At 37.8% G+C, this 72,089-nt stretch overlaps 1 protein-coding gene, 1 long non-coding RNA gene and 3 pseudogenes across 2 annotated transcripts; 4 read left to right on the top strand and 1 right to left on the bottom strand.

Moving 5' to 3' along the window:
- The first annotated feature begins 36,412 nt into the window (after window positions 1–36,412).
- Window positions 36,413–37,311, top strand: LOC137574922 (uncharacterized; annotated as a pseudogene).
- Window positions 37,312–41,877: 4,566 nt separating this feature from the next.
- LOC137574921 (uncharacterized) lies at window positions 41,878–42,772 on the top strand (annotated as a pseudogene).
- A 2,123-nt stretch (window positions 42,773–44,895) lies between these two features.
- On the top strand, window positions 44,896–45,792 carry LOC137574920 (uncharacterized; annotated as a pseudogene).
- Window positions 45,793–57,191: 11,399 nt separating this feature from the next.
- On the bottom strand, window positions 57,192–58,847 carry LOC137574915 (uncharacterized). The gene is made up of 2 exons (XM_068287358.1): window positions 58,818–58,847; window positions 57,192–58,619 (listed from the first exon to the last, which is right to left on the bottom strand). The coding sequence occupies exons 1-2, from the start codon at window positions 58,845–58,847 to the stop codon at window positions 57,192–57,194; spliced, it is 1,458 nt and encodes a 485-aa protein (XP_068143459.1).
- A 5,266-nt stretch (window positions 58,848–64,113) lies between these two features.
- LOC137574924 (uncharacterized) lies at window positions 64,114–65,254 on the top strand. Its single transcript, XR_011032073.1, has 3 exons — window positions 64,114–64,163; window positions 64,220–64,579; window positions 64,643–65,254. It is a non-coding gene; the product is annotated as an uncharacterized lncRNA (long non-coding RNA).
- Window positions 65,255–72,089: the final 6,835 nt, after the last annotated feature.

The following is a 72,089-nucleotide window of genomic DNA, read 5'->3' as shown; positions in this document are numbered from 1 at the left end:
AAAGAAAAAATATAGTTTTAGATTTTGAAAAGGGTAGCATAGTTGCGGACTGTGGTACAGAGTCGTATGCGGTTACTGGGTGTGATGTGGCGGTGAGCACAACATTCTGCAGAAGATCACCAACACCAAATTGCGCGCAGAACCTCATATCTGGGACACCGGCGAGATGCGGCACTCGTTCCAGTCATCTGGATCCACTGACAGTGGTAGATGATGGAATAATAATCATCAATGATGTCACCGCAACCATCACCAACAGGGTCAATCAAACACAAGTGGTTGCTGGCACATACCTAGCAACATTCGATGATGAGGTAACCATTAACGGCACCCTGTTCATTAACAACTATGGGGCATTGAAGAAGAAACCAATGGTTGCAGCTATCTCCCAAATCAACATAACAAGCCATCGGGAGAAACTAAGTCTGCCACTTCTACATGAGCTAAGCTTGACCAACCTACAAAACATAGGTCAACTTCGCTCCAACCTGGTATCTGGTTCCATCATCAGTAGTGGTGCTACTTTGGCCATAAGTGCGGTGGCAATCTTCATCATCTACGAGGTTCGTCGCCGTTGGAAATTAAAACATCAAGCCCAGCTGATTACAAACCTTAAGACCGCTTTGAAGAAGTCCGAGGACGTCCATCACTTAGCTGAGGGAGGAGTTATGACGAGCCAAGCAAAATAGTGAGCGGAAGCAATTGCAACATAGTCACAGTAGCTGTGTCAGCTATTTAGTCGGTTTCACGGTCGTCCGAAATATGATCCTCCAGCTGAGGCGCATTGACCGCGGCCACCAGCGAGGCACGAGGCGCTGATTCAGCAATTCTTGGTTGGCTGTGGGCTTCTTTGGGTCTTTATAAGATATTATAAGTTTAGTTTCTAAATATATTTCGAGTCGGCAAGTTAGCCGCTAATAAAGAGAACAATAATTAAATATCCAAATTAAATAACTTATACAAAGTCAAGGTTGTTGGCGAACGAATTTTAAAAGACGCAACCACTACAAGTTCAAAAACTAGTGGAAGTTGGCGTGACTGTACGAGAGGCGACGAGTGGACGGTGAGCGGTCGGACGACTCAAGAAGAGCGTCACCCAGAATTTTGACGCCGTTTAGGCAAAAGTCGGCGGCTGAAGTTGAGAGCAGCTCGAGAAGGGTGGTGACTCGAGAGGAAAAGAGAAAGCAGACAGCGGACACGAAGTTGATGATAAATTAGTGGTCACGGTGGAAGCAGACAGACGGAGAGAGCAGACAGCGGACACGAAGTTGATGATAACCAGTGTTCACTGTGGAAGCAACAGAACGACAGACCGAAAGAGAGTTCCTGGGAAAGACAGACGGAGAGAGCAGACAGCGGACACGAAGTTGATGATAATTAGTGGTCACTGTGGAAGCAGACAGACGGAGAGAGCAGACAGCGGACACGAAGTTGATAATAATTAGTGGTCTAGGGAATGTAAAATGGTCACTGTGGAAGCAGACAGACGGAGAGAGCAGACAGAGGGCACGAAGTTGATGATAACCAGTGTTCACTGTGGAAGCAGACAGACGGAGAGAGCAGACAGAGAGCACGAAGTTGGTGATAACTAGTGTTCACTGTGGAAACGGAAAACCAAAGGAGAACAGAAAGCGGACAACAGAAACCGTTACAAAAGCAGACGACGCCGACAAGACCAAACGAGAAGGCAGCAGACACGAAGTTGAGACAATTGGTGTGGAAGCAGACAAAGAGAGATCACGAGAACGAGTGGAAAACAGCCGAGTGAGTAGCGACAACAGAGTGAGTAGAAGCGAACCGAACAGTTGCTACAGAGATATTGAGTGGCTCCATAGAGCAGAACGACTATAGTTGGGTGAGCTGTTTAATTATTGTCTTGAGTGTGAGTTACTTTGCTTGCACAGCGAAACCAGACTGGTCGAAAACGAGCTGAGACCAGACTGAATTAAACCATAACCTAACACAATTTGACCTACATTAACATAGTGTGTAAATCTTGTTAAGTCGTAACAAATTTGATTGATTAATACTACCTATATATTACTATACCAATCTTGTTAAGCAATATAACTGTAATTGAGTGAAATGGATCGAGGTGAGATTCTAACGTTGCGTATTGAGGAGTTGCGCACTAAATTGAGAGAGTTAGGGCTAGAGACTACAGGCCTTAAAGCAGAGCTGCAAACGCGTCTACTCGCTCACTACGATCTAATAGAAATTGAGAATGACGGGCAGGAGGCAGATTTCGCCTCGGCTAGAACAATTCGAGAAGTCCCGAACACAGATGGGCAAAGGTCATGGTTCACACTAAAAGATGTGGAGGGAAGCGTTTCAGAGTTTTGCGGTTTAGGTTCGATTGATGTTGTACAATGGATTAGGGAGCTAGAAGAATGCGCTTTAACCGTACAGTGGAGTCAGTTACAGCTTTTTGTGTATGCAAAACAATTGTTAAAGGGAGCTGCATTATCGTTTATACGTAGTAAGAGAGATATTTGTAGTTGGGAGTCCCTGAAAGTAGCTTTGAAAAACGAATTTAGAGTAAAGGTTTCATCAGCAGAAGTTCATAGAAGACTGAGCAATCGACAGTTAAAGAGAGGTGAGAACTTGTATGAGTTTTTGTATTCGTTAAGGGAAATCGCAAAGCCAATCGATTTGGATGACGAAAGTTTAATCGAGTATTTCGTAGAAGGTATACCAGACATGAGAGCAAATAAGGCATTATTGTATCAGGCGAGAACAGTGGATGCGTTAAAAGTTCAAATAGAGACCTACTTAAAATCCTATGATCCTAGAAAGTCGTCAAAGAAAACAACATTCGAGTCATCTGTTCACAAGCAAGGTAGAGATAATAGAGAGAAAAATTCGACAACAAAAGATGATCGCAAATGTTTTAAGTGTGGTGATCCTTCACACATGATGAGAGACTGTAACAAAAAAACGTTTACTTGTTTTAAATGTGGCAAAACAGGCCATCGTTCGTTTGAATGTAAAGATAAAGATACCACCAAAGTTGAAAGCACCAATGTTGTAGATGATAAATTAATAAAAGCATCAGGTAAATTTACTGATTCGGGTTTGGAGTTGAAAGAAGTAACTTATAAATCGATTAAGTTCAACGGTCTAATTGATACAGGAGCAAATTTGAGTCTCATACGTAAAAGCGTGTTTGTTAAACTCGGAATTAAGTCACTAACTGGATATTCGAAGACCCTTACAGGCATTGGTGGAAGTCATGTGATGACCTTTGGTAGTTTTAGCATAACTGTCAAGATAGATGGCATTGAGATGGAAGTCGAGTTTCATATCGTTCCTGATGAAGACATGGCATATGAGGCAATTTTGGGTAGAACCATATTAGATCACGTCGATTTGGTTGTTACCAAGAAAGGTACAAAATTTGTGAGCATCAACAGAAAAGAATCACTGTGTAACGCGAATAAATCTTGTGCTGAGTTGTTTGAGGAATTTGAAAGTATGTGTATGCACAGTGCAAGAACAGAATAAATTGGAAATCAAGAGTGAATTGTCACATATCAGTGCAGAAATCGGTAGTGAAGTCAAGAAGTTGATTAATAGTTACAAACCTATTAGAAATACAAACACTCCTATAGAAATGAAGATTGTACTAACGGATGAGTTGCCAGTTTATCAGCATCCAAGGCGTCTAGCAGAGTCTGATCAGAAAATCGTTGATAGTATAGTACAAGAATGTTTAGAGGAGAAGATAATAAGGCCAAGTTTTTCTGAATATGCTTCGCCTGTTGTACTTGTAACAAGGAAGAATGGGAAAAAGCGTCTGTGCTGCGATTACAGAAAGCTAAATGAGAAAGTGGTCCGAGATAATTTTCCTATGCCACAGATGGACACCGTATTAGAAAAACTTCAAAGTGCGTTGGTTTACACTACTTTAGATCTAACAAACGGGTTTTTCCATGTTCCTGTTGAGGAAAAATCTCAGAAGTACACTGCATTCGTAACTCAGAATGGTCAGTATGAATTCCTGTATGTACCATTCGGAATTTCCAACTCTCCAGCAGTTTTTACCAGATTTATAATGGCAGTAATGAGAGAATCAGTAAAGAATGGAGATGCAGTGGTGTATATGGACGATATAATTATACCAAGTGTTAGCGTGAATGATGGTCTAATTAAACTTAAAAGGGTGTTGAAGATAGCTGCGGAAAATGGGTTGAGAATAAACTGGGAGAAATGTCAGATACTGCAGAGTAAAGTAAATTTTTTGGGCTATATAGTTGAAAATGGAAGTATTAAGCCAAGTAAGGAGAAGACTGATGCCGTTTCAAGATTCCCGATCCCACATGATAAGAAGTCAGTTCAACGATTTTTAGGGTTAACATCGTATTTCCGTAAATTTATCGAAGGATACGCAGTAACAGCTAAGCCCTTGACTGACATTTTGCGAAAGGACAACAAGTTTGAGTTTAAAGAATTGCAAATGGTAGCGTTTGAGCAATTGAAGTTAGCATTGATCAAAGGTCCTGTTTTAAAGCTATACAATCCTAAGCTAGAGACTGAAATTCACACTGATGCCTCGAAGCACGGTTTCGGAGCTGCGCTTTTACAGAAAGATTCAGAAGATGGTTTATTCCATCCGGTACAATATATGAGTCGGAAAACTAAACCTTGCGAAGAGAAGTATGATTCATATGAACTTGAGGTTTTAGCAGTTATTGGAGGTTTAATAACAGTGGGTATATGTGTAGGATTGAGACATTAAGATTGTAAGATTGTAATGCGTTCACGATGACAATGAAAAGAAAGAGGTTTCGTTGCGTGTAGCACGTTGGGCATGTCCTAAAGATTTCGATTATCAGATGAACATCGTTCAGGTCAAAGATGCGGCATGGATGCCTGAGCCGTTTATATTGTTTCGCTAACTGACACTATAACCCATAAATTAAGGGAAGCACAGTTGTCAGATGATTGGACTAAATTGATTAGAAGCTAGTTCAAGAAAAGGATATGAAGATTTTACATTGAAAACGAAATATTTTAAAGGACCCCAATGAGAACTTATTTCGCTATGCATGGAAAAGAAATAATACAGATTCACAAACAAGGACATTTGGCTAGAAAGACTCAGGATATGTAAAAAGTGCGTATTATATGTAGGAAATGAAGTGTCAGGCAGGCATAATCATGGCAATCGTTTGGTACCGAGTGAGCGAGACAGAACGACACGCAGCGGCCGTACCTATCTGGTCGACTCACTCATGAAAATAAAGCAGAATCGTCGATCGAAAAGCACTCGCAATCGTACTCTCGCCTCGATCACATCGCACACCCAAATTTGTCGCTAAGGCCATTATAATAATTAATAAATATATGTATTCTTAACACAAAGAAACATTGTTAATAAATAATAAAAAGTTTAAATAAGGAAATCACATCCTTAAATAATATTGAATTAAATAACCAGGAATAATTCCAATTCTACAAACTGGGGGCTCAACCGAGATTTCTGGCCCAAGACAATTAGTGAAAATCGTGTATGTGTGTGTGTGTGAAGTTCGCAAATGAACAGAAAATTGTTAAAATTGCATGCATTAACGTGTAATATATATACAAAGTCAAGGTTGTTGGCGAACGAATTTCAAAAGACGCAACCACTACAAGTTCAAAAACTAGTGGAAGTTGGCCGTGACTGTACGAGAGGCGACGAGTGGACGGTGAAACGGTGAGCGGTCGGACGACGCAAGAAGAGCGTCACCCAGAATTTTGGCGCCGTTTCGGCAAAAGTCGGCGGCTGAAGTTGAGAGCAGCTCGAGAAGGGTGGTGACTAAAAAAAAAAAAAAAAAAAAGGGAAAAAGAAATTGATGAAAACCAGTGTTCACTCCGAGAGGAAAAGAGAGAAGAACTTGTTTACTGTGAAAAAAAAAAAAACGGAGAGAGCAGACAGCGGACACGAAGTTGATGATAATTAGTGGTCACTGTGAAAAAAAAAAAGGAGAAAAAAGAAAGGGGGGGACACGAAGTTGAAATGTGGTCACTGTGGAAGCAGACAGACGGAGATAGCAGACAGCGGACACGAAGTTGATGATAACTAGTGTTCACTGTGGAAACAGAAAGACAGGCAAAAATAAATTACTGTGAAAACGAAAAACCAAAGGAGAACAGAAAGCGGTGAACAGAAACCGTTACAAAAGCAGACGACGCCGACAAGACCAAACGAGAAGGCAGCAGACACGAAGTTGAGACAATTGGTGTGGAAGCAGACAAAGAGAGATCACGAGAACGAGTGGAAAACAGCCGAGTGAGTAGCGACAACAGAGTGAGTGGCAACAGAGAGCGAACCGAACAGTTGCTACAGAGATATTGAGTGGCTCCATAGAGCAGGACGACTATAGTTGGGTGAGCTGTTTAATTATTGTCTTGAGTGTGAGTTACTTTGCTTGCACAGCGAAACCAGACCGGTGGCAAAAATATCGACGAAATTGATGCGAGCTGCAGAGAGCACATTTCTAAGAATCGTCTGAATTAAACCATAACCTAACACAATTTGACCTACATTAACATAGTGTGTAAATCTTGTTAAGTCGTAACAAATTTGATTGATTAATACTACCTATATATTACTATACCAATCTTGTTAAGCAATATAACTGTAATTGAGTGAAATGGATCGAGGTGAGATTCTAACGTTGCGTATTGAGGAGTTGCGCACTAAATTGAGAGAGTTAGGGCTAGAGACTACAGGCCTTAAAGCAGAGCTGCAAACGCGTCTACTCGCTCACTACGATCTAATAGAAATTGAGAATGACGGGCAGGAGGCAGATTTCGCCTCGGCTAGAACAATTCGAGAAGTCCCGAACACAGATGGGCAAAGGTCATGGTTCACACTAAAAGATGTGGAGGGAAGCGTTTCAGAGTTTTGCGGTTTAGGTTCGATTGATGTTGTACAATGGATTAGGGAGCTAGAAGAATGCGCTTTAACCGTACAGTGGAGTCAGTTACAGCTTTTTGTGTATGCAAAACAATTGTTAAAGGGAGCTGCATTATCGTTTATACGTAGTAAGAGAGATATTTGTAGTTGGGAGTCCCTGAAAGTAGCTTTGAAAAACGAATTTAGAGTAAAGGTTTCATCAGCAGAAGTTCATAGAAGACTGAGCAATCGACAGTTAAAGAGAGGTGAGAACTTGTATGAGTTTTTGTATTCGTTAATGGAAATCGCAAAGCCAATCGATTTGGATGACGAAAGTTTAATCGAGTATTTCGTAGAAGGTATACCAGACATGAGAGCAAATAAGGCATTATTGTATCAGGCGAGAACAGTGGATGCGTTAAAAGTTCAAATAGAGACCTACTTAAAATCCTATGATCCTAGAAAGTCGTCAAAGAAAACAACATTCGAGTCATCTGTTCACAAGCAAGGTAGAGATAATAGAGAGAAAAATTCGACAACAAAAGATGATCGCAAATGTTTTAAGTGTGGTGATCCTTCACACATGATGAGAGACTGTAACAAGAAAACGTTTACTTGTTTTAAATGTGGCAAAACAGGCCATCGTTCGTTTGAATGTAAAGATAAAGATACCACCAAAGTTGAAAGCACCAATGTTGTAGAGGATAAATTAATAAAAGCATCAGGTAAATTTACTGATTCGGGTTTGGAGTTGAAAGAAGTAACTTATAAATCGATTAAGTTCAACGGTCTAATTGATACAGGAGCAAATTTGAGTCTCATACGTAAAAGCGTGTTTGTTAAACTCGGAATTAAGTCACTAACTGGATATTCGAAGACCCTTACAGGCATTGGTGGAAGTCATGTGATGACCTTTGGTAGTTTTAGCATAACTGTCAAGATAGATGGCATTGAGATGGAAGTCGAGTTTCATATCGTTCCTGATGAAGACATGGCATATGAGGCAATTTTGGGTAGAACCATTTTAGATCTCGTCGATTTGGTTGTTACCAAGAAAGGTACAAAGTTTGTGAGCATCAACAGAAAAGAATCACTGTGTAACGCGAATAAATCTTGTTGAGTTGTTTAAGGAATTTGAAAGTATGTGTATGCACAGTGCAAAGAACAGAATAAATTGGAAATCAAGAGTGAATTGTCACATATCAGTGCAGAAATCGGTAGTGAAGTCAAGAAGTTGATTAATAGTTACAAACCCATTAGAAATACAAACACTCCTATAGAAATGAAGATTGTACTAACGGATGAGTTGCCAGTTTATCAGCATCCAAGGCGTCTAGCAGAGTCTGATCAGAAAATCGTTGATAGTATAGTACAAGAATGGTTAGAGGAGAAGATAATAAGGCCAAGTTTTTCCGAATATGCTTCGCCTGTTGTACTTGTAACAAGGAAGAATGGGAAAAAGCGTCTGTGCTGCGATTACAGAAAGCTAAATGAGAAAGTGGTCCGAGATAATTTTCCTATGCCACAGATGGACACCGTATTAGAAAAACTTCAAAGTGCGTTGGTTTACACTACTTTAGATCTAACAAACGGGTTTTTCCATGTTCCTGTTGAGGAAAAATCTCAGAAGTACACTGCATTCGTAACTCAGAATGGTCAGTATGAATTCCTGTACGTACCATTCGGAATTTCCAACTCTAGCAGTTTTTACCAGATTTATAATGGCAGTAATGAGAGAATCAGTAAAGAATGGAGATGCAGTGGTGTATATGGACGATATAATTATACCAAGTGTTAGCGTGAATGATGGTCTAATTAAACTTAAAAGGGTGTTGAAGATAGCTGCGGAAAATGGGTTGAGAATAAACTGGGAGAAATGTCAGATACTGCAGAGTAAAGTAAATTTTTTGGGCTATATAGTTGAAAATGGAAGTATTAAGCCAAGTAAGGAGAAGACTGATGCCGTTTCAAGATTCCCGATCCCACATGATAAGAAGTCAGTTCAACGATTTTTAGGGTTAACATCGTATTTCCGTAAATTTATCGAAGGATACGCAGTAACAGCTAAGCCCTTGACTGACATTTTGCGAAAGGACAACAAGTTTGAGTTTAAAGAATTGCAAATGGTAGCGTTTGAGCAATTGAAGTTAGCATTGATCAAAGGTCCTGTTTTAAAGCTATACAATCCTAAGCTAGAGACTGAAATTCACACTGATGCCTCGAAACAAGGTTTCGGAGCTGCGCTTTTACAGAAAGATTCAGAAGATGGTCTATTCCATCCGGTACAATATATGAGTCGGAAAACTAAACCTTGCGAAGAGAAGTATGATTCATATGAACTTGAGGTTTTAGCAGTTTTGGAGCATTAATAAAGTGGCGTATATAGTCATATATCCGACTCCAATACCCAATAACATATAAATATTTCGGCCCCTAAAAATCATAACGTAAACAATTGTCCCCCTCAAAACCAAAGCGTATGAACGCTAATCCATAAAAATTAACATAAACAATCGAACACTTGAAATAATAATTGTCCCCCTAACAACCAAAGGCGTGAGAACGCTAACTCAGCATTTAAAGTCGGACCAATCAAATCGTCGAAGTATCAACCACGCCACCAAAGGGCTCCCAAATTTAGCTATAAATATAACCATAAGACATTTTTGTAATCAGTTCTAAGTTTCCTTTCAAATAATAAAGTACGTTACTTAACTCACGAAAAATATCTTTTTTTTCCTTATCGAGAAAATCGAATATTTAATTGGCGCAGTCGGTAGGATTGGAAAAAAAAAGTTATTCTATCCGTGTTACATATAGAATCGTTATCCGTGTGTTACATAGAACTGGTGAATAACTATTGTAGTGAACTGTTATTCTATCCGTGCGACGTGTAGAACTGTTATCTGTGCGTTACATAGAATTAGTGAATAATCACTACAAAATAAATTTCCGATCCGACATCAAGAATTTACGGGTAGTGCTCAAAAGTCTACAGCAGTGAAAAATACTTTCTGCCAACTGTGCGCGGAAGTATCAACTGTGCGTTGCAACCAAAGAAAAAATATTTACGCCAACTGTGCGCGAAAATATTAACTGTGTGTTACAACTATTAAATCCAATTGAGGAACAAAAACCGCCAACTTGTGTGCGAACAAAAAACCAAAATCCAGAAAATAAAACATAACCAAAACCCAGAAAATTAACAAAACAAAACACCACAAAAAAAACCCAGAAGATCAACAAAACAACCATCACTAAAACACAGAAAAAAAAAAAAACCCAAAACAAACCATCACTAAAATCCAGAAAAATCAAAAAATTTAAAAGATATACAATGGCTGTAGAACTCACAGAAGCCCACCTCAACCAAGCACTGTCTTCATTAAGACAAGTGGCAAATTACGATGGAGCTCCAGAAAATCTGACGTCGTTTATAAGGAGGATCGATTTTATTATGCACCTATATCCAACCCACGATATAAGGCAGCATAACATACTGTTCAGTGCTATCGAGATGCAGCTTACCGGAGAAGCACAACGACTCTCACAAATCGGACAATCTAACACCTGGCCGGAACTAAGGACACTCCTTATCAACGAATTAAAAACGCAGACCCCCTGTGAGGAACTTTTGCGACGCCTCTACAACACCAGCTACACAGGAAATCTTCGTAAGTTCGTCACCGAATTAGAAGATAAGTCTTACATTATAACAAACAAATTAAGTCTAGAAAACGACGCGAATAACACCGCGCTCTATACAAACGCGTTAAATAACACCATCAAAGACGTAATAAATAAAAAATTACCCGATAGACTATTCATGACATTAGCTAGATACGATATAACCACAATCAGTAAATTGAAACAAGTAGCTCAAAGAGAAGGGTTATACGAAAATAGTATAACAGAAATAAGAAAGTCAAATCAAAGCCAAAATCAGAATCAAAAAAGTGGAAAAACTTTTGTACCCAATAGTACAATTCCGTCTCAAACAAAGCAATCAGATACAATACCAAACCAAAAACTATTCCAAGAATTTCAACAGAAACTAAATATTGACAGGGCTCAAAATCCAATGAATAATCAACAGCAAAACAACTATTCAAAGAATAATGTAGCAAACCAGCCTACAAAAAGGCAAAGAGAAAGTAATAGTGGAATTAGCAAAATGGATACATCCGAAAATTTTCATCAGAATGCCTCGGATCAATCGGAAGAAGAGATAAAGACAAGTCCTTCATCAGAATAATAATGAACAATAAACCTTTGAGATGTGTAGTCGATTCAGGCTCTTCAATCAATATAATGTCCGAAAACTTTTTTAATTTCAAAACCTATTTAGGAGATTCCAAAATTCACATGATTGAAGGAGCAGTAGAACTAAAAGAAATTATTTTCCTTGCACCCAGCAAACTTTGTCCGACAGAACAAAAAAATTTTATATCCATAAATTTTCAAATAAATACGACATGTTGATAGGCAGAACCTTCCTAAAAGCCTGCAAAGCACAAATAAATTATGAAGAAGAATACGCAAAATTAGGAAACTATACATTTTACTTTAGAGATGTTGAAGAAATAGAAGAAGAACAAAACATAGAAGTTTTGGACCCACCCACAGAAAGGGACCCGGAAACAAATTTTGCGATTGAAAACGAAATAATAGAAAGCAATGAGTATAGACTCGACCATTTAAACAACGAAGAAACTCAAAAATTAAAAAAGGTCTTGTACGAATTCAGTGACATTCAGTATCGCGAAGGTGAAAATTTGACTTTCACGAGTACAATAAAGCACTCTATTCATACAAAACATGAGGACCCAATCTATAAACGACCATACAAATATCCCCAAACATTTGATATGGAAGTCAACAAACAAATAAATGAAATGATTGAACAGGGTATCATTCGAAAATCGAACTCCCCCTACTGTTCACCCATTTGGATCGTCCCAAAAAAAGGAGATGCTTCCAAGAAACAAAAATTCAGATTAGTCATTGACTATCGAAATCTAAATGAAGTCACAATAGACGACAAATTTCCAATTCCAGTCATGGACGAAATTCTCGACAAACTAGGAAAATGCCAATACTTTACCACCATTGATTTAGCTAAGGGATTTCATCAAATTCAAATGGATCCTGAATCTATTGCAAAAACAGCTTTCTCAACTAAACATGGCCATTACGAATACACACGTATGCCATTTGGTCTTAAAAATGCCCCAGCAACATTCCAAAGATGCATGAATAATCTTTTGGAAGACCTTATTTATAAGGATTGCCTTGTTTATCTGGATGACATCATTGTGTACTCCACTTCATTGGAGGAACACATACTATCACTCAGAAAGGTATTTAACAAACTAAGAGAAGCAAATCTTAAACTCCAACTTGACAAATGCGAATTTATGAAAAAGGAAACTGCATTCCTTGGTCATATAATAACAACAGAAGGTATAAAACCTAACCCAGACAAAGTCAAAGCAATTCAAAATTTTCCGATACCCAAAACTCCAAAAGAAATTAAATCATTCTTAGGATTATGCGGATTCTTCAGGAAATTTATACCCAACTTTGCACATATTGCAAAACCATTAACTCTAGGATTAAAGAAAGGAGCTGAAATAAATATAAACGACCCAAATTATATTTCATCCTTTGAGAAATTAAAATATCTCCTTATGAATGATCCTATACTTGCATATCCCGATTTCAAAAAACCATTTTTCTTAACCACAGATGCCAGCAACATAGCTTTAGGTGCGTTCCTTTCACAGGACCATAGACCTATTTCTTATGGTAGTAGAACACTTAACGAACACGAACTTAATTATTCAACCATAGAAAAGGAATTACTATCTATTGTATGGGCAACTAAATATTTTAGGCCATACCTTTTCGGTAGAAAGTTCGAGATTCTAAGCGACCATAAGCCTTTAGTATGGCTCAACAATATAAAAGAACCAAATATGAAACTTCAAAGATGGAAAGTAAGACTAAATGAGTTTGATTACAAAATTAAATATTTACCTGGCAAAGAAAATCATGTAGCAGATGCCCTTTCCAGAGTTAAAATAGATGAAAACTTTTTAGGATCAACAGAAAGCACAGCAGCTACAATACATAGTGCTCACGAGGATAATGAAAACTACATTCCAATAGTAGAAAGACCCATTAATTATTATAACAGACAAATAGAATTCATTAGAGGTTCAGAAGACAAAACAGAAACAACAACTTACTTTTACAAAACAAACATAAAAATAACATACAAAGAAATGACCAATGCTTACGCAAGGGATATAATCATAAGATATCTCTGCAGTAAGAACACTGTACTATATTTTCATAATGAACAAGATTTTCCCATATTCCAACAAGCTTTTATCGAAATAATACAACCAAACGCAAATACAAAAACCTCGAAATCTAGCATTAAGTTAGAGGACCTTCAAACGTTTGCACAATTTAAAGAAATAATCCTAAAACAACATAAAGAATTATTACATCCAGGAATTGAAAAAACGATTAATTTGTTTAAAGAAAAATATTATTTTCCCGATTTCCAAAACCTAATTCAAAACATTATTAATGAATGCTCAGTATGCAATATCGCAAAGACAGAAAATAGAAATACAAAACTAACTTTTGAAATAACACCAGAACTTTTTAATATCAGAGAAAAATACGTCATGGACTTTTACATGATCGACAATTTACAATTCCTCTCATGCATTGACATTTACTCGAAATTTGCAACACTTGTAGAAATAAAGTCTAGAGATTGGTTAGAAGCCAAGAGAGCAATTATGAAAGTATTCACTGAAATGGGCAAACCGATAGAAATAAAATCAGACAAAGATTCAGCATTTCTGTGTATAGCACTAAAAAATTGGCTACAAGAAGAAAATGTAAAGTTAGAAATCACATCAAGTAAAAACGGCATCTCAGATGTAGAAAGATTCCATAAAACAATAAATGAAAAACTCAGAATTATTAATAGTGAAAATGACATCGAAGATAAATTACTCAAATTTGAAAAAATTCTCTACGTATACAACCATAAGACGAGACATAAAACAACTAACCGAACACCAGCGGACATTTTTATCTATGCAGGATCCCCCGACTATAATACCCAAACAAGAAAAATACATCAAATAAACAATTTAAACGAAGATAGACACGACTTCGAAATCGACACTAGATATAAACAAGCACCACTAGTAAAGTCAAAAACGACAAACCCATTCAAAAAGACAGGAGAAATAAATCAGTTAGACGAGAAACATTTTGAAGAAAGAAATAGAGGACAAAAAGTTACACACTACAAATCAAAATTCAAGAAGAAAAAGAAAGTTAATAAAAGCAAATACGACAATTAATTAATTACAGGTCAACAACTCAAGATGACTTTTTATTACATCATGCTATTCTTAACATTAAAATCAACATGCAGTCAATCCATTGACATAAACCCAGTAAAAGCACCAAACGGTTACTTAATATTTAAAACAGGAACCATGGACTTACCGACAAACTTTGAATATCATTATTTAAAAGTGAACTTAACTCTAATAGACATTACATATAATAATTTAATGCAACAAGCACAAGAATTTAAAAACATAATCCATATTCAATACTTAACAGAAAAACTAAGTAGGGAAATTAATGGAATACACATTGTAAAACGTAACAAACGAGGACTAATTAACGGAATTGGTTCAATATACAAATATCTTTTTGGTACTCTTGATCAGGAAGATAAAGATGAATTAGAAGAAAAAATAAATAATCTTGAAAGCAATAGCGTACAAGCAAACGAACTAAATTACGTAATAGACACTGTTAATAAAGGTTTAGAAGTAATAAACAGCCTCAGGGAAGAAAAAGAAAAAGAAGTAAGATTAGAAGTTCTAATCTTTAATTTTGAGCATTTCACAGAATACATTGAAGACATAGAAATGGGCATGCAGCTCACTAGATTAGGAATTTTCAACCCAAAACTTTTAAAACATAATCACTTAAGTCATGTTAATTCGGAAAAACTATTGAATACAAAAACTTCCACCTGGCTTAAACCAAGTTCAAACGAGATATTTATCATTTCAAACATTCCTCAAGAAGTAATAAAAACCCCTATCTTTGAGATACTTCCTTATCCAGACGAGAATAAAAATATTTTGACAGAAAATTCATACGATAAATACTATTTTAATAACAACACTTTGTTCAATAAAAACACAAAACAAATAGAAACTAACGAATGTATAATAGGCATTTTAAATCAAATCCCAACCACTTGTAAATACACTAAGACATATAAGAATTTTCAAACTAATTACATTGAACCAAACATAATTGTAACATGGAATCTACCAAAAACTAAACTTAATCAAAATTGCGTAAACAACGAATTAATAATAGAAGGCAATAACATAATAAAAATTTACGATTGTGCCTTACAACTAAACGAAATATCAATAATAAATTCATTACTTGACTATAGCCAAAGCATTTATGTAACAAACAATATCACCAGGCTAGAACCTATTTCCTTTATCCAAACAAAAGAGATAATTAACGAACATACGAAATATTATACTGCATTTCAAACTATTACATTAACCACTTTTATACTTACTATAATAAGTTTGATTACATACTTAATCTATAAGTTTAAGGCAATGCCACAAAAATTAATTATTAAGCATTTCCGATCAAATAACAATCGTGGTCCCACAGACATAATCGAAACCCCAATTGTTGAAAAAATCGAGTCCCAAATTATAAACAAAATTGACACTCCAATATTTACAGCTGAGAAAAATCCCTCGCTATATCCCAATGTATCCGCCTGAGGACAGGCTATTTTCTTTAGGATGGGGGAGTCATATATCCGACTCCAATACCCAATAACATATAAATATTTCGGCCCCTAAAAATCATAACGTAAACAATTGTCCCCCTCAAAACCAAAGCGTATGAACGCTAATCCATAAAAATTAACATAAACAATCGAACACTTGAAATAATAATTGTCCCCCTAACAACCAAAGGCGTGAGAACGCTAACTCAGCATTTAAAGTCGGACCAATCAAATCGTCGAAGTATCAACCACGCCACCAAAGGGCTCCCAAATTTAGCTATAAATATAACCATAAGACATTTTTGTAATCAGTTCTAAGTTTCCTTTCAAATAATAAAGTACGTTACTTAACTCACGAAAAATATCTTTTTTTTTCCTTATCGAGAAAATCGAATATTTAATTATATATGTGTTAGGATTGAGATTTAAGATTGTCACAGATTGTAATGCGTTCACGATGACAATGAAAAAGAAAGAGGTTCCGTTGCGTGATGCACGTTGGGCAATGTACCTACAAGATTTCGATTATCAGATCGAACATCGTTCAGGTTCAAAGATGTGGCATGTGGATACCTTGAGCCGTTTATCTTGTTTTCTGCTAACTGACACTATAACCCATAAATTAAAAAGGAAGCACAGTTGTCAGATGATTGGACTAAATTGATTAGGAGCTTAGTTCAAGAGAAAGGATATGAAGATTTTTACATTGAAAACGAAATATTGTTAAAGGACCCCAATCGAGAACTTATTGTCGTTCCCATGCAGATGGAAAAGGAAATAATACAGATTGCACACAAACAAGGACATTTTGGAGCTAGAAAGACTCAGGATATCGAAGAAAAATCGTATTATATTCCAAAATTAAAAGAGAAGGTAGTCCGTGTTGTTGAGTGTTGCGTGGAATGTCTTATTGTTAATGCCAAGACCGGCAAAAAGGAAGGATATTTGATGCCAATAAGTAAAGGAGATCAGCCATTGATGACATATCACAATGATCATGTTGGCCCGATGGAGGTCACAACAAAGCGTTATAATCATATACTTGTGATTGTTGATGGGTTCTCTAAATTTGTATGGTTGTATCCGACTCGTGGAACAGGAGTCAAGGAAGTACTTAGTTCTCTTGAAAGGCAGGCCATAATTTTTGGTAACCCGATGAGAATAATATTTGACAGGGGAGCAGCATTCACGTCCAATGCGTTTAAGGAATATTGTAACAGACAGGATATACAGCATTTACTGATAGCAACAGGTGTACCCCGTGGCAACGGACAAGTAGAAAGGATGCATAAGATAATAGTTCCAATGATTTCAAAGTTAAGTCAAGAGAATGAGGGAAACTGGTACAAGTATGTAGGTCGTGTGCAACAATTTATTAATAATACTGCTCCAAGAAGTACAAGAGTTACACCTTTTAAGATTTTGACAGGAATAGAGATGCGTAGTCCTGATGATCCCAAAATGAGAAAGCTGATAACCGATTCGTTAGTAGAAGAATTAGACTGTGGTCGTGATGAGATTAGAGCGGAGGCTTGAAAGAATATCGATGAAATACAGCAGGAAATGAAAAGAACGTTCGACAAAAACAGGAAATGTGAAAGAAAATACAATTTAAACGAGTTAGTGGCGATTAAATGTACGCAGTATGGGACAGGTCTAAAGTTGAGAGGTAAATACTTAGGACCATATAAAGTTACGAAGGTGAATAGGCACGGTCGATACGACGTCGAGAAGGTTGGCGACGGTGAAGGACCTTGTAAGACCTCGACAGTGGCTGAGTTCATAAAACCTTGGCTAGGATCATTCGGGTCGAATGACTTGTCAGGACAGCCGATTGTAGGAAATGAAGTGTCAGGCAGGCATAATCATGGCAATCGTTTGGTACCGAGTGAGCGAGACAGAACGACACGCAGCGGCCGTACCTATCTGGTCGACTCACTCATGGAAAAATAAAGCAGAAGCGTCGATCGGAAAGCACTCGCAATCGTACTCTCGCCTCGATCACATCGCACACCCAAATTTGTCGCTAAGGCCATTATAATAATTAATAAATATATGTATTCTTAACACAAAGAAACATTGTTAATAAATAATAAAGTTTAAATAAGGAAATCACATCCTTAAATAATATTGAACTAAATAACCAGGAATATTTCAATCCTACATTAGTATCCGGGCATCATTGAAGCATTTAACTAATATCGGTCTTAACCTGCACACCCGGAATTGTTGATAATACTATTGCTTTTTGAGTTCCAGTGCAGTGAAACAGTGGTGAATGATAACAGTTAAATGTCTCTATATAAAGTATTTCTAAATCGTATACAATAACAGGGGTTGTGGATACTAACTGCTGAACTCTTCTTCTGAAATATGGGTCCCTTTCATATGTATGTCTTATGGCTCTTTGGGTATCCATACTTGATATGCATATATATATACTTATGTTGTTTTAATTTTTTTTCTTGTTTTTTTTTTATTTCATTTTCTTGTCGTTAATTATTTAATAACATTTAATTATGTTTTGTAATGTTTGTTGTTTGTGCCCTTTTTTTTTTGTTAAATCTTGTCCAAGTCGTTTGCTCGGCTCATATATTTTTTGTCAAACATTTATAGTGCACTTTGTACAGTTTATAACAACAATTGGCACACATTATAACAACGATTATTAGAAGCATTATGTTTACATATTCCAATTCAATGTTATTTGGTTCAACTTTATTTATCACGTTAGCAGTGGAATCCACTGATTTAACGTCTAATAGACCCATTATGGTTTTGTTAAAATTATAATTAGAATTCTGATTTGTTGGAAAGTATGTTTCGGAGAGACCCCGCGATAACGATCGCGCAGCTATGTATAAGTGAAAAGGTCAATATACTTATTTGCGAATATACATATGTAACTTTATTAGAACTTAACTACACGTCTATACAGTGCCAAGAACAGAAGACGACTCTTTTTCTCTGTTAAGCGCTGCCAGATCTCCTTAATAATACTAGGGATGCCAGATTGCCACTTTGATATAAACAGCTGGCGCTAATATCAAACATGATTATTATCTGTTTCCTCACTTAATTTACTTATCGAGTTACTTCTCATCTTTTTTATGCCGTTTACCCTTTTTTTTTGTACATATTTCCTACCTATAGTTTCGTATAGCTTTACGGGCTACACTTCTAAACGAGCGGAAAAGGTTCCGCAGGCTTTTACAAAATTATTGTTTTATATTTAATTAATAATTAAATTATGTATGCCATGTATTATCCTCTGCATCCTCTGCGTCAGCTGGTCGTCGCCCCTCTCGCTGTTGATCTGCTGCTGTTGTCCTGAATCATGCGGAATCGGCTTCATGCATGCGGAATTGCATGCCGCAGAGTTGAGAGGACCGGGGCAGTCGGTCGGGCAGACTTCTGGTTGTTTCGGCAGTGGCTTGGGAATATTCGGTTTTGTTAAGGTTTTTTGTTTTATAACTTTTAACTGATGTGCTGATTGAGTTGTGACTTGTGGTACTCTATTTTGGAGGGTCTCTTTTAAAAATTCAAGCTCTTTGTAAAGTTTTTGCGCCGTCGTCCATGCGAGCGGTGTTGATTGAGCAAATAGCAGCCACTTTATGTGTGCTATCCTTTTGTTTATTTTGTTTTTCTGACCTCCACGTACCATCACGCTCACTCTACTCACTCAGACGTTTTTTTGTATGTCCTCCTGGTATAGTTGCCACAATCCTCCCGATACGCTGCTCCTTGTGACTCTAGTCACGGTCGCCATGTATTATCAGTAAGGTGTTGATTGGTTGAATGTCTTTTATTGTATGAATTTGGTTCTCTTAGCTAAAGGCTTGCTAGCTGTTGGCGCAGCGGCAGAGCAGCCTTTTTATATAAACATTATATATAAGTAAAGTAACAATATGTAAGACAGGCAAAGAGTGTAAGTTATGCATGCACATATGTATATTAGCGGTCAGTATGGGAAACATGCTGACCTGGCTCTAAGGGATGAATGCAATGAGTGCATATCATATTACGTTTGCACTTGAAATGTGTGCAATAACTTGGCACGCTGTCGCTGAGTGACAAAGACATATTCGGCTAACAAAGTGTTGCTGCTCAATATTTATGTTGAGTAATAAGAACTCGTATGTGCATACACTATACTACATCTCCCTCTTTTTGAAAAATAACATAATTTCATGAAGTTATTTTAATTCTTATCTATAAATTTAAGAAATTTTATTTATTTATTTTTTTTTTTTATTTATTTTTTTTTTTGATGTTGTACTTAATAACGAAAAAGAAAATGAAATGATCAAAAATATTCATATATCAAAAATAAATTTATATATATGCTATTACCTTTGTATGTTATTATGAAATAAAAAGTTTTAATCTATCTTTATGAACTATCTGTTTTTTGTTTTTGTCATTAACTATTATAACATTATTCCTATCTCCCATTTCCGTTACTTTATACGGACCAGTATATTTATAATCTAACTTATGACCTGTTTCATTTCTTAGTGATACTTTATCTCCTACTGATATATCTATATTGTTTACTTTTTGATCATACAGTACCTTATTTTTATTCTTATGCTCTTCTAGCATTACCCTAGCTCTTTTATATGCTACTTCTAATCTATATTTGCTTTCTTTAGCATAATTATCTATATTATATATTGCTTCCACGCTATCTATGCTATTAAATTGGACAATAAGTATGTGCCATAGAGGGGGGTCGTGTTGAAACAGAAGACAAAATATTGAAGCCATACGTCCCAATCAGTTTTATCAACCGATATGTAGGGTCGTATGTATTCATTAAAAGTTCTATGACTTCTTTCTATTCTTCCAACTGTCTGGTGGTGGTGTGCTGTAGATGTAATATTTTTAATATCTAAATATTTGCACAAATTGTCTATAATTGAATTCTTGTATTCTGTTCCCATGTCCGTAATGAACGTCTTCATTGGACCGTACTTCAGGATAAAAGATTCAAATATTGCTTTAGCGAATGCTAATACAGCATTCTTATTCGGAACAGGTATGGCAACTAAATATTTAGTTAAATCACATATTAAAGTGACTGCATACTCGTTTCCATTTTCTGATTTTGGTAGTGGACCAATCGTGTCCACTATCACTCTGTCGAAAACATTTATGGCTGTTTCTGTTATTGTTAGTGGGGTCTTACTATGTTTCGTTATTTTAGCTTTCTGGCATTTTTGACATTTTCGTATGTACTCAGTGATATCACGAGTCATATTCTTCCAAAAATAATGTCTTTTGATTTTTGCTAAAGTTTTTGAAATGCCAGTATGACCTCCTTGAATGGGATCGTCATGGAAGTTAGACAAAATAGCTTCTTTATCTTTTTGTTTATCTATTAGGGTCACCGGCTTGAGTAGTGCTACCCTTAATGTTTTTAATATTTTATTGTCCATTAATTTGAAATTATCTATTGGAGTATTTTCAAAGATATTTTCCCAAGGTGCCACTTTGAGTTGCTTGATTTTATTTATACCGGCTTGCAGTTCAAGCCTTTGGAAAAATGGACCTAAGTCTAGGATTCCATTGGTATATAAATCGCCAACATCATATCTTGCAGTAATTTTTCTGCCATGTTTAAATAAACATAACATATCTTTTACATGCAATGTACTTCGTACTTCGTCATTGTTTATGACTTCATATACGCTGGGCTTAGAAGCTGTATTTAAAGATTGCGTAGTCAATTCTTGTTCTTTATTTTCCGCGCGGATTTTTGTCTATTCTGATATCTTGTAGTGACTTTATTGATATTGCCAGTTATATTTTGTAAGTCTTTGATGGTTATTCTAGATAATGCATCAGCTACATAGTTGTCTTTTCCCTTTAAGTATTCAACTGTGATACAGAAGGTTCGACTATTCCGTCGGTTATCAATTTTGCGACTTGCTTCAGTATCTCGTTCACCTCACTGCGTGGGCTTCGATAATTTTTGACATATACTGGTTCATCATCCTTTAATCTCAGTTTCTGTTTGTAGAAATTATTTGTAGTGATTGGTTCTGTTTCCAATCCGAATATATCGCTGTATTTGGTGCATAAGCTTGAGAGCTGTGACTTAAATTGTGAAGGAAAGTTCTTTGATAGTTGAGATAATACACACTTTTCTCTAGTTTCATTATTAGTTTTGACTACTTCGTAGTTCGAAAGTGATTCATATGCAAAGTTATTTGTATTGACTACTTGATCTCTATTTATAGTATTAAGTAGTCTTATGAATGCATACTTTGTTTTTGCTATTGTACTAGCTATGTAAATACCATCTTTAATTTCCTGGTTTGGAATCAATACACTGTTTTCTTGGGAATTTAATTGAATTTTTCAACACGACCCCCTCTAGTGGCACATACTGTTATTGGTCCATACGAGCTAGTATTTGGTAAAACAAGTAATTTACCGAAACAATTTAATAGCATAGATAGCGTAGAAGCAATATATAAAATAGATGATTATGCTAAAGAAAGCAAATTTAGATTAGAAGTAGCATATAAAAGACCTAGGGTAATGCTAGAAGAGCATAAGAATAAAAATAAGGTACTGTATGATCAGAAAGTAAACAATATAGATATATCAGTAGGAGATAAAGTATTACTAAGAAATATAAATATACTGGTCCGTATAAAGTAACGGAAATGGGAGATAGGAATAATGTTATAATAGTTAATGATAAAAACAAAAAACAGATAGTTCATAAAGATAGATTAAAACTTTTTATTTCATAATAACATACATGGGTAATAGCATATATATCAATTTTTTGTTGGATATATGAATAATTTTGATCATTTCATTTTCTTTATCGTTATTAAGTACATCACATAAAAAAAAAAAAAAAAAAAATAAATAAATAAATAAAATTTGTTAAATTTATAGATAATAAGAACTAAAATAACTTCATGAAATTAAGTTATTTTTCAAAAGGAAGGAGACGTAGTATAGTGTATGCACATACGAGTTCTTATTACTCAACATAAATATTTTTTTTTTTTTTTTTTTTTTTTTTTACGCGCGAGCCCAAGCAGATAACTGCCCACCTCCCACCCGACCGACCGAGGGGTGCAGCCGTATAACGCACGGCACGAATCGCGTGGACAAATACACAATAGAAAAAACAGACAAACAAATAATACTATAGCTATCTATTAACTAAATGGGATAGGATAGATGTTTTAAGCATATTAATAGAAAACTCTGAGCTGATTACAGGGAATAGAAGGTTGTAATCAGAGCAGAGGACCCTAAAAGGTTCATGCATAGCATAGTTAGAAGAACAACGACTAAGGGATAAAGGTATCAAAGGATGTCTACTCCGTCTACATGGTACCGACAGATTCACCTGAGCTAATAACTCAGGCGAGTCGATATCACCAATTAGGAGCTTGTGCATAAAAATGACACCAAGCATAATTCTACGGTTAGTTAGGGATGGAAGGTTAATCAAGAGAAGTCTACTAGAATACGAAGGCAAATTGACATTGCGATCCCAGCTTAAGCCACGAAGACCAAATAGCAAAAACTGCTTTTGAACGGATTCAAGTCTAATCTGGTGAGACTCATATTGAGGCGACCAAATGCAAGATCCAATCTCTAAAATAGGACGGACAAGCGAAGTAAAAAGAACTATAGTTGTATAGGGATCATCAAATTCTTTTGACCATCTTTTAATGAAACCCAGGACACTCATGGCCTTTGCGACCGTGGAGGAAATGTGGGTGTTAAAATTTAACTTATGGTCCATAAGTACGCCCAAATCATTTACATTATTTAAACGTTCTAAAGGGCTATTAATTAGAAAATAAGTGACCAGTTGAGGAGAGTTACGGAAAAAAGTCATTACCTTACATTTGGTAGTGTTAAGATTTAGTAGATTAAACTGGCACCAGGATTGAAAGTTTTTAAGATCAGCTTGTAGCCGACTAAATGAATCTGTATCTTTATGAGTAAGACAAAGCTTGACATCGTCAGCATACATAAGCACACGCGAATGAACAATGACTGATGGAAGATCGTTAATGAATAGTGTGAAGAGCAGAGGGCCAAGATGACTACCTTGAGGTACACCAGAAGTCACAGGAATGGAAGCGGAAAAAGAAGACTTAAAAAGTACCTTCTGTTTTCTATTTGTTAAATATTCACGAACCCAAGAAAGGAAAAGGGGTGGAAACCCAATATCGCTCAGCTTAGAAAGTAATAGGGTATGATTAACAGAATCAAAGGCTTTGCTAAAGTCAGTATATATTACATCAGTTTGTTTATCATTTTTAAACCCCTTGATAATTACTGATGTAAATTCTAAAAGGTTAGTGGTTGTAGATCTACGTTTCACAAACCCATGTTGGGATGGCGAAATAATAGAGCTGCAAAAATGTTGCAATTGAGAAGTTATAATTTTCTCAAAAGCTTTCGGAATAGCGGATACCCCTATAGTTAGAGGCTTCGGACTTTTTGCCATTTTTATGCAGAGGAATGATATACGACTCCTTCCAAATAGATGGAAAAGAGGAAGATTCGACAGACAATAGAAACAATTTTAAAATGGGTTTACATAATGCGTTTGCACAGAACCTAAGTACGCATCCAGGAAGACTATCTGGCCCCGGAGAATAAACAGGTTTAACTAATTTAAGTTCGCTAAGAATAGAACTTTCATCAAATTGAGCGGCAACACTTTGTTAGCCGAATATGCATAGGGCATTGTCTTTGTCACTCAGCCCCAGCGTGCCAAGTTACTGCACACATTTCAAGTGCAAACGTAACATGATATGCACTCATTGCATTCATCGCTTAAAGCCGGGTCAGCATGTTTCCCACTGACCGCTAATATAAATATGTGCATGCATAACTCACACTCTCTACCCGTCTTACATATTGTTACTTGACTTATATATAATGTTTATATAAAACGGCTGCTCTGCCGCTGCGCCGACAGCTAGCAAGCCTTTAGCTAAGAGAATCAAATTCATACAATAAAAGACGAATGTCAAAATCAATCAACACCTACTGATAATACAATATATCAAAATATATTATTTCTCTTTACTTGCCACAACTATGGACAATTAATTAAAATATAATATTAATATTAATTAAAATATATTATTTGATTGCTTGCCCAGTTTATGGACAAAACTGAAATGGTATTTTCCAGAAATGGAACTTCAAACGATGACATCTGCTCCTTATAAACTCAACACTTTCAGAGTCCATCCAAATAACATTTCGACAAATTTTGGTTACATTTTTTTCCGCACATGGATGCACATGGATAAACATGCTTAGCAAAGCCCACTTGTCGGTATCCAAACCAATATTTTGTTTTTCTAGAAGGTCGAATATTTCTTCGAAACAATAGTGGACTTGTGGCATCACCGCTATAGCCTGTGATAGGCGCCAAAAATCAATTAGTTCAACTGCCTCATAGCCCTCATAGTGTTGACATCGGCAGCTGCAATGTAGAGCCTTCCAGCGAATACCAGGACGGGGGTTTTTCGTTGAACGTCAGACATCGCACCTTCCCATAGTCCGCAAACCGCGGTAAAAATTCCCGGAGCAAGTGGCAATAGTATCGATCCGTACAGGCGGCTGTTACAACAATAACATATTGCCTGTTTTCTGGTAAAATGTTTATAAATGGTGGTTTTACATTTTCATTGACACATTGTGATTTCATTTCCACTTCAGACGATGGAGCTCTGGGCTTTATCTCGCATCTGCTTATACCGCAAGCTTCGCGCAACGAGTCTGATGCGCTTTGCAAAATTTGTAATATTCATTTATATCGAATTTATCTTGCACATACCTATCTGAAGCCGGATCTCCACTTTCCAAAGACTCGTTACTTGAACCAAAATCGAGATCAATTTCTGACGAGTTCACATCAGCATCATCTGTAGTTACAGTCAATTTACCTATAAGACAACTTCCGACATAGCAGGAAATCCTTGGTTTTTTCTGATTCGAGCCGGGATCACAATTCTCAAGGTCTGCCATTTCAATCACCAACTCGGCATCCGAAATTGTACCCTTTGACGATATCAGGACACAATCCCCCTCAGATATGTGTAGGCGCCTTTCGATCTGCTGTTTCAGATCATAGACTGTCTCGTAAGAGGCGAGCTTGAACTCCACTGGCTACTCCGAAAAAAAAGGGACACTTGGTCATACACTTACCTACTATGTCCTTACTATCACGTTTCTTTCCACATTTCCGCTAAATAGTTATTTTCAATATTTTTTATTTGGATGGCGACGCTGCCAAAAAAAGAGGCAGCCACAAACGGAATGAACAAATTCACTTAACAAACAAGTTGACTTTATTTTGTTGTTATGCCCGTTTGCAGTTATTTTCTAGTTCATGTGCTGCGATGTCTGCCTTGTGTGAGAGTCGGCGGACTTTTTCGCGACTTTTGGACGGTACTGTCCATGTTGTTGGTAGCTTCCGCAGTCTGAGTCGCAACAGCAGCAGCAGCGACAAGTTTTATTTAATTTACTTTTAAATCGTTTTGTAATGCGTACCGACAGCGGTCTCGAGAGCAAAACAGCAGCAAGTTATTAGCTTTCAAGGATTAAATCGCGTCGCGTATTCTCAACCGAAAATAAAAGTGTTTGCCATTGCTTGTGTAACCATCTTGGTGGCCAGCTGTGCCTGGTCCGCTTCCAGCATTCAAGATAATCAAATTGAAAGTGATAATACATTTGGACGGGCTGCTCGCAAATCAGCTAAGCTGCAATAAGCTGCCAAGCTAATTTGAAAAGTAAATGCGCGTGGTGTGCCACATCCACATAGCACATTGTGGCAATTGGTTTTATCTCAACTTGTTGCGGCTAATTGAGCTACGCCTGCCGCCTGCCGCCTGCCAACAGAAATCGCAAGAAACGAAGTAAGCCTAATTGACTTTATACATCAGGCAGACATCGCAGCACATGAACTAGAAAATAACTGCAAACGGGCATAACAACAAAATAAAGTCAACTTGTTTGTTAAGTGAATTTGTTCATTCCGTTTGTGGCTGCCTCTTTTTTTGGCAGCGTCGCCATCCGAATAAAAAATATTGAAAATAACTATTTAGCGGAAATGTGGAAAGAAACGTGATAGTAAGGACATAATAGGTAATTGTATGACCAAGTGTCCCTTTTTTTCGGAGTAGCTAGTGGAGTTCAAGCGCGCAGCGAGTTTCGGTGGTCGAAGTCTAGAATTGAACTGACTTGCGTCGCACACTTCTTCTTTTGTGCCTACCATCGAACCACGCACCAGCGCCACAACGCTGTCGCCGCGCTAAAACGGTACCTACCAAAACTACCAAATGCCATCAGCCAATCGCAACTCAATTAAAGGCTGATGCAATTGCCAAATTATGATGAAATAACATTCCTGCGAAATGCCTCACACTCATACAACGAACTGCCCGCGTCGGCCAGATTCGTGGGAAATGCCTCACACTCATACACAGCACGAACTGCCCGCGCCGACACGGCCATCCTGACCATTACACGACCTCGTGCAATACTTCCAAAATATACTTTGCGATATACATAAAACATTTTTATTAACAAATTATAAAAATTTCAGTTTAACAAGGATAAGTTTTCTTACAAAACCGCTACTAAACATTGACAAACGTAATCTTCAAATTCATTCATTATTATTATTATTATTATTATTTTTTTTTTTTTTTTTTTTTTTTCATTCTTAAACAAACATTTTATTTTAACATAATCCATATACATTTTTTTTTTTTTTTTTTTTTTTTTTTATTATCCTTAAACCTAAAAAAAAAAATTTTAAACATCATATCTTATGCTCTACACGCCATGATCAAAACAACTGTTTTGCATTTGTGCTTGCATTTTATTTCTAGCCCTTCAGGCACCTGTCCTGTCTGTTTCAACAGTTTAACTTTTAATATTTTAACTACTGTCTGTTTCAACAGTTTCACTTTCAACATTTTGACTACTGTCTGTTTCAACAGTTTCACTTTCAACATTTTGACTACTGTCTGTTTCAACAGTTTCATTTCCAACATTTTCATATTCAACTGGTACATAACCATCTGGCATTTTCCGCACATCGTCATGGGCATATTTATATTTCCTATTGTTTGTCAATGACCTCAGCACATACCTATTCCCGTCTAATAATTCCGTTATTTCAAAAGGGCCTCTAAACTTTGGGTCAAGCTTTGTTTGATGCCTCTCCTCATTTTTTAATAATACGAAATCGCCAACTTTGCATTCCACAACTCTAGCTTTGTTTTTATCAAATTGTGTCTTGCTATATGTTGCTGAAGCCGAAATATTTTGACTTGCTTGAGCTCGTACTGCTGGCAAATCAATCTCATCAACCTTGTCGCAGAGTGGAAGTAACCCCAATGGTCGAGCAACTTTACCAATAAATAATTCTAAAGGACTTGCCTTTGTCACTCGGCTCACCGTACAGTTTAAGGCCAACTGAATTTCTCCCAATGCATCTTGCCAAGACCTGCTGCTAGTTTCGACTGCGGTTAATAAATTTTTCAAAGTAGACATAGTGCGTTCAACCTGCCCATTTGCTCTGCTTGCACCTGTTGCAATCAAATGCAAATTTATCTTTTGTTGTGCACAAAACTCACTGAATCTTGTGCTAGCAAAACACCTACCCTGATCTGCTATTATACGATTTGGTACTCCAAATAAAGATATTGCCGCCGTCACAGCATTTATGCAATTTTCAGCATCTATTTTAAGGGTGTGAGTTAACAAAACAAATTTAGTAAAGGCATCTACTTGAACGATAATATACTCTTTTTGATCAGACTTCCCACTCAACTTCCCACTTATGTCTATGTAAATAGTATGCCAAGGTGTGCTTACTTTTGGTATAGGATGAAGACTAGCTTGAATTTTGCCAGAAGAGGACTTTGACATTTTGCAGGTGATACAATTTTCAACAAATTTTCGAATATATTTGGACATATTATCGAACCAATAATAGTCATAGGCGTTGTCTAGCGTCTTTTCCCATCCTAAATGCATAATCGATTCATGAATTTGGTTTATCACGGACCATCTAAACACTCGAGGAACAATTGCTAAGGATCGAGTTCTACCATTACGCTGAATTTTTCTATAAAGTATTCCTGCTCTCAACTCATAAGTTTTTGCAACGTCTATGGAAAGAGAATTGTCTTTTAATTTCTTTACGATGCTAACTATTTCTGAATCTTGACGTTGTTCAGCCAAAAGCCAATTGCTGGAAATTTCTGCCAAGCAAACTCGTTTTTCAGAAGCTTTACAATTTGTGGCCAGCAACTTAGTTGAAGGTAAACTTCTTGAAAAGAAATCAGCGTGAGCCATTCGTTTACCTTCTCTATACTGTAATTCAAACGTAAACGATTGTAAGTAAGCCCACCATCTTTGCGCCCTAGGAGACAGATCATGTTTAGTCCTTGATGCCTTAAGGGAATTACAGTCAGTGAAAACAACAAAATTTCTACCCAGTAAATAATGGCGAAAATGTTTTATGGACAAAACGACAGCAAGAGTCTCCAATTCGTAAGAATGGTACCGAGACTCTGCAGGTGAAGCAGCTTTACTGAAATATTCAATGACATGCGACTTGTTGTTGATTTTATGTAACAAGATGGCACCGTATCCACGAGAACTTGCATCAGTATGCAACTCGATTGGATACTGCGGGTCGAAAATTACCAAGACTGGCTTCTGTGTAAGTATAGAGACAACCTTCTTTCTTATTTGCTCATGTTCTGGTTCTTAAACAAACTCGTTCTTCCCTGAGGTCAACAGATATAAGGGCTTCATAAAACAAGAAAATCCTTGGATAAATTGCCTAAAATAAGACGCCAGCCCTATAAATTGTCTTAAAGCTGGGATCGACTGAGGAGGTGGTAATGCAGTTAACGCAGCAATTTTAAGCGGATTTGGACGAATTTCACCTGCACTCACTTCGTATCCCAAATATTGTACTGTTGACTTAAGAAAAGAACATTTTTTTATATTAAAGGAAAATCCGGCACACGTAAGACAGTCAAGAGTAATATTTAATCTCTCTAAAGCCTCAGTTTTCGTTGAAGCAGCCACCATTACGTCGTCCATATAAACGACCACAATGTATTAGCCAGATCTCCCAGGGCTTGTATAACGGTACGCTGAAAAACTGAAGGCGCATTTTTAAGCCCAAACGGCATTGCTAAGAATTCATATTGTCCGTCTGGAGTGACGAACGCTGTACACTCTACTGAGTCTTCATGCATGGGTATTTGATAATATCCACTTGCCATATCTAAGCATGTGAAATATTTTGCTCCATGAAGCCTGGCTATCTGGTCTGATATAAGGGGCAAAGGGTATCTATCTGCAACGGTATTACCATTTAATTCCCGGTAATCTACACACAAGCGATGGGAGCCGTCTTTTTTGTTTACCAGCATTATGGGACTTGCGAAGGGTGAGCAACTCGGCTTTATTACTTTGCATTCCAATAGCTCCCTAATCTTATTTCGAACCAATTCCCTTTCACTTGGACTGAGCCTGTATGGTCTCCTTTGGACAATTTTTCTTGGGTCATTTAGTTTAATTTTCATTTTACCCGAACTAACTCTAGACAAAGGAATCCCATTGATAAAATATTTTGAATAATTTTCCAACAAACTTTTTAATTCATCACAGTCTTCACCAACAAGACCTGTGTCTAAGTCATAAAATTTATCTTCGTTAACACAATTATTAACAGTTTTTGTTTTAACAATTTCAAATTTCCCTGGTGAAATTATGACATTAAATCCAGCCGACAATATTTCTCGACCAATAATTATGTCATTTTTCATATAATTATTGTCTAAAACATGAAACAAAATCTCAATCTGATAATTATTAATATTTACGTTGGTACGTATTTGCAATGTGCTGCAAACGCTGCCATTGCCAATACCTTCCAACCTCACAACATTATTTAATCTTTTACCAGCTAGCTTAGCACTTATCTGTTGTTTGATTAATGAACACTCCGCGCCAGAGTCAAACGTTGTAGCAAATGTCATTCCTTGATGAACCATCTCTCCTTTAGGCTCAACAACTTCGCACAGTTGCACTCTCTTTACAGTATGTGTATCCTTGCTGTTGTCCGTTTTGGGTTTACTGCATTGTGTAGAAATATGGCCACGCTCTCCACACTTGAAGCAGGTTACATCAGATTTTTGACGGTGACCAAATGCGCTGCTGCCATTACGGTCCATAGCACGAGACGAAAAATTTTGCAGCTGTCTAACTCTGCATTCGTTGATCTTGTGGCCTAACTTTCCACAGAAGTGGCACTTAATTGTTGAAAGTTTTTGCCTCTTGATGTCAAGCAAAGACATTTCTTCCCGCGACGTCATCTTCCTTTGTTGAATGTGAATGCTTTTAACTCGGTTTGCAAATCACTTCTGGTGCGCACATTTGAGGTGAAGGTCATGCGCTGCAATCTGCTATCAACTTGAGCCAGCCTAGCAAGCGTTACGGAAGCTGCGATCTCCTCTACATCCATTTCACGCCATTTCACCATAAGCGACGTCATCATACGACCAGCATAATTCGAAAGGCATTCACCGTCGCTCGGACTGTTAGTTAGCATTGTCAGAAACATAGCCGCTGGTGTTTCAACATTAGTGAACTGTTGAATGAATAGTTGCTTGAACTCGGGCCAATTCATTTCTGGATAACAAGTCCGCGCAAGCCATTGTGAGGCACTACCTTCCATCGCTGCACTTAACACCGTCACAAGGGCACTACCTTTTATATCATTTTCTGCCAAAATAATGTTCGCAGTAGAGCACCATGCCGACGCATCGGCGCCAACAAGGTCTGCATTGAATTTTGGCAGCACAACCACGATTTTGTTTGTTTTTCGGAAATCGTTGCTTGAAATGTTTTAACGAGTTCTGTTAAGTTTTTATTTTGCAACTCTATTAGAGCTTTCCACGGCTCAGCTTCGTTGTTAGGTGCCGAGCCCGATCCCACTTCTGATATAAACGCGTCATTAAACTGTTCCATTTTCTAATCGCGCAGCGAAGTTTCGGTGGTCGAAGTCTAGAATTGAACTGACTTCTTCTTTTGTGCCTACCATCGAACCACGCTCGGCGACAGCGTTGTGGCGCTGTCGCCGCGCTAAACGGTACCTTCCAAAACTACCAAATGCCATCAGCCAATCGCAACTCAATTAAAGGCTGATGCAATTGCCAAATTATGATGAAATAACATTCCTGCGAAATGCCTCACACTCATACAACGAACTGCCCGCGTCGGCCAGATTCGTGGGAAATGCCTCACACTCATACACAGCACGAACTGCCCGCGCCGACATATACAAGTCTAAAATTTTGGCAAAGAAAAAACACAAGCCCGCCAGCCTTGAAGCCTGTCTCGGAGATGTCAAAACGCATTAGGGGACAACAAAAAGGTTACCCATATTGACAGATCACGAATAAGGGAGGGGAGGGGAAAATAAAATGAAGCAAGTAAGTCGACTCGTCGACTCGGGTATACCATACACCAGGTGAAACAAATTTTTTTAAATTTCGAAAAACAAATGTACATATGTATGTCTATTAAATTGTTTTTACATGTTTCATAGTATGTGCTATCTCGCTCACTCTACGAACACACGAGCACTCTAGCGCCGCTACTAGCCAACAGCCAATTCTGGCCTTGTGGACCGCGTAGTAAAATACGTTCATACGCATATTTTGCATGTTTCTAGTCCGATTTCAATAAAATTTGGTAGTTTTGTAGAAATAGATAAGATTAATTAGGCTGCCGAATTTGAATGCGATAGTCAAAAAACTACAGGAGAAAATCGGTTTATGGAGGCGGAAGTGGGCGTGGCAAAATATGAAAATATATATACTCTGCGCGAATACTAAGCCAGTATACATACTAAATTTGGTGACTTTAGCTTTGTTTGTTTTTGATAAAATCAGTTTTGTTTGATTTGCGGGGGCGGAAGTGGGCGTGGCAAAATTTTTAAATAGCCAGTTTCTGCGCGTCTATTAAACTAGTCAGAATACAAAATTTGATGTCGGTAGCTGTCATAGTTTTTAAGAAAATCAGTTTTATGTTAATTCCGGGGGCGGAAGGGGGCGTGGCAAAAAGTTTAAACAATTAGTTTCTGCGCGCCAACTAAACGAGTATATAAACCAAATTTGATGTCTCTAGCTGTTATACTTTTTAAGAAAAACAGTTTTATGTGATTCCTGGGGGCGTAAGGGGGCGTGGCCGATATTCCAATTAACTCTGAACATGTGCATACTACACGAGTATACATACCAAATTTGGTGGCTCTAGCTCTTATAGTCTCCGAGATCTGCGTGTTCATACGGACGGACGGACGGACGGACAGGCGGACATGGCTAGATCGACTCGGCTATTCATCCTGATCAAGAATATATATACTTTATAGGGTCGGAGAAGCTTCCTTCTGCCTGTTACATACATTTTGACGACTTTAATATACCATTTCACACTATGGGTGTATGGTATAAAAAGAGAAATTATTAATGATTGGCATTCAGAAATTTAGTTTGATTTGAGTATCAGGTCTGCGAACAATTTAACTTGACACTTACACTGCTGGGATAACAGTGTTCCGAAGTCTGGTCTTAAATCCGGTTTTAGTCTCCCATTGCAAATTGCAAAATTTCAATGAAAATTACATAACTTTCACTCACAACAATGACGGCGATGATGATCCCCCGATGACCGACAGTTGATGACGACGACGATGAAGACTACTACGTCAATGAATGAGTGCGAAACTGGACCGTGTGCGTGAACCAAGCGAATAGTATGCGGGGCTATCATCATCAATGATGATGACATGATTGGAGTTAAAGTCGAGTTACAGTCCACCGACACCGCTTCCGCCGCACCTCTTGAAATGCCTGAAGCCTATGCAGGAGAATTTATGTTGCCGCATTTTTTTGTTGTACCTTTCACTATGCTAATTGGCGAAGCAAGTAAATCATTGTACAAACCAAAAAAAAAAAAAAATAAATAGCCGCCCATAGAAATACACTATATTTTCGAACATGTGTTATCCCACTTTTATTTCAAAATTTGTATACCGTTAAAAAAAATATATGTATAAATATCAAAATATATTATTTCTCTTTACTTTACAGTAATAGAATTATGTAGTAATTCTATATTAAATTAAAATATATTATTTGATTGCTTGCCCAGTTTAGGGGCAAAACTGAAATTACTATATAATTCTATATGATATTTAATTAAAATATATTATTTGATTGCTTGCCCAGTTTATGGACAAAACTGAAATGTTATTTTCCAGAAATGGAACTTCAAACGATGACATCTGCTCCTTATAAACTCGACACTTTCAGAGTCCATCCAAATAACATTTCGACAAATTTTGGTTACATTTTTTTCCGCACATGGATCTAATTCATCTTTGCTTACCATAGCCCACTTGTCGGTATCCAAACCAATATTTTGTTTTTCTAGAAGGTCGAATATTTCTTCGAAACAATTGTGATTTCATTTTCCACATCAGACGATGGAGCTCTGGGCTTTATCTCGCATCTGCCCATACCGCAAGCTTCGCGCAACGAGTCTGATGCGCTTTGATTCATTGCCACTTTTTCGCTAAGTTTGCAAAATTTGTAGTATTCATTTATATCGAATCTGACTTACACATACCTATCTGAAGCCGGATCTTTACTTTCCAAAGACTCGTTACTTGAACCAAAATCGAGATCAACTTCTGACCAGTTCACATCAGCATCATCTGTAGTTACAGTCAATTTACTTATAAGGCAAGGCACGGGTGTCTCATCGGCCTATCCTTATGCCCGCAGCATTGACACTGATGCCCAAGAATTGGCCTATGCTGGCCAACAGCAACAGGAGCAACAATAAGCAGTTCTTCTTTTGGTCAGGCCACCAATAGCCAAATATGTCCCTTGGTTTTGAATCCGTAGCCTGTAGTAATTTATTCGAAGAGTAATTAACTTAACTAGCTTATTGTATTACAAACACAAAAAAATTAAAAAACACGACACACAACTTTATTGTATGATAATAAAACAAGCAAAGTATTTTTCCTCAAATTTGTCCCAAGATTTTCGTATCTATCTACCTTAGTTAAGTCATGTGAGTGTGTGTGATGTTGTTGGTCGTTTTGACCATAATCAAATAGATTATATTTACCTGTGTTTGGCATAACTTTCTCGTGCCAATCACTGCTAAATAGAAATACCAGCAACTATGCACACTCAACTCAAGTTAAGTCAACTTAACTCAACTGGTTGGGCGACAAATATTTGGAACTTTATCACATGGACACGACTCTTAAACAAGTTTCTTGTGGCAATTAAGACTTGTGGCAGGTTCTGCTTGAGTGTCGACTGCCACCAAGAATTGATATGCTTTGACCATAGAGAAGAAGGTTTTAGATTAGTTTTAGCAAGTGTGCTTACCTTCCCTCTTGCACTTAACTCTTCATCCGCCAACAATAATCTACTCACATATGATAATTGAAATTTCTAATGCCAACATACCTCTGCCTTGACATGTTAATTGTTTACCTTTACCGCAAAAGTCGCAGTCAGAAACTTTCTACTTATGCTCATAAAAGTGTCGCTTGTGCGATTGAAAAGATATATGCGACTATGTGCTACAATTCAGCTTTCTTTTGGAAATAGATTTAGAAGCAATTGAAATAGAAAACGGCAAAAAAAAAAGAGAATGAAATCGAAAGCGCTCATACAAATGCGATGGCGTTATTGTTGCTGTTTATTTTTTTTACTAGGCCAAAACGCGAATTAAGTCACCAAAGCTGAGGCATACCAAATACGGGCGAGTCTACTAATAATCCATTTAATGATATTCAATGGCCCGTCTAATGATAAACAGCAGATGGATGAGAAGGAAAAAGAAAAGCCAAAAGCCAGCCACAGACCCTAGAATCTGGCACAGTCCATTTTGTCATAACTAAATGAAGTCACGTCCTCTGTCTCTCTCTCTCTCTCTCTCTCTCTCTGTCTGTCTCTGGACACAAGGGACGGCGACAGCAATTGCATGCCAATTATGCACACCTTACGGATAGGCTAAAATTTAAACATTTGCTTATATAAAATATGTAAGGAAAAAAAAAAAAAAAATCATATTCAAGCAGGCAAAGTGCTTACTAACTACGAAGGCGGGAAAGACTTCACTTTCGTTGACGACGACGTTCATGGAAATATGGTCAAGAAATTGTTGTACGTTTTGCATAAATTGTGCTTCGTTGTCTTCTGCCCATTGTTGTTGTTTGTGTTGCAGTGCTGCGTTTTGATTTTGAAACGTTTTTGGCTAGCCGGCGATCTCTAGCTACTAAAATTGGTCAATCGACTCGATTCGACGGTGTCCCCAAACTCACGCATACAATTTCGAAAAAGTATAAAATTGCATACAATTAATCACAAAGCAATTTCCATTCACAAAGCCAACAGCAGTGAGCTGGAACAACAGTGTTCGATTCCCCAAAAGGACTATCAATATCAATAAAATACAAACAAATCATTTTCCCCCCCAAATCAACTTGACCCGTTCCGGAGAAACATTCAGCAAAAATGTGCGCGAAATTCGTGTTATGCTCGTGGCCAGCTTTGTGTGAGCTGCTTTGGCTCTACCATCGCAGGATAATAGCGAAAAGGATTTAGTGAATATGCTGAATAAATTGGATAATGATGATTCAGTATCATTGTTTGGTGGCCTACGTATTGATCTTACCGAAACAGGACGTAGCTATAGTGCCAGCAAGGCTGTTGAATCGTTTGAGGATCGCGCTGAACGTTATTTGGATACCCATGAACTATCCCTTATGTTCTCTGGTGATGAGCAGGATGAGAATACCAAGAATGTTTAGAGTGGACGTGCCATGGAGGGTAAGTTATCGAAAGTCAGAGACATACAAACATTTGCATATTAAGCATTATATGAAAGTAAATTTGATTGCATGCTTGCCGGCGAAAGTTTAAAATTAGTGAAAAGCTTTCACTGAAGCTCTTAGTATAGTCTACTTTTGTGTGATTTGTATTTAATTGGATGTGTGTTTTCTTTATTTATTTAACTTATACAGAATCGTGCAGCAAGCACATGAAGAAAATGATGTTGCCACTGCTGTTGGCTTTGAAATTGAAGAAGGCTGTGGTCATCAAGGTTCTGTTCACCATCATCAAGTTCATTTCCCTCAAGGCTCTGGCCATCTCTTTCCTTGCCCTCATTTTGGCTGGTTAGAATGCGATGCAATTCATTGTAAATTGACATGGATTTAACAATTTTAATTTTTTTCAAAGGTGCCACCTTCTTCAAGGATTTGTTGGCTAAGAAGAAGGATCACATCACTACTGCCTACATCACGGGCAGCCCATTGAATGCCGATATTGTGCACTCCGACTGGAGCCAAAATGGTCAGGCTGCTGCCGCCGACTTAGCCTACAACCACTAAGGTCTGGCTCAACCCTTCTAAACAACCATAAAAATCAACTCCATTCATTCGACTTTATCCTCTTCTATCTCTTCGTTCCTTCTACTTTGATTTTCCTTTCCATTCTGCCGACATTTTCCTTTTCACATTCGTTGTAGTCAATAATTATTTAGTTGTATTTAGTTATTTAACTGCGACATACCAAAAAAAAAAAAAAAAAAAAGAAACACAAAAAAATGACAACCAACGGCCACCCCGACGAACCCAACCGACGACTTGGATAGTTCAGGACAATGCATATCGAATATTCTAATCATATTTGCGCCATATTTATTGTATCATCCACAAGCCACAATTTCTTAGCAGACTCAATATCACGTAACACACTCAGGTCCATCAAAATATGTCTGCTAAATGAAAGAGTATTTATTTACTAAGTATTTCTTATGATATTTTTACTTTGAATACTTTTAAAACTCTTCGTTTCCTAGAGAAAACCTGATTTATCAGGTCGTAAATTATATCGCGAAAATAGATTAACAAAATTAACACTAATTATTGTTAATTATTTATACACAGAGCCCTATCTATAATTTCTCCACAGTTTTCTCCTATCGCGCCTATGAAATGGATTGACCAAAAGCTATTTTTAGTATAAACAAAAATGGCAAGCAATTGCATCGATTGTGGTAAATTATATATGGTAACAGCCAATTGGGCATATCCAGTGGACGATAAAGAACCAGTATTGCAAGTTGAGTATACTCAAGAGCATGTGGAGGGCACACTTAATCCAAATTCTGGTCAATTGAAACGGTTTCCGGAAGGTCTACTTCAATGGGGCAATAAACTACGAAACAAGCTCGGCTACAAGACAACCCCTCAGACATCCCATCCATATCTCGGATTCAGGCGGATCGGACCACTATATCATATAGCTCCCATACAAACCCCAAAGTCACGAACAGTGACTTTTCTCAATAACTTCGTTATTTTCTGTTATTATCGTGAAACTTAATATTAGAGAGTTTATTACGCTTATAAACGACTGTGCCAAACAAATCATTTCCCCCCCAAATCAACTTGACCCGTTCCGGAAAATTATGGAGGCGGAAGTGGGCGTGGCAAAATATGAAAATATATATGTATACTCTGCGCGAATACTAAGCCAGTATACATACTAAATTTGGTGACTTTAGCTTTGTTTGTTTTTGATAAAATCAGTTCTGTTTGATTTGCGGGGGGCGGAAGTGGGCGTGGCAAAATTTTTAAATAGCCAGTTTCTGCGCGTCTATTAAACTAGTCAGAATACCAAATTTGATGTCGGTAGCTGTCATAGTTTTTAAGAAAATCAGTTTTATGTTAATTCTGGGGGGCGGAAGGGGGCGTGGCAAAAAGTTTAAACAATTAGTTTCTGCGCGCCAACTAAACGAGTATATAAACCAAATTTGATGTCTCTAGCTGTTATACTTTTTTAAGAAAAACAGTTTTATGTGATTCCTGGGGGCGTAAGGGGGCGTGGCCGAAATTCCTTCTTTCTGCCTGTTACATACATTTTGACGACTTTAATATACCATTTCACACTATGGGTGTATGGTATAAAAAGAGAAATTATTAATGATTGGCATTCAGAAATTTAGTTTGATTTGAGTATCAGGTCTGCGAACAATTTAACTTGACACTTACACTGCTGGGATAACAGTGTTCCGAAGTCTGGTCTTAAATCCGGTTTTAGTCTCCCATTGCAAATTGCAAAATTTCAATGAAAATTACATAACTTTCACTCACAACAATGACGGCGATGATGATGCCCCGATGACCGACAGTTGATGACGACGACGATGAAGACTACTACGTCAATGAATGAGTTAAAGTCGAGTTACAGTCCACCGACACCGCTTCCGCCGCACCTCTTGAAATGCCTGAAGCCTATGCAGGAGAATTTATGTTGCCGCATTTTTTTGTTGTACCTTTCACTATGCTAATTGGCGAAGCAAGTAAATCATTGTACAAACCAAAAAAAAAAAAATAAATAGCCGCCCATAGAAATACACTATATTTTCGAACATGTGTTATCCCACTTTTATTTCAAAATTTGTATACCGTTAAAAAAAAATATATGTATAAATATCAAAATATATTATTTCTCTTTACTTTACAGTAATAGAATTATGTAGTAATTCTATATTAAATTAAAATATATTATTTGATTGCTTGCCCAGTTTAGGGGCAAAACTGAAATTACTATATAATTCTATATGATATTTAATTAAAATATATTATTTGATTGCTTGCCCAGTTTATGGACAAAACTGAAATGTTATTTTCCAGAAATGGAACTTCAAACGATGACATCTGCTCCTTATAAACTCGACACTTTCAGAGTCCATCCAAATAACATTTCGACAAATTTTGGTTACATTTTTTTCCGCACATGGATCTAATTCATCTTTGCTTACCATAGCCCACTTGTCGGTATCCAAACCAATATTTTGTTTTTCTAGAAGGTCGAATATTTCTTCGAAACAATTGTGATTTCATTTTCCACTTCAGACGATGGAGCTCTGGGCTTTATCTCGCATCTGCCCATACCGCAAGATTCGCGCAACGAGTCTGATGCGCTTTGATTCATTGCCACTTTTTCGCTAAGTTTGCAAAATTTGTAGTATTCATTTATATTGAATCTGACTTACACGTACCTATCTGAAGCCGGATCTCCACTTTCCAAAGACTCGTTACTTGAACCAAAATCGAGATCAACTTCTGACCAGTTCACATCAGCATCATCTGTAGTTACAGTCAATTTACTTATAAGGCAAGGCTCGGGTGTCTCATCGGCCTATCCTTATGCCCGCAGCATTGACACTGATGCCCAAGAATTGGCCTATGCTGGCCAACAGCAACAGGAGCAACAATAAGCAGTTCTTCTTTTGGTCAGGCCACCAATAGCCAAATATGTGCCTTGGTTTTGAATCCGTAGCCTGTAGTAATTTATTCGAAGAGTAATTAACTTAACTAGCTTATTGTATTACAAACACAAAAAAATTAAAAAAAACACGACACACAACTTTATTGTATGATAATAAATCAAGCAAAAAGCAAAGTATTTTTCCTCAAATTTGTCCCAAGATTTTCGTATCTATCTACCTTAGTTAAGTCATGTGAGTGTGTGTGATGTTGTTGGTCGTTTAGACCATAATCAAATAGATTATATTTACCTGTGTTTGGCATAACTTTCTCGTGCCAATCACTGCTTAATAGAAATACCAGCAACTATGCACACTCAACTCAAGTTAAGTCAACTTAACTCAACTGGTTGGGCGACAAATATTTGGAACTTTATCACATGGACACGACCCTTAAACAAGTTTCTTGTGGCAATTAAGACTTGTGGCAGGTTCTGCTTGAGTGTCGACTGCCACCAAGAATTGATATGCTTTGACCATAGGGAAGAAGGTTTTAGATTAGTTTTAGCAAGTGTGCTTACCTTCCCTCTTGCACTTAACTCTTCATCCGCCAACAACAATCTACTCACATATGATAATTGAAATTTCTAATGCCAACATACCTGTGCCTTGACATGTTAATTGTTTACCTTTACCGCACAAGTCGCAGTCAGAAACTTTCTACTTATGCTCATAAAAGTGTCGCTTGTGCGATTGATATATGCGACTATGTGCTACAATTCAGCTTTCTTTTGGAAATAGATTAAGAAGCAATTGAAATAGAAAACGGCAAAAAAAAGAGAATGAAATCGAAAGCGCTCATACAAATGCGATGGCGTTATTGTTGCTGTTTATTTTTTTACTAGGCCAAAACGCGCATTAAGTCACCAAAGCTGAGGCATACCAAATACGGGCGAGTCTACTAATAATCCCTTTAATGATATTCAATGGCCCGTCTAATGATAAACAGCAGATGGATGAGAAGGAAAAAGAAAAGCCAAAAGCCAGCCACAGACCCTAGAATCTGGCACAGTCCATTTTGTCATAACTAAATGAAGTCACGTCCTCTGTCTCTCTCTCTCTCTCTCTCTCTGTCTGTCTCTGGACACAAGGGACGGCGACAGCAATTGCATGCCAATTATGCACACCTTACGGATAGGCTAAAATTGGGACATTTGCTTATATAAAATATGTAAGGAAAAAAAAAACAAAAATCATATTCAAGCAGTCAAAGTGCATACTAACTATGAAGGCGTGAAAGACTTCACTTTCGTTGACGACGACGTTCATGGAAATATGGTCAAGAAATTGTTGTACGTTTTGCATAAATTGTGCTTCGTTGTCTTCTGCCCATTGTTGTTGTATGTGTTGGAGTGCTGCGTTTTGATTTTGAAACGTTTTTGGCTAGCCGGCGATCTCTAGCTACTAAAATTGGTCAATCGACTCGATTCGACGGTGTCCCCAAACTCACGCATACAATTTCGAAAAAGTATAAAATTGCATACAATTAATCACAAAGCAATTTCCATTCACAAAGCCAACAGCAGTGAGCTGGAACAACAGTGTTCGATTCCCCAAAAGGACTATCAATATCAATAAAATACAAACAAATCATTTTCCCCCCAAATCAACTTGACCCGTTCCGGAGAAACATTCAGCAAAAATGTGCGCGAAATTCGTGTTATGCTCGTGGCCAGCTTTGTGTGCGGTGCTTTGGCTCTACCATCGCAGGATAATAGCGAAAAGGATTTAGTGAATATGATGAATAAATTGGATAATGATGATTCAGTATCATTGTTTAGTGGTCTACGTATTGATCTTACCGAAACAGGACGTAGCTATAGTGCAAAGCTGTTGAATCGTTTGAGGATCGCGCTGAACGTTATTTGGAAACCCATGAACTATACCTTTCGTTCTCTGGTGATGAGCAGGATGAGAATACCGAGAATGTTTAGAGTGGACGTGCCATGGAGGGTAAGTTATCGAAAGTCAGAGACATACAAACATTTGCATATTAAGCATTATATGAAAGTAAATTTGATTGCATGCTTGCCGGCGAAAGTTTAAAATTAGTGAAAAGCTTTCACTGAAGCTCTTAGTATAGTCTACTTTTGTGTGATTTGTATTTAATTGGATGTGTGTTTTCTTAATTTATTTAACTTATACAGAATCGTGCAGCAAGCACATGAAGTAAATGCTGTTGCCACTGCTGTTGGCTTTGAAATTGAAGAAGGCTGTGGTCATCAAGGTTCTGTTCACCATCATCAAGTTCATTTCCCTCAAGGCTCTGGCCATCTCTTTCCTTGCCCTCATTTTGGCTGGTTAGAATGCGATGCAATTCATTGTAAATTGACATGGATTTAACAATTTTAATTTTTTTCAAAGGTGCCACCTTCTTCAAGGATTTGTTGGCTAAGAAGAAGGATCACATCACTACTGCCTACATCACGGGTAGCCCATTGAATGCCGATATTGTGCACTCCGACTAGAGCCAAAATGGTCAGGCTGCTGCCGCCGACTTAGCCTACAACCACTAAGGTCTGGCTCAACCCTTCTAAACAACCATAAAAATCAACTCCATTCATTTGACTTTATCCTCTTCTATCTCTTCGTTCCTTCTACTTTGATTTTCCTTTCCATTCTGCCGACATTTTCCTTTTCACATTCGTTGTAGTCGATAATTATTTAGTTGTATTTACTTATTTAACTGCGACATACCAAAAAAAAAAAAAAAAAAGAAACACAAAAAATGACAACCAACGGCCACCCCGACGAACCCAACCGACGACTTGGATAGTTCAGGACAATGCATATCGAATATTCTAATCATATTTGCGCCATATTTATTGTATCATCCACAAGCCACAATTTCTTAGCAGACTCAATATCACGTAACACACTCAGGTCCATCAAAATATGTCTGCTAAATGAAAGAGTATTTATTTACTAAGTATTTCTTATGATATTTTTACTTTGAATACTTTTAAAACTCTTCGTTTCCTAGAGAAAACCTGATTTATCAGATTCGTAAATAAATACATTTTAACGTCGTAAATTATATCGCGAAAATAGATTAACAAAATTAACACTAATTATTGTTAATTATTTATACACAGAGCCCTATCTATAATTTCTCCACAGTTTTCTCCTATCGCGCCTATGAAATGGATTGACCAAAAGCTATTTTTAGTATAAACAAAAATGGCAAGCAATTGCATTGATTGTGGTAAATTATATATGAAAATCGCGCTTATTGACGCGTTTCTGGTAACAGCCAATTGGGCATATCCAGTGGACGATAAAGAACCAGTATTGCAAGTTGAGTATACTCAAGAGCATGTGGAGGGCACACTTAATCCAAATTCTGGTCAATTGAAACGGTTTCCGGAAGGTCTACTTCAATGGGGCAATAAATTACGAAACAAGCTCGGCTACAAGACAACCCCTCAGACATCCCATCCATATCTCGTATTCAGGCGGATCGGACCACTATATCATATAGCTCCCATACAAACCCCAAAGTCACGAACAGTGACTTTTCTCAATAACTTCGTTATTTTCTGTTATTATCGTGAAACTTAATATAAGAGAGTTTATTACGCTTATAAACGACTGTGCCAAACAAATCATTTTCCCCCCAAATCAACTTGACCCGTTCCGGAAAAACATTCAGCAAAAATGTGCGCGAAATTCGTTTGTGTTATGCTCGTGGCCAGCTTTGTGTGCGGTGCTTTGGCTCTACCATCGCAGGATAATAGCGAAAAGGATTTAGTGAATATGCTGAATAAATTGGATAATGATGATTCATTATCATTGTTTGGTGGCCTACGTATTAATCTTACCGAAACATGACGTAGCTATAGTGCCAGCAAGGCTGTTGAATCGTTTGAGGATCGCGCTGAACGTTATTTGGAAAGCCATAAACTATACCTTTAGTTCTCTGGTGCGCTTATTGTCGCGTTTCTGGTAATAGCCAATTGGGCATATCCATTGGACGATAAAGAACCAGTATTGCAAGTTGAGTATACTCAAGAGCATGTAGAGGGCACACTTGATCCAAATTCTGGTCAATTGAAACGGTTTCCGGAAGGTCTACTTCAATGGGGCAATAAATTCCGAAACACCTACAGAACCACCTACAGAACCTACTCAACCGGTGCAGTGACTACCTCAACCGCTTTGCCAACAATTGCCAACTAAGCCCCCAAAACAATTGATTCAAGAACATTTTTTATACCCTTGCAAAAAGGGTATATTAATTTTGGTCAAAAGTGTGCAACGGATAGAACGAAGCATCTCCGACCATACAAAGTATATATATTCTTTATCAGCACGAAAAGACAAGTTCAACTGGCCATGTCCGTCCGTCCGTCCGTCCGTCTGGATCAACGCAAACTCCTCCTAGACCGTAAGAGCTACAGAGCTGAAATTTTGCACGTAGGCTTGTATATTCTGCAGGGGTTGTATGTCTCGGATTCAGGCGGATCGGACCACTATATCATATAGCTCCCATACAAACCCCAAAGTCACGAAGTGACTTTTCTCAATAACTTCGTTATTTTCTGTGTTATTATCGTGAAACTTAATATTAGAGAGTTTATTACGCTTATAAACGACTGTGCCAAACAAATCATTTTCCCCCAAATCAACTTGACCCGTTCCGGAAAAACATTCAGCAAAAATGTGCGCGAAATTCGTTTGTGTTATGCTCGTGGCCAGCTTTGTGTGCGGTACTTTGGCTCTACCATCGCAGGATAATAGCGAAAAGGATTTAGTGAATATGCTGAATAAATTGGATAATGATGATTCAGTATCATTGTTTGGTGGCCTACGCATTGATCGTACCGAAACAGGACGTAGCTTTGGTGCCAGCAATGCTGTTGAATCGTTTGAGGATCGTGCTGAACGTTATTTGGAAACCCATTAACTTAACCTTTCGTTCTCTGGTGATGAGCAGGATGAGAATACCGAGAATGTTTAGAGTGGACGTGCCATGGAGGGTAAGTTATCGAAAGTCAGAGACATACAAACATTTGCATATTAAGCATTATATAAAAGTAAATTTGATTGCATGCTTGCCGGCGTAAGTTTAAAATTAGTGAAAAGCTTTCAATGAAGCTCTTAGTATAGTCCACTTTTTGTGTGATTTGTATATAATTGGATGTGTGTTTTCTTAATTTATTCAACTTATACAGAATCGCGCAGCAAGAAGAAAATGCTGTTGCCACTGATGTTGGCTTTGAAATTGAAGAAGGCTGTGGTCATCAAGGTTCTGTTCACCATCATCAAGTTCATTTCCCTCAAGGCTCTGGCCATCTCTTTCCTTGCCCTCATTTTGGCTGGTTAGAATGCGATACAATTCATTATAATTGACATGGATTTAACAATTTTAATTTTTTTCAAAGGTGCCACCTTCTTCAAGGATTTGTTGGCTAAGAAGAAGGATCACATCACTACTGCCTACATCACGGGCAGCCCATTGAATGCCGATATTGTGCACTCCGACTGGAGCCAAAATGGTCAGGCTGCTGCCGCCGACTTAGCCTACAACCACTAAGGTCTGGCTCAACCCTTCTAAACAACCATAAAAATCAACTCCATTCATTTGACTTTATCCTCTTCTATCTCTTCGTTCCTTCTACTTTGATTTTCCTTTCCACCCTGCCGACACTTTCCTTTTCACATTCGTTGTAGTCAATAATTATTTAGTTGTATTTAGTTAGTTAACTGCGACATACCAAAAAAAAAAAAAAAAAAAAAACAAAAAAATGACAACCAACGGCCACCCCGACGAACTCAACCGACGACTTGAATAGCTCAGGACAATGCATATCGAATATTCTAATCATATTTGCGCCATATTTATTTATTTATTTATTTATTTATTTATTTATTTACGTCAACTAACACAGCAGTCGACGAAAAAGCTTAAGCTAAAGACAGATAGTAATTAAATGAAGAAGGTAGCTTAGCTTTATACACAACTAAACATCCCCAGCCCGGTGGAGGTGTTTTATTTGCACAAGGTGCCAGCTATGCCCCGATTCACAGTCAATGTGGCCAGGGATGAGTTGCAGCCAATCCAAGTCCAGAATATTTTCATTGGTTTCGCTGTAGATGATTAAAAAGTATAGCGCAAAGAGAAGTGACAGAAAGATGAGGAGAGATAAGGTGAGAAAGGTTGTTAAAAGATTGGCAAAGAACACGAAAGAGGTTCGTGAAGAGAGTAGTTAGTCAGACATCTACTAAGGTGAATAGGAAAAAAGTTTCTGGTCCGACGTGAGGGAACACAAAAATACAGCGTATCTAGTAAATTCGTAGAAAAGACTTCGCCGTTGACTAGTTTATGGAGAAAGAGAATGCCAAAAACAAGCCTACGGTTATAAAGTGAAGGAAGATTAATAAGAAGAACTCTGTCAGAATAAGAAGGTAGGCGAAGACCCGGGTCCCAATTTAGACCGCGTAGCGCAAACTTAAGGAATTGCTTCTGTACCGATTTAATACTACGCTGGTGAACATCATATTGCGGGTTCCACACTGGCGAGCAATATTCTAGAGTAGGGCGAACTAACGAAGTGTATAAAACCTTTGTTACATAGGGATCATCAAATTCTTTGGCCCAACGTTTAATGAGGCCGAGAAGGCTGCTTGCACTGTTGACAATTGAAGAAATACGAACATTAAATGAAAATTTAGGGTCAAACATAACGCCTAAGTCTTTGAATGACGGAGCGGAGACAAACGACTGAAAGTCATAAAAGAACACTTAGAGGCATTAAGGTGTAATTTATTAACGTGGCACCAATCACAGAACGCATCGAGATCTGATTGCAAGTACTGTTGGAAAGAAGGATCATTATAGGAATAACAAATCTTGACGTCATCCGCAAACATGAGCACGCGTGAATGAGTCAAGGCCAAAGGAAAATCATTTATAAACAATGTAAATAATAGTGGGCCCAGATGACTGCCTTGGGTTACACCTGACGTAACTCGAACAGTTTTAGATATCGAGGAACGAAAAGACACCTTTTGGGTTCTGCCAATAAGATACGACTTTAACCAACCCAATAATTTTTGGTAAAAAACCCATGATGTTAAGTTTCGCGAGAAGCAAAGAATGATCAACCGTATCAAAGCCTTACTGAAGTCAGTATAAATAACATCAGTTTGACACTTTTTACGGAAGCCATGGTGTACTAGGGTAGTCAATTCTAAAAGGTTGGTAAGCGACGAACGACCTTTCATGAAACCATGCTGGCAAGGAGAAATAGTGGATCTGGATAGATGTTGAAGGGAAGACGTAATAATTTTCTCAAACAGTTTAGGTATTGCCGAAAGTTTGGCAATGCCACGGTAGTTGGAAACATCCGATTTGCTACCCTTTTTAAAAAGCGGAATAATAAATGACTCCTTCCAAATATCAGGAAATCTACAAGTCTCACTCGATATAAAGAATAACCGAGCTAAAGGCTTAGATAGGGAAATCGAACACATTTTAAGGATGCAACTAGGTATATCATCAGGCCCGGGAATGAAGGAAGACTTCATAGATGACAAGCTAGAGAGAATACAGTCTTCAGTAATACTGGGAAAAAACATACAATTTAAATGTGGGATTGAAAAGGGATAGGGTGTGGGATCCCAAACAGTAGTAGAATATGTCGACTGAAAAAATGTAGCAAAACAGATCTGCAATATCTAAATCATTATTAGCAGACTGGTCGTTAAGTCTGAAGGTGGAAGGTAGGACATTAGAGCGTCTTTTGGAATTGACAAAGTTGTAAAATCTTTTGGGGTTATTATAAAATTCAGCCTTACAGCGAACGAGATAATTGTTGTAGCATTGAGTATTTAAAAGACAAAATTGAGATTTGGCTATACAATAATTTGCATAGTCAAGTCGCGAACCAGTTTTTTTAAATCTTTTAAAATATTTAGTGTTACGAAGATTAGAGAGCCTACGTGTGAACCAGGCTGGCGAGCTGGAGACGGTAGAGACATTCACAGAAACTTCACTGCACAATCTATATCGTAGCACTCAAATAGAAACGACCAATCAAAAGAAAATAATAGGGCTGTTAAGAAGATTGAAATTTGTTTTACGAAAACATCTACGACGAGAATTTGAGATGTTTTTAAATAAATTAGTAACGGAATTGTAAGAAATAGTAACTTCAATGGTAGGATGATAAGGATCTTCAGGTTTCACTAGTGGCTGTGTTTGCGATACAGCACTAACAGTGGGATCAGAGACAAAAACAAGATCAAGGATTCTTTTAGAACAGTTAAGGAAAGAATTCAACTGATATAGTGGACATTCAAGTAGGCTATCAAGAAAAACATGTTGAGATGAAGGAATTAAGAAAGATAGATTATCATCAACAAGCCAAGAAATATTAGGCAAGTTAAAATCACCTAAAACTATAAGAACATCACGATCTTTAAGACGACCAAAAATAGTTCGTAAAGCATCAGCATGGTGCACGTAGATCATGATTTCAGAAGCTGGAGGAATATATGAACAAGAGATATATAGGCTAAAGTTAGAACATGTAACTTCGACGCAAATAAACTCAACACCTAAGGGGAGATCAATCGGAACCACACTTGAAGACAGATTCGAGTTTACAGCAATGAGTACTCCACCGCCACGACGACCAACACGATCAAGCCTATAAGAAATAAAATTATTAGAAAGAATTTCATTATCTAAAACAGAGGAGTTAAGCCAAGTTTCAGAGAAAGCTAATATGTCAGCCGAAAAGGTTTGGCTATCACAGAAAAGGTTCGACAGCTTGGTAAGAAGTCCTCTTACATTTTGATAATGAATGCAAAGACTAGACGTTATTAGTTTTTTGAAGCAGAAGATAAAGTAGGAAGGTGGACAGGCAACGGACGAGAGCGCTTATTGGGCGCAAACTCGTGTACAACTAGGCCCTCTGGCCAAAAATTAGGGTCAACCATAGCAGAGAAGTACTCATTTGGTACTGTAATTTTAAAAGAGGAGATTTCGCGAGGCCTACAAAACTTAAACTTTTAAAATATGCCTTAGCAAGGCAAATATTACCAATGTAAGCGGCTACAGACGACTCAGAAGTATCTGGAGCAAGCCTAGAAATAAATAATTGTTTGCGATGAGGCACTACAGTTAGTGGAGGCGGAGGAGCATTGGGATCCGCAAGTGATTGAGAGCCGGCATGATCCTGTGATTGATCAGAGTTCCCGTGAGGGATAGATTGAGGTACACCAGGGCTTGTAATGGGTACTTCAATCTGAAAAGAAGAGCATAAAGAGGGACAAGAAGATGGTGTAGGCGAAAGTAAAATCGGAGAGGAAGTAATAGAGAGAGCTGGCGACTGCTTTATTGTATCATCCACAAGCCACAATTTCTTAGCAGACTAAATATCACGTAACACACTCAGGTCCATTAAAATATGTCTGCTAAATGAAAGAGTATTTATTTACTAAGTATTTGTTATGATATTTTTAATAGCAATTGATTAAAAATGATTCATGAAAAGAAAACAAAATTCTTTGAATACTTTTAAAACTCTTCGTTACCTAGAGAAAACCTGATTTATCAGATTCGTAAATAAATACATTTTAACGTCGTAAATTATATCGCAAAAATAGATTAACAAAATTAACACTAATTATTGATTAATTATTTATACACACAGCCCTATCTATAATTTCTCCACAGTTTTCTCCTATCGCGCCTATAAAATGGATTGACCAAAAGTTATTTTTAGTATAAACAAAAATGGCAAGAAATTGCATCGATTGTGGTAAATTATATATGAAAATCGCGCTTATTGTCGCGTTCCTGGTAACAGCCAATTGGGCATATCCAGTGGACGATAAAGAACCAGTATTGCAAGTTGAGTATACTCAAGAGCATGTGGAGCATGGTCTACTTCAATGGGGCAATAAATTACGAAACAAGCTCGGCTACAAGACAACCCCTCAGACATCCAATCCACCTACAGAACCACCTACAGAACCTACTCAACCGGTGCAGTGACTAACTCAACCGCTTTGCCAACAATTGCCAACTAAGCCCCCAAAACAATTGATTCAAGAACATTTTTTATTCCCTTGCAAAAAGGGTATATTAATTTTGGTCAGAAGTGTGCAACGCATAAAACGAAGCATCTCCGACCATACAAAGTATATATATTCTTGATCAGCACGACGAGACGAGTTCAACTAGCCATGTCCGTGCGTCCGTCCGTCCGTCTGGATCAACGCAAACTCCTCCTAGACCTTAAGAGCTACAGAGCTGAAATTTTGCACGTAGGCTTGTATATACTCCAGGGGTTGTATATCTCGGATTCAGGCGTTTTTGTCCACTATATCATATAGCTCCCATACAAACCCCAAAGTCACGAACAGTGACTTTTCTCAACAACTTCGTTATTTTCTGTGTTATTATCGTGAAACTTAATATTAGAGAGTTTATTTCGCTTATAAACGACTGTGCCAAATTTGATCAAGATCGGATGACTATATCATAAAGCTCCCATAGATACGATCGGGCGAAAACAGTGACTTTTGTAAATAACTTCGTTACTTTTAACGTTATTGTTTTCAAATTAAACGTTTCTTAATTTAATATATCTGTTAATGACTATGTCGAATTTGATAAAGATCGGGTGACTATATCATATAGCTCCCATAGAAACGATCGGTGGAAAACAATGACTTTGATCAATATCTTCGTTATTTCCTATGATTGTAGGCCATTCTTTCGCAAACATTAACCATTGATAGCTAATAGGTAAGGAAAGAGTTACCAAAAAAGTTGCAAGGCTATACAAACTTTAACGCGGTCGAAGTTAGCCCCGGCCCTCTGGTTATTTTTAACTTATTCATCAAATCCATGAAATAAAGATAAACTCTCTTAAGGCATGATAATTCAGGATCCTTGGCAATAATTTTCTAAGGTAATAGAACACAGCCGCATTATGCTTCAAGATGTAATCCTTACATAAACAAAGCCCACGCGGCAAACGAAATGGACCATGACGTGCTGCAAAACAAAGACAAGAAACACAAGGAAACGCTTTTTGATATAGGCGAGCGACACGAAAGTAAAGAAAAAAAGCAACGAAAAAAAAAATACCGCGATCCTGTCCTGAGGCGTTAGTGCAATTTTTGCTTGTTGCGCAATTTACAACACTGAATTTTTAAACACTGGATACGATCCGTTATGGGAGAGTACTTTTATTTTTCCATTTATTGGTGCTTAATTAATAAAAACTATGTTAATCAAAATACCTTAATGAATTATTTTTAAATATTTTAATTAAAGACATTTTCTCATGCTTTATCTATTATGAGAAAGACTCAGAAAAGTCTGCAAGCTAATCGCGACTTTATTATTTTGAGCTTTGGTGAGGGTATAAACATTTTATTATGGAGGCAATGTTAAAGAACGTTATTCTAGCAATCGTGCCCTCTACCTGGCAAAAACCTACTAATAACGTTATATATTATATTTCACTCTTTCTTCTTGCTAATTAATTTTTAAATGACCCACTTTTGAAATTGCTTATGTATAAAAGGCTGTTCTCTGGCAATTTGTTCTTAGTTTTTAAAAAAGATGAAGAGTCTTCGGAACGGGTTTCACAATTTAGCAGCCAAATTCCTTTTGATCATGATAAGTGATACAGAATATGGAAAAATGGATTACCAAGATATGGCCAAACAGTCTAATCTGAACGAGCTAAGACGTTTTCCATTTCGTCACCAAGGACATACAGGATAATAGAGAACCTTTCTTTTTATGTGCACCACCAAAGGCAACATACATTGGGCGAAAATATTTGGAAGAAGGTGCATAACATTCCACATGACAGACCCAGAATACCAAACAAATACAATGTCGACAACATCAACAGCCGTGGCGTCTTCTTCTTCTTCGACAACACCAACGGAACCTACAACATCAACAGCGGTGGCTTCTTCTTCATCCACAACAACAACAGGACCTACAACATCAACAGCCGTGGCCTCGTATTCATCTACAACAACAACAGAATCTACAACATCAACAGCGGTGGCTTCTTCCTCATTGACAACAACAACAGAGCCTACAACATCAACAGCTGTGGGTTCTACTTCATCTACAACAACAACAGAACCTTCAACATCAACAGCCGTGGCCTCTTCTTCATCGACAACAACAACAACAGAACCTACAACATCAACAGCAACATTCTTCATTGACAACCACAACAACAGAACCTACAACATCGACAGCAGTCGCCTCTTCATCGACAACAACAACAGAACCAACTACACCAGATGCAGATATGCACTCTCTTTCCCCACTTACCAATATGTACAGCAACAACTTAACAGACGAAACATCTAAAATATGGATTTTAAAGTCAATAAATCTGTTGATTCATAAAATTAATAAACTGATAGATAATTCTTGTTACTTTGGCCTTGCTTTAAAATTAAACTTCTCTAATTTTACTCATTGTTAGTATCCCAAGACCAAATTTTCCATAAAAATTCTATTCTTAACGAAAAGAAATAAAATTAAAAACATGCCTTTTATTGTTACCAATATGTGACCCCCTCAGACAGAGTCATTACTAATGCTAGTTGAAGCATCGTAATTGAGATATTGTAAATATGCAAGTCATTTAGCGAAAATATGTCACTTTTTCTCGCTTTGTCTATGAAGAAGAAAGCTGAGAGTCTTTGGAGGGTTTGAAGCAAGATGAAATTGTAGTCATAAGTAACAACGAATATTTAGTCAGTCCAAGAGGTTTAGACAAAATGCCGAAACTTTATTTATGGACACGGAGGGCACGCGACTTTTATATGGTAATTATGCTGATATCTGCGAGTTTTCTTTTACTCTCTGGCAATTCATTAGATGGAACTTTTGGTGACAGAATTAACCGAACGATTCGTTACACTGGCCCTTGCCGCAGAGGAAAGCGAAAGTGCCGCGCATTTGCCCGGCCAGTCGTTCGCTTGGACGCAGCTGACTGACGCTGGTAAGAATTTCGACCACAAATCGCTGGGGTAATTAGAAAAGCACAACAGACGGACAAGCACCTTTATTGGATTTGAATTGGATTTTGGGTGCGTGTAGTGAAAGGGAAATGGGTATAAAAAGCAAAACCAAAGAAATGAGACGATGCAGTCGTTCATACAGCTCCCAAATCATTAGACGTTCGTTATACCAAAGATGTTGCTGGTCAAGACCTTGGAGTATTTATTTTATTTAGCCTTGTTCGCCTTCATGTGCAAGAATGGACAAGCAGCAAATGTCCCGACAACTGAGCCATCACCTGTACAGGTGGAGACGCTAAAGCAGCCACAAAAAATGGATGCTTCAATGAATGTGTGTGAGATCTCATTGCTGGATGTGCTTTAAATTAGAGATTGTCAAGATAATGGAAGAGTTAGCTTAGCAACAGGAACTAAATGTTTTGCCTGGTGTCAGAGTCGTTAAGGATGAGATATATTTATAAAGGGTGTTTTTTTAAGCGTTTGGTTTTTCCCGTTGGCAACACTGACATACCGCATTATGTTCATTACAGCTGTGAAACTGAAAAATGCTCAGTTTAGTTTGCCATTTCATCATGAAAAGACTTACGCCAGAACAACGTTTACAAATCATTGAAATTTATTATCAAAATTCGTGTTCTGTGAAAAGTTTCGCAAATTACGTCCATTTTATGGTCGACACAACCGACCAACCGAGTAAGCTATAAAGGCAATTGTGGACAAATTTCGCACACATTTTACTTTATTGGACATTCAACCATCGATGGATTATTTTTTGTGGGGATATGTAAAGTCATTGGTTTACCAGGACAAACCAGCGTCAATTGGTGCATTGGCATACAATATCAGTCGTGTTATTGGCGACATGTCCCTTAGACATGCTGGAAAAAGTGGTGCAAAATTGGACCTTCCGTGTTTATCACTTGAAACGCAGTCGCGGCCAACATTTACATGAAGTCATTTTTAAAAAGTAATTGGCAGAGATTGTTTTATCATCTCAAATAAAAATTTAACAGTAATATTCAAATTTTGTGTGTTTCATTTCAATTTTAAAAACCAAACGCTTAAAAAAACACCCTTTATAAATCTTCGATTATAGTTGCAAAATGCAATGAATCTTCTAGCGCTGTCCGCATCATGTGGGACTGGATAATTTTGAATGACTTCATACTTTGGTTTGCCATTTCAGCATTTCTTTACTGAATCTACAGGAATTGTCCTTGGTTATTTGTAGTTCTACATTACGATTATGTTTATTTTTGGCATTTTAAAATATGTTAAAAAACAACCCAAACAATTGTAGGATAATCATCCAAGATTGTATTAAGTTTGAATATTTATATGGGACACAAATATGTCTTTTGCATTTGAGATCAGTTTATTCAATGATTCTTGATTCTGATACATTTGTTAATTAAAGCTAAGACCGCGTAGCTGCTTTGCTAGCAATGCAGGCAGAGGAACGGTATGCTTGAGTATAAACATATTTATAAGAGTATGTATGTGTATATGCCGCCGCAGCGGGAGAGTGAGGATATATCATATTGCAGCAATTGTCCAGCACCATGCACACATGGGTGGTCATGTTACTAAAGAGGCAAATGCACTTGAATGTTGCGCACATAAATATTGTAACTAGTTGCTACAATATGTTTGTAATGTTATTACTATGTTATTCTAGAACATGCCACATCCTCCCTCTTTAAAAGAAAAGATAATGTCGTAGCCGACGCGCTGTCGAGGATAACAATACAGGACTTACAAAATATACAAACCAGCAAAAAAATTCTGAGAGTTACTACCAGAAATCAGAGTAAACAGTCAAATTCCTGCGCAGGAAAAGAAAAAGAAAATAATATAAAAGGGTTGCAAAAGCAATCTCTTAATGCTTCTAAGCCCAATGTATATGACGTCATTGTAAATGACGAAGTACAAAAAGTAGGGACCTTGCGAATAACTGATTCTTTAAGCACATTCAAACATGGCAAAAAAGTTATAGCAAGAATTGACATTTGCGATATGTATATCAATCGAATTCTTGATTTAGGTCAATTTTTTCAAAGGCTCGAAAAAGAAGCCGGTATACTCAATATCAGTCAAGTCAAAGTGGCACCGAGCGAAAAGATCTTTGAAACTATTTCAATAGAATCTTTCAAAAATATGGGCAATAAAATTTTACAATTTTTAAGAGTAGCGCCTCTCAAGCCGGTGACCCTATTATCAAATAATGACAAAGAAAAAGAACACTGGAAGGAGGTCACACTGGAATATTAAGACCTATGACAAAATAAAAATGCATTGCTATTGGAGGAATTGTACACGAAAATGTACTAAGTTTCAAAAAAGAAAAACAACAAAGCACACAAAAACTCCATCAATTATAACTAAAACGCCACAACTGGCTTTTGACAGGGTAATTGTGGATACGATCGGTCCACTCCCAAAATCAGAACACGGAAATGAATACGCAGTAACTTTAATCTGCGACCTAACAAAATATCTTGTAATAATACCAATAAAAGACAAAAGTGCACAAACAGTAGCAAAAGCTATATTTGAAGATCTCATTCTGCAGTACGGTCCAATGAACACGTTCATTAGGGACGTGGGAACAGAATATAGAAACTCAATAATTGAAGATTTATGCAAAAACTTGCAAATTAAAAAAATAACTTCAACTGAACATCATCACCAGACTGTAGGCACTGTGGAGGGAAGCCACCGAACACTCAATGAATTTTTACGATCATACATTTCAGTTGCCAAAACTGACTGGGATGTATGGATACGATACTTCGCATATTGTTTTAATACAACACCCTCTATGGCACATGATTGTAGTCCATATGAGTTGGTATTTGGTAAAACTTCGAATTTATCCAAACATTTTAATAGTGTTGATAAGATAAGTCCACTATATAACATAGAAGATTATGCTAAGGAATCAAAATTAAGATTAGAACAGGCATATAAAAGAGCCAGAATAATGTTAGAACAGCATAATGTTAGAACAGCATAAAGCAAAGGATAAATAGATATATGATAGAAAAGTAAAAATATCGAATTAGAAATAGGAGATAAGGTTTTATTATGTAATGATACGGGTCATAAGTTAGAACGTAAGTATTTATGCCCATACATTATAGAAAAAATAAAGGATAGGTATAACATTTTAATTAAAGATACAAAGAATAAGAAGCAATTGGTGCATAAAGATAGGTTAAAAATTTTAATCAATTAATACACATAAAAAAAAAGAAAATAATAATAAAACAAAACAAATAAATTATCTACATTTAATGACACTATACATATTTACAAAAATACTTTTACCACATATATCATTAAACAAACAGTTTTTTTTTAATAATACATAAATAAATTTCCATATAATAAAAATTAGCAAATAACTCCATATAATTACGTTATTTTTTTTAAAGATGGAGGTTGTGGCATGTTCTAGAATAACATAGTAATAACATTACAAACATATTGTAGCAACTAGTTACAATATTTATGTGCGCAACATTCAAGTGCATTTGCCTCTTTAGTAACATGACCACCCATGAGTGCATGGTGCTGGACAATTGCTGTGTCGGCATATATAACACGCGCGGCCGCTCTGGCCAAATATGCAATATCATATATCCTCACTCTCCCGCTGCGGCGGCATATACAAATACATACTCTTATGTAAACATTTATACATTTATACATAAATATGTAGATTTGGTCTAGCAGTGGACTGTACCTTTAAATTAATTGGATAATTTAACATTGTGATTCTTTACTACTGAATCAGTTGAGTGCCAATTTATTACTGAACGAAAAGAGAGAAATGCGCCGACGCAGCAGCGCACAGATATGTGTGTGTGTACAATGCTTCTATATGTGTCGATTCTTATAAATACATGTGACTTATCGATAAACGCAATCCGTTCATGAACATCCCGGCCCGCCCTGAAACACAGTTTCTGAACGGGGCAATACCGCAACCTTGGTGATTGGCCGAGTTAATTCTCCTGAAGATGTCTTGAGTCTGACCGCCCGAACCAATTGATCCTTGCCTGGGTAGGCTTCGAGAACCAGCGCCAGATGCCAGTGAGCTGGTGGGGTGTTAGATTCCTTTACAAGTACCACATCTCCGACTGATATATTTGGTGCTGTGGTGGTCCACTTTGGACGCTGTTGCAATGTGGTAAGATACTCCTGGTGCCATTGCTTCCAGAAGCATTGCATCATAGATTGGATACTTTGCCAGTACCCAAGTCGGCCCACGGGAATGTGGCCTAAGTCTGCCTCTGGTATAGTTGTGAGAGGCCTGCCGATCAAGAAATGTGCTGGTGACAAATAATTGACATCTGTGTCCGAGTTGTAACACAAGGGTCGTGAGTTGACCACTGCACTGACTTGTGCAAGTAAAGTTCGCATCTGCTCGTAGGTGAGTGTAGATTTCCCAATGACTCGACGAATATGCAGCTTTACGCATCTGACTGCAGATTCCCATTTTCCTCCCCAATGAGGAGCATGTGGCGGAATGAATACCCATTGAATGCCATCATTCGCCAGAGTGTTCGTAACCTTTTCGATGTGTGTTTGAGATGCCAGCAGCTTCTGCATTTCATCAAGAGCGCGTTTAGCTCCAATGAAATTCGTTCCGTTGTCGCTATAGATTTTGTTACACTTGCCACGCAAAGAGACGAAACGTCTTAGCGCGGCCAAGAATGAGTCGGTGCTCAAATCCGTTACAAGTTCCAGATGAATTGCCGATGTGACCAGACAAACAAATAGGCATATGTAGCCCTTACCAATGCGCGGTTTGCGCCCCTTTCCATCCTTAAGAAGGATTGGACCAGCATAGTCACATCCAGTGTTTACAAATGGAAGTGCCTGAGTGACACGAATGCTGGATAGATCAGCCATCCTTTGTTGTGATGTATGATGCCGTTGTCGAAAACAAGCCAAAAAGTCGTGTGTGACTTTCCTTATCAAGTTCCTTGCGCCAAATATCCAGAATCTTTGGCGTACCATTACAAAAAGTGATGAGACCCCAGGGTGCAGGTTAACCCTGTGTTCGTATTCAAGTACCAGCTTGGTGATGCGATGAGATTTCGGTAGCAAAACTGGATGTTTCGCCTCTGTGGACAATTGCGAGTGGTGCAAGCGTCCTCCAACCCTGAGTAGTCCGTCCTTGTCGATCATTGGCGAGAGTTTAGACAGCTGAGATCGACTTCGCAATGGTTTATTTGCGAGTAGCAATTTATAGTCATCCTGAAAGCAGGTTTGCGCGTGGCGCAAGCATACAATGCGTGCCGCGGTGATTTCCTCGAACGTAAGACTCTTTGAGCACTTGTCTCCAAATGGACCCTTAGTGCGCCGTAGAAAGCGTAGGACATAGCCAACCGTATGAACGAGCGTTAACCATGAAGATACTCGTTGAACAAGATGATCGAGTGGATGATCAGAAGCTGCATTTACTAGTGCAGTCAGACAATTGATTTTGACTTTCTTTTGTATGTTTTTTTCTGAAATATCCAAACAGACTTGTGAGTTGTTTAACCTTACCATAAACTGATCCGCGTCACGTATCCACATGACGCCAATTATGCCTTGGAATGGTGTCCAGAATTTCCGAAGTTCTGTTCCCAACAAATGTTTTTAGTCGAGAGAGTGCGTATAATAGCCAATAGAGTACGATTGTGGAATCGCACCATGCAAAAACCGTGACCTTTTGATGTCGAAGTGCCGCCTTTATCGAACGTATGAGTTGACTTAGGAGCAGTGCCGCGCAAAGCTCTAGGCGAGGCAGAGATTGCTGCTTTAGCAGAGCCACCCTAGATTTCGCAGCCATAATCGATGTAGAGATCGAGCCATCCTTGTTGATTAGATGCATCGGAGAATCCATGCAATTCAATGTTGTCGGTGTCGTTGACAACTAACCGGGGTATTTGAATATGTTGTAGAATATCCAAATCTGCTCGCCATTTGAGCCAATTGTCCGCTAGTTGCTTAGAGAGTTTGTCATCCCATCCCAAATCGAGAAGCCATAATTGTTGAAAGATTATTTTGAATTGGACCACAATTGGTGCCAAAAGCCCAAGTGGATCAAAGATCCGTGAGACATCCGATAAAACTTGTCGTTTTGTACAATCGACGTTTCCTTTTAGACCAACATTATAAGACAATGTATCAAGACCGGGTTGCCAGTAAAGTCCAAGAACCTTCACTGGAGATGATTGTGTAGAATCAGTTCCTTCTGTTGGTATGCGAGGTGTGTTCGATACCCATTTCCCAAGCTCCAAATTAGCACATGACATAAGTTGAATAAGTTCCTTTTGATTTTGTATCAGTTCACTGTTTGACCCAGTGAGCACATCGTCGACATAAAAATCCTCTTGTAAGATTTTTTGCAGCATTCGGGAATTCCTGCTGATGATCAGTAGACAGTTGATAATACCCTAACAGCCAGGAATGGTGCACATGAGGTGCCATAAGTGACGGTACATAGTTGATAGTGTTTGATTGGATCCGATGGTCTTTCTCTCCAGACAATTCTCTGGAAGTCGCGGTGTTTGTTGCTCACCCAAATCTGCCGGAACATCTTGACTATGTCCGCTGAGAATACAAATTTATACATCCGAAAGCGCAAGCACACAGCAAATAGATCGCGTTGAATGCTAGGCCCTGTAAAGAGATAATCGTTTAGTGATTTGCCTTTGGTGTCGCAAAATGATCCGTCGAAAACTACTCTCAGTTTCCGACCCAAAACCGGGTGATGTGGTAGATAAAACCGTTGTCCATTATTGACTTCATCAGGTGGGAGTTCGCGCATATGCCCCAAATCAAAGTATTCCCTCATAAAGTTGACATATTTTGCTCTTAGATTTGCATCTTGATGTAAACGTCGTTCCACCGATTGGAAACGATTAAGAGCTCCTTGTAGAGTATCCCCAAATTAAGGATTAGTGACCTTGAATGGAAGTTCCACGATGTACTTCCCCTTTTCATCTCGAGTGTGCGTAGCGAGAAAGTGTTTCTCCACTTGTTCATCATCAGGTTCCAATTTGGTTGTGGAACTGATGTCCTCTAGCTCCCAAAACCTCTGGAGCGAAGCGTTAACATCAATGTATGATGTCAAAGCGAAAGTGTTGTTAGCTTGGGTCATCGTTATAGAGTTGATGACCCATCCGAAAATCGATGATATTGCAATGAGTTTGCCCGTATTGTCATACAACTTTTTCCCTGTAATTGCAGACCAAACGTGTTCACCGCCCAAAAGAACGTCAATTGAAGCGTTTGTGGTGAATTCCGAGTCGGCGAGTTGAAGATCGCTAAAGACATCAAGTGCCGATGCGTCAATGTTCTGCCTTTCTAGTGTTGATGTGATTTTGCCAAGAACATGAGCCTGTACAGTTAAGTGATTGTTTGAATACTTTGACTTGATCTGAAGCGTGCTGCTTCCCCTTGTGGTGTCAGCCTGAACCGAAGAGATTCCTGTGACCAAAATGGATGATGCCGACTGTGGCAATCCAAGTGCTTGTATGCATCGTTCTGATACATATGAAAGTTCCGAACCAGTATCTAGTAAGATACGACATGTGATGTAGTCTCCATTTACCTTTTGAACATAAACCGTTGAAGTAGGCAATATGCTTCGATTTAAACCTTGTCCTATTTTCGATTTCGCAATGCTTTGTGAACAAACCGTTGCTGGTGCACTCCAATTATGAGCCACTAGACTTGTTGTAGACAAATCGTGATGAGAAGGGTTTGGACTCCGCTGAATCTCCCTTTTACCTTGTTGCAAATTCCTTAAAGCCATTGAGTTACCTGGATCATGGACCAGCGAATGGTGCTTACCTCTACAATATTTGCACGAGAATGATGATGGACAGTTTTTGAACATATGCCCTGATTTCAGGCAGTTATAACATAAAACCTTTTCCCTGATAAACATACGACGTTCTGCACATGTTAAATCCATGAATTGTTGACAGCCATACAACTTATGATCCGTCGCCTGACATTTGGTGCAGCTGCCAGATTGAACTGCAACCATGCAATTCCTCAATCCACCTGCGCCGTGTATCAGCGTCAAGCTTTTCCAATACCAGATATTGTATCCAGCAGTCCCGTCCTGTTTGATTGATCGCATCCAGACCGCGAACAATCTCATTTGTACCATCTGATACCTTGCGTAAGATGGATACATCAATTTTGTTTGTCGTTGGTAGATCCATAAATTGTTCCAAAAACGAGTTTACAACATGGCGTGGCCTATTGTACCTTTCCTTTAAGCGTTCCCAAGCTGTGTTGTAAGCCGTGTCAGTTATCGCCAGGTGCCGCACCAAGTTGGCAGCATCATCGACAAGCAGTGTTTTCAAGTGATGAAACTTTTGAGTGTTGGTTAACTCCCTTTTGTTGTGTATCGTGCTCTCATAGATATCTTGAAAAGCTGGCCACTCTGTGTAGAGTCCAGCGAAACGTTTTATTTGAATCTTCGGCAATTCGTTGCTATGTAAGAATGCCGTCGTGTTATTTCCCGAAGTTAAACCCGAAGCAGCCACCTCAATGCGAGCGCGCATCGACAATTTCGAACTGCTCTGGTTTGTAGCTAATTGTTCAAAGAGGTGTTGTTGTTGTTGCAGCAAATGAACGATGTCGTCGTTATATGCGTGCAGACTCATGGCGCCATTGCTGTCGCCAGACAATGGTGCTTGTTGCTGTACTAGCCGTTGTTTTCCTCGAAGTAAAGAATATGCCTTCAAGTACTTCTCTTCGTAGGTCACGTGATCGACCTCTGGATCCACATCTTCCAGTAGGGCTATGGAATCCCCTATTCCATTAAATTCCTTCCACACGGACTGGAGTTGATCCTTCCGAGCGGCTACCTCAGTAGTTGATGTAGTTTGGGTTCTTTCCGACAAATCCAGAATTCTTGTGATGCTGGCCTTGAGTCGGCTCCGTCGACCCACCAATGCCTTTAGTTCTTCCATTGCAAAGAACTATTCCAGAGTAATAACCCACCAAACTTTCCAATAGATCCAAAGAAATTCGAACGAAAAGCACCTTATTCGAACGAAAACCGATTCCCTTATTCGGCTCGAATGAAGAAATTATGATTTGGTCTAGCAGTGGACTGTACCTTTAAATTAATTGGATAATTTAACTTTGTGATTCTTTGCTACTGAATCAGTTAAGTGCCAATTTATTACTGAACGAAAAGAGAGAAAAGCGCCGACGCAGCAGCGCACAGATATGTGTGTGTGTACAATGCTTCTATATGTTTCGATTCTTGTAAATACATGTGACTTATCGATAAACGCAATCCGTTCATGAACATATGTTTATACATAAGCATATCGTTCCTCTGCCTGCATTGCTAGCAAAGCAGCTACGCAGTCTTAGCTTTAATTAACAAATGTATCAGAATCAAGAATCATTGAATAAACTGAGCTCAAATGCAAAAGGCATATTTGTGTCCCATATAAATATTCAAACTTAATATAATCTTGGATGATTATCCTACAATTGTTTGGGTTTTTTTTTAACATATTTTAAAATGCCATAAATAAACATAATCGTAATGTAGAACTAAAAATAACCAAGGACAATTCCTGTAGATTCAGTAAAGAAATGCTGAAATGGCAAACCGTTTTGCCAAATTATAATGTAAAGCGCACACACACAGAAAAACGCACATACATATATGTGGGAATGGGTCGAGAGACGAGAAGTGGTCGATTGTACTGAACCAGTTCAGAGGTGCATAATTTAAAGTTTATCAACGATATCGATGACAAACCATCGATATCAATTGAGAAAAGAGTTTTTTGGCGTCAAGTTGTGTCGACCGGTTGTGCTCCTCGTGGCTGCTGGAATAAGAAGAGTGTAGTTATGTGGTAATTAAGTGATAACTACACATTAAGTGATAAATGTATAAAGAAATAATGTTGAATAAAACTGATTGATTGTGAGAAAAAACGGCCTAGAAATTCGGGAGGAAAAAGTGGGATTGCACTAACAGTCCCACAAATTGGTGTCAGAAGTGGGATTGCACTAACAGTCCCACAAATTGGTGTCAGAAGTGAGATATGTACATTTACAAATGTGGGAATGGGTCGAGAGACGAGAAGTGTTCGATTGTACTGAACCAGTTCAGAGGTGCATAATTTAAAGTTTATCAACGATTTTGATGACAAACCATCGATATCAATTGAGAAAAGAGTTTTTTGGCGTCAAGATGTGTCGACCGGTTGTGCTCCTCGTGGCTGCTCGAATAAGAAGAGTGTAGTTATGTGGTAATTAAGTGATAAATGTATAAAGAAATAATGTTGAATAAAACTGACTGATTTTGAGAAAAAACGGCCTAGAAATTCGGGAGGAAAAAGTGGGATTGCACTAACAGTCCCACAAATTGGTATCAGAAGTGGGATTGCACTAACAGTCCCACATATATAGATATGTATAGACATAGAAGTAGAATATTTTTATTGAATTTCAATGAATTTTTAGTGTAGCACTTAATGAAGTAGTGGTCCAGGTTATAAGTTGCCTACATACCAAGTTTCATCCTAGTAGCTTTAAAATTGAACCAGTAAAATGCAATATCGACTCAGATTCTCATCAATATATACATATGTACATATGTATATACTTCAAAAGGTCTATGTTTTTCAGTTAGACAGAAATAACTGTACAATTTTTGAGATCCAAGAAGGCCTGTGATGTTTGGAAAATTCGACCCGTTAGGGGGGTACAGTAAATGAATCATTCAACTTCGTGAACTCATGGAGTCAACATCAAAAATAAAACAAAAAGTTTACCTTTGAATAATCTAAAAAGTGAAAACTGAAAAGTAAAAAAAAGTAAAAAATGTTGACTGTTAAGTTAATCATGAACAACGGGAAGGTTGGTAATCGTAAGGATATAACTTTTCACAATCATGTCTAAGTGTTCCTTTTCAGCAATTGGCTATGCAGCTGCCGATCTCAGCTTGCACATCTAAAAGTGCAATCGGAAATGTTGAAGATATCCGCATCAGGTGTTACGTTAGCGGAATCCGATCTCGTTACAGAAGTAGCTGGTCTAGGCAACAAGAAACGCAGCAAGCCGGTGTTGTCATGCTATAACGGAAACAATATGGTGGGCTTAATACTGTTTTCTCTTAAAGCAGAGGATGTTGCGGTTCCGTTAGTCGATAACCAGGTGTCGGATACTTCAGTCATTGATCTTTGCTCTGGGTCTAGCAGCGAATCCACATATGATTGCAAACGCGGTCTAAAGCGAAAGGGCAATACACGCGAAAATCCTATGCCTTCTAAGAAGTAAGCGCAAGGAATAGATAATCAGAATTAGATATAACAGAATATTCTGTCTATTGAATTTAGGGTCAAAAATGATGTCGAATTTAGTGAGGAGAGTATTCCAAGCACGTCATCCGTTGGAGCCATAATAGAGGCTTGCGGTATGGGAGGCTGCGGGATTAAGTCCAGGACTAATCCAGTCGAATCCGAATCGGACCTGGAAATGGAGGAAAATGGACTGCGGCCACCATACATGGATATATTGCCAGAAAACAGGCCGTTTGTGCTGGTGGTCTCTTCAGATTGTGCGAAGAATTATTTCCATCTTGAAGATTTCTTCGGCAGTTTACAGGATTATAGAAGCCTTGCATGCGTCATTCAATGAAGTGGCTCCCGTAACGGAGTTCAATGGACTGGCTAGAAAGCCAGAACTAATATTTCGACAGAGAAATGGGCAGTAGTTATTCAAAAAAATTGCCGCGCTCGTCCCCTGAAAACGACACAGATATTTGCATTAATGAACAGGTCGAGATCTGGACGGATGCGGAGGGTGCCGATGCGATCAAAGAACGCTCTATCGTTTGAAATATAGCTTCTGGAGGATACCATTTGAATTTTGCGATTAGTTGAGAAGTTGATATATATATTTTTGTTGTGGAATATATTTTATTATATTAAAGATGAGTTTTGAAATAACGCTGAAAATGTAATTTCGGAATTTCAAATAATTATAAAATTTTTGTTTAAAACAGTGCCCAGTGCCTACCGGACTTTCTAGATTATGGGATCTGCAGAGACAACTGCTTGATTCGCCACGTGCACGCTATAACCCAACTTGATCCAATGTGATGGAGCAGATGATCCAATTTCAATTTTGTGACTAGACGTCGTTTATATGATTGTTTCTGGAAAAATGTATGTGCTAAGAAAACTTTCACTGTTTTTCGGTCAATCACACGACAAAAAAAATGACTTGACAAATAAGCGAAATTAAGGTAAAATCGTACTCTAACGGCTCTCTTTATATTTTTTACGGTTAGTTCACGTATCTAAGTTTCATTTAAGAGCAGAACATTTACGGGAACAGAACCTCTAATGCCGTAAATAATTAAAAGAGTAATCTCTTTAAAATTTAAAAAGTTTACTAAAAACACAAACTCAACTTTTCTTACAGATATTTTGAACATTTGTACTTTTATTCACTACTACTATTCAAAACTGTATATTTGGAACATTTCTTAATAAAATATAATGAAAAAAATACGGATATTTGGTACTTTATGTTTGGGTCCTGTGGTTGACCTTTTTTCCGGAAATGCCAATATCTAGATTCATCAATACACAGACGAGGAAACGAGCTTCAATTAAAATGGTAAAAAAAACCAACAGCATCAGAACGAATCATCAACTTCAACTCAAAACATCCGAAGTCGATGATAATGAATACAGCAAGAGGTTGTATGCAACGGATGCTCAACGTATCGGACCATTTTTAAAATAAAAACAGAGGTAGAAATAAGACAAATTTTAAAGTATAAGGACGTTACTAATAACTCACAGTAAGAAAACAAATAGAGAACCCATAACAAAACGCGTTATGTCCGTCACATGCGTCCCACAACTGTCGGAAAGACTAGCAAACTCGGATCGCTACAACACTGTATAACACACAAAACCCAACAACACGTTACGGAGTATATTCAACAGGACAAAAAGCAAGATTAATACAATGGACAAGAGCAATGTAGTTTATAAAATACGATGCAACGGGAATAATGCAGAAAACTGAAGAAAATTACATAGGTACAAAAAGCGGCACTTTTGGCACTGTGCGGCCAGTGGACATTCACCTTCCATTTTACTGCAGCAAACATGGTAGATAAAGAAAAACATTACACCAAACGGTTCACTTTCGAAATGCTGCAGATAAAAAATACCCTGACAAATATAAGACTTAGTAATAAGGTAGATACCAACAACTACGCTCATTTATACAGGCATTTATTAGGGACAAATCAGTGTATAGCTTCACGTTACAGAGTGCGAACGTGCAAAAATAAGTAGCTGATGTAATCACACTTAAATGTTAGTTTATTCTAAAATGTTGTTTGTTATAAGCATTGCTCTACACAACTGTTAATTTTGGAGAAAACTAAATAATTTTTGGAATCCATAGACTCTTGTGCATAAAACATAGTTAAGATCTCAACTCGGTTCAAAGAGGATTTTTACATTGATATTTAGATAATATTTTAAATCTAAGTTACTTATCTTCCATCAGTGTGGCTTAATCCTTTCATTACCCACTTCGAAGCGATTTCATGTTGCCTTGATTTGTCATCATTAGTGTTCATGCCACTGAGTGAACAGCAGGGAGGGAGAGGTATAAATGTATAAAAGGTATAAATGTTTTTTCAAAAGCGAATACGGTTACGCCGACCACCCGCACTTTTAACTCCAGATTTACTTTAGCCCGAAACATTTTGTAGGTGAATACTTGCCTGTAAATAAATCATTGTGTTTAAAACTAGGTTAAAATGAAGCAAGTAAGTCGACTCGTCGACTTGGGTATACCATACACCAGGTGAAACAAATATTTCAAATTTCGAAAACCAAATGTATGTCTATTAAATTGTTTTTACATGTTTCATAGTATGTGCTATCTCGCTCACTCTACGAACACACGAGCACTCTAGCGCCGCTACTGGCCAACGGCCTATTCTGGTCTTGTGGACCGCTTAGTAAAATACGTTCATACGCATATTTTGCATGTTTCTAGTCCGGTTTCAATAAAATTTGGTAGTTTTATAGAAATAGATAAGATTAATTGTTCTGCCGAATTTGAATGCGATAGTCAAAAAACTACAGGAGGAAATCGGTTTTTTCTTAATTATGGAGGCGGAAGTGGGCGTGGCAAAATATGAAAATATATATACTCTGCGCGCATACTAAGACAGTATACATACTAAATTTGGTGACTTTAGCTTTGTTTGTTTTTGATAAAATCAGTTTTGTTTAATTTGCGGGAAGTGGGCGTGGCAAAATTTTTTAATAGCCTGTTTCTGCGCGTCTATTAAACTAGTCTGCATACCGAATTTGATGTCTCTAGCTATTATACTTTTTAAGAAAAACAGTTTTATGTGATTCCTGGGGGCGTAAAGGGGCGTGGCAAAAAGTTTGAACAATTAATTTCTGCGCGCTAACTAAACGGGTATACAAACTAAATTTGATGTCTCTTGCTGTCATACTTTTTAAGAAAACTAGATTTATGTGATTTCTGGGGGTGTAAGGGGGCGTGGCCGAAATTCCAATTAACTCTATATATGTACATAATACACGAATATACATTCCAAATTTGGTGGCTCTAGCTCTTATAGTCTCCGAGATCTGCGTGTTCATACGGACGGACGGACGGACAGACGGACATGGCTAGATCGACTCGGCTGTTGATCCTGATCAAGAATATATATACTTTATAGGGTCGGAGAAGCTTCCTATGTTGAATAAATGCACATAAAAAAATTAATTTGGGGGTTGTTTTCTCAACTATTTTCTTGCAGCAGATCATCGATTGTGCTGGTTTGAGCGATTGAGACATATTTTATTCACTTTTCATTTTTCGCAGTGTAAAGCACACACATACACTGACAGTTTGAGCTGGCTCTCTTTGTGCCTACCCCTGGTGTATGGTATAATTAAATTCCGGCGCGTTTTAATTACGTGTACCAAATCGTTTTAGTATTTTGGGTCTTCTTTAGTTTATGTATCACAGTATCATCAGTGGACTTAACCTGTTTAGGTACCTCTTGATCAGTATTGCTTGTCAAATGTAATGATATACATATATATGGAATCGGATTATTTTGACTTATTCCATATTTCAGGCAATTTAACCTCATTAAAACCGTCTTCGAATCGTTTTGGAAATCTTTTGCTTGTCCTCGTTGATGATCTGCTGACTCTTAGCTTGCACTGGTGGTGCACTCAAGCGATTCTCAATTGTGGTCTTTCGCTAAGTTGCATGGTAGCAGGTTTCAAGATCTTCGATTAGGTAATTTAAAGCGAGTATTGTGTTGTAGTCCGCTTGGCATTGCGACTGAGCTTACAATCTCTACTGGGAGAGTGCGTCTACTTTTTGCAGGGGTATCATAATTAACTGCAGCAGATGATTGTTAATTTAATCAAAAGAACTTGTAAACAACAACGATCAAATCGCAAATGATCCTAAAGAGTACCGTTTATCAGCAAGTGTACAGGAATATTCTTCTGCCCATAATTTCGATGGAAACTCATCTTCAGTAATCAGAATTTCTGTATACGATCAAAATCCGTAGTGGTTGCCCATTTCACTTTCTTCATCAGATTTAAAGATATCAAAGAGCTAAAAATAGGCCGGAACACAAGTCATTTAGATGCATATAATTTGAATTCAGTTTTCCATTTATTCACTCCAGATGCTCAGTTCGGGGTATATAACGGCCATCGAATGGATTGCTGGTCGCAGTAACATTTCTTTTCGACATAAACTGAAAGGATTATTAGGATTAGTAAACCATAACACTATTAGGAGAACAGAAATTAAACCAATTCTAGAAATAAAGAAAAGAAGGGTTCACAAAGCAAGGCACGCATACACATACGGTTTATATAGAGCTGAGCTTGTGTGTATGCACGTAGTAGCAGCGGTTGAGCAGAGCCGATTTGTATAGTTATCTAATCTTATATATATAATGAAGTAAGTCGACTCGCCGACTTGGGTTTCACCAGGTGAAACAAATATTTCAAATTTCGAAAACCAGATTTATGTCTATTAAATTGTTTTTACATGCCTCATACTATGTGCTATCTCGCTCACTTCACAAACACACGAGCACTCTAGCGCCGCCACTAGCCAACGGCCAATCCTGGCCTTATGCACCGCGTAGTAAAATACGTTCATACTCATATTTTGCATGTTTCTTGTCCGATTTGGTAGTTTGGTAGAAATAGTTAGTCTGGCGAATTTGAATGCGCAATCAAATACTACAGAAGGAAATCGGTTTATTACAAATTATGGAGGCGAAAGTCGACGTGGCAAAATATGAAAAGATGTATACTCTGCGCGCATACTAAGCCAGTGTACATACTAAATTTGGTGACTTTAGCTTTGTTAGTTTTTGACAAAATCAGTTTTGTTTGATTTGCGGGGGCGGAATCGGGCGTGGCAAATTTTTAAATAGCCAATATCTGCGCGTCTATTGAACTAGTCTACATACCAAATTTAAAAACGGGAGCTGTCATAGTTTTTAAGAAAATTTGTTTTGTGTAAATTCCGGGCGTGTCAAAAAGTGTGAACAATTAGTTTCTGCGCGCTAACTAAACGAAAATATAAACCAAATTTGATGTCTCTAGCTGTTATATTTTTTAAGAAAAATAGTTTTATGTGATTCTTTTATGTGATACATTTACATACTACATGAGTATGCATACCAAATTCGGTGTCACTAGCTCTTATAGCCTCCGAGATCTGCTTGTTCATACAGACGGACGGACGGACGGACGGACGGACAAACGGACAGACGGACGGCTAGATCGACTCGGCTGTTGATCCTGATCAAGAATATAGAGTCGGAGAAGCTTTTTTCTGCCTGTTACATACATTTTGGAGACTTTAATATACCATTTCACCCTATGAGTGTACGGTATAAAAAGTCCGATTTGTTGAACTCGAGATCTGCTGAAGCAAATTTTATGGTTATTGATTTGTTGTATTTGTCTCTGCCCCGAATAGCAGAATACACCTTAAGAACAATAAATAATTGCCGGAAATTCGTTAAAACAGTTAATTTTTTTTCGCCTAAAAAAAGTTTTTGTTTTGTGCAGTGACATAATAAAACGAAGAAGGGCCTTGATTTGTGCTTCTCAAACAAGAGCACAGAGAAGCAGCCCTTGAAACGGTTAGGTTAGAAAGAAGAAATCTTCGAGCTTATCATACAGATGAACAGAGAAATAAACTTCGAAGAAGAAATTGTTCAAGTATTGATTGGAATTCAGCAGACTTTCTATATGATTGCACCAACGACTACAGCTTCCATCGATTGGTTTGTATTGGTGCTATGTCTTTGTCTGCCAGCATTTTGGCACATTGCTGTTGAAACGACTGGTTTGTGCTGCCTTAATGGTGAAGTAAAATTTCCATTATTGGTCCCACAACCAACACTAGAATGACGGAATTTTCTAGCAAACACTCAAAAATACATTTAAACGTGAACGTGAATATGATCCGCATGAACTAATTCAATCAGTTTAATGGAATCTAGCACTGCTAAATCCAAAGCAGAGGGAAGTCTTTGATACACTGATTAATAAAAACTTTTTGATGGAAATTGTGGCTTTTTTTCGGATGCCCCTGGTGAAACTAAGAAGACATTCCTCATGTCATTGATTTTAACCACTGAACGTGCGAGATCCGAAATTGAGGTAGCAGTTGCTTCCTCTGAAATAGCGGCCTCATTGTTAGACGGATGCCTCACTCAGCTCACTCAGCGTTAAAATAACCAATAAACTTTCAAACTACTGAACAACCGACATGCAGCATTTCAAAACACTCCGCCATGGCCAAAGTTTTAGTAGGATGAAAAATCATCACATGGGACGAGTGCAGAATGGCACACAAACGCGCATTGGAAGCACTTGACTATGAAAGATGTTTTGGTGGTGATGATTTTATTATCTGGCGGTTTTCTACAAAACCTACCATTCCAAGATCTATATAAAATCTTGTGGCGACATATAAAGAAACTCCAACTGTCTGTAAGCACGAATATTGCAATGTTAAACTATCTATCTGCTGATGATTTCTCTAAGCAATTGCTGAGTGAGCCGTGTTCCTGCTGACGAATAGAGCGGTTAAATATCATTTCCCCAAAATTTTTCAATTTCGACTCATCAAAAAACGAGGATAATAACAAAGTATTGCCGGCTATCATACCGTAAAGACAAGTAATTGACTCGTCATTCGACATTGTGTTGTGTTCAAACCAAAAGCTGAATTCGAATAGGACAAAATATTGTAGGGGTGGGAAAGTCCACGCAATCGGCTTATAGCCACTCACTTCCACTCACTGCTTTTCACTCGCGGAACACTGCTTTGAGCCCTGATATGCAAACTAAGAATTTGAATTCAGAGGACTGTTAATAAACATTAGAAAACCTGAATAATTTATTTTTTTAACTTTTTACAATGGGTAATATAATTTCGAAGGGACCATAAAAACCTAGAATGGTGGTAGTTTGCTTCCGCATTGTTTAAGTTGCTCTATATGTATGTTCACTTACCAAGTGCTTATCAAAAAATTCAATCTCAGATTCGAGAACTGTATACTTTTCGGAGTTTAATAGTCCTGTATGATGAGATGGTCAGCCACATTAGAAGATTAATTTAATAAGTACCGCCCGTATCGGTAATCCCTAAGGACCAAGTCAGTTAAATACCTAAATCGCTTATAAATTATGTCACACTTACCGAACTTTAACAAAATATTTCACGTTT

Source organism: Drosophila tropicalis, unplaced genomic scaffold (genome assembly GCF_018151085.1).
Source record: "Drosophila tropicalis isolate 14030-0801.00 unplaced genomic scaffold, ASM1815108v1 contig_501, whole genome shotgun sequence".
Classification (NCBI taxonomy): Eukaryota; Metazoa; Arthropoda; class Insecta; order Diptera; family Drosophilidae; genus Drosophila; species Drosophila tropicalis.
Note: the sequence above shows the minus strand (reverse complement) of the source record. Positions and strands in the feature narration are given on the sequence as shown.

What these genes read in the sequence shown, in the direction of transcription:
- LOC137574915 (XM_068287358.1), bottom strand. Translation starts at nt 58,847, where the DNA reads ATGTGGATACGTGACGCGGATCAGTTTATG. An exon ending in GTGACGCGGATCAGTTTATG is followed by an intron (nt 58,620 to 58,817) that starts GTAAGGTTAAAC and finishes CGGCGCACTAAG; the next exon opens with GGTCCATTTGGAGACAAGTG.